This window comes from Maylandia zebra, linkage group LG2, assembly GCF_041146795.1.
Source record: "Maylandia zebra isolate NMK-2024a linkage group LG2, Mzebra_GT3a, whole genome shotgun sequence".
Lineage (NCBI taxonomy): Eukaryota > Metazoa > Chordata > Actinopteri > Cichliformes > Cichlidae > Maylandia > Maylandia zebra.
Window position 1 is genome coordinate 22,948,944 of NC_135168.1, and position 64,603 is coordinate 23,013,546.

The 64,603-nt window shown below is 40.7% G+C and overlaps 2 protein-coding genes across 5 annotated transcripts; both read right to left on the reverse strand.

The window, feature by feature from the left end:
* Nucleotides 1–7,502: 7,502 nt before the first annotated feature.
* On the reverse strand, nucleotides 7,503–25,515 carry pcdh12 (protocadherin 12). Of its 4 annotated transcripts, none has more exons than XM_004552051.4 (6): nucleotides 25,461–25,515; nucleotides 22,225–25,176; nucleotides 18,066–18,157; nucleotides 14,728–14,879; nucleotides 9,267–9,431; nucleotides 7,503–9,078 (listed from the first exon to the last, which is right to left on the reverse strand). In XM_004552051.4, exons 2-6 carry the CDS (start codon nucleotides 25,075–25,077, stop codon nucleotides 8,840–8,842), a joined length of 3,501 nt encoding a protein of 1,166 aa, XP_004552108.1. In that variant the 5' UTR covers nucleotides 25,078–25,176; nucleotides 25,461–25,515; the 3' UTR covers nucleotides 7,503–8,839. The 4 variants fall into 4 exon arrangements, with proteins under 4 accessions (XP_004552108.1, XP_076746261.1, XP_012774802.1 ...); XM_076890146.1 differs by having other exon boundaries at nucleotides 18,066–18,154; nucleotides 25,398–25,513; XM_012919348.4 differs by having other exon boundaries at nucleotides 25,398–25,513.
* A 7,605-nt stretch (nucleotides 25,516–33,120) lies between these two features.
* Nucleotides 33,121–45,509, reverse strand: gm2a (ganglioside GM2 activator). The gene is made up of 4 exons (XM_004552054.4): nucleotides 45,301–45,509; nucleotides 41,694–41,846; nucleotides 34,700–34,882; nucleotides 33,121–34,555 (listed from the first exon to the last, which is right to left on the reverse strand). Exons 1-4 carry the CDS (start codon nucleotides 45,394–45,396, stop codon nucleotides 34,400–34,402), a joined length of 588 nt encoding a protein of 195 aa, XP_004552111.1. The 5' UTR covers nucleotides 45,397–45,509; the 3' UTR covers nucleotides 33,121–34,399.
* Between the last annotated feature and the right edge of the window lie 19,094 nt (nucleotides 45,510–64,603).

Below are 64,603 nucleotides of genomic sequence, written 5' to 3' on the forward strand. Positions count from 1 at the left end.
TCTCTCCCCAACCTAGTCAATTGTTTGTCCCCCTTTATTCATGCTCACCCTCATTCACTCATTCACACACAGTCACTCAAAATAAAAACACTTATCTATCATTTTTGGTCTGGATTGACACGCTGCAATCCTTTTAGACAGGAACTCCCAGGTTCCCACAGGTGGCCTTCTCCTCAGCCAGTTGTAATCTGGAAAAGGTCACCTTATATTTGCTCTCCCGAAAAAAAGTTTTCAGCGCTGTTAATTCAATCTTGCAGGCCTGCTTACAAAAAATGAGAAAAAAGAGAGCTGATTATTAGCTCATCAAAACACGACACATAATCACCTGACAGGTTTTCTCTAAGTGCACTGTTACAAAAATAATGGGCCCAATTCTAGACATGTCCATGTTTACTAAAACTCCCTCTGTTAAAATAAGAAAACAACCCAAACCTAACTGACACAATCCACCCATCACTCAAACAACAACCCCAAAGATCTTAAACACAAAATTCTTTCTTATTTATCTATCAATATGTTATGGAGGTTAGAACTTCAGGGCCACAAAAGTTTTGCCCTACTCTTGGTTTAACTAATACTTACATAGTCTGAAATCAGACTTAAACTCACTCCCTCTGTTCATTTTCTGACATAATTTCACCTGCTAAATACACAATCCCCTTTAAGCACTTTAACATACTTAGATTTAGCATAACATATAAACCCGTTATAACAATGTGTCATCACTAAATTATAACTTTCTTGTCCAACTCTGCACCTCTGAACAGACCTGACCACCTTATTTAATTATCCTGGTACTTTACCATTATATTATATTTCACCAACTAATTCTTCTCAGTCTCTGCTATGTTTCCTCCATTCAAAGCCTCAGTCACACAGCCACACAGGAAGCTTCTTTCTCACCACTCATTTCAGCTAATTTGCATACTGAGTCATATCACAAGACGTTACCGTGACAAGAGGAAGACATATTTAAATCTTACAACATTATTAAATTATTTTATTTTCTTCCTAGAGTAATCACTTGTTTTGCTCAATCGACACAAGAACACTTCCAATTCACTATTTTAAAACTACTTTAAGCTTTTAATCACTTTTTCATTTTCACCAACGTCACTCTCTTGTCATGAAACTTTCCCGCGTTATTCCTCAACTTCAGGGTTTAAGTGTGTTCACACTATTTTAACACTAATAAACAGACTCCCATGCTCAACATGCTGTCTAATCTTCATGAGCTCTCTTGTATTTGTAAGGTTAATGCATTTTCTGTTTGTGTGTGTGATTTTGTATATGTTTCTTTTTGCGGTGTTTCAGACTCCTTCACAATTTTCCCACTTAAGCAGTCAGTTTTTTCTTTCCCAAGTTTGCTAACCCAAATTTTGATTTCCCACCTTAAATAACAGCATTCCTTATCTTCAGCCAGGAGTTAGAGCTCTCTTGTCAGGTTTAGTGATGCATGGCGCTGTAAACAACCAGGCCTGAATGTTTCCAGTGATGTTAACCAATAACCGACCGTCGCATGTAGAAAATTGATCCAAATGGACCTAAAAATGACAAACTTAGACACTTTCATTATTATAATCAGTGCTTAAACAACCCACTTCTCTCTCTCTCTCCGGCCAAAAATACCAATTTATTTCATGTATTCACCTTGATAAATGTAAGCGTGTTCTTCCTTGCGTTCATGTTATGTGATCATGTTAATGGAGTGTAAGCTGCTTCTTCATTGCATATGTATTTTATAATCAGGTTTAACTCATGCCTCTTTGCACTGAGCTGTGGATTCAAACTATCTCAATTCTGCTTCTCCCCAAAACTAATTTCACATGTAACCATTTCTATATGTGTGTTGTCTAGCTTTTTAACCTCATTGTTGTGATGTGGTGAAAATTTCTAAACCTGCATAAGTTCAGCCTTCAATCCAATTTTCCCATATGCATTCACTATATAATGTCCAGGTTCACCGCTCACTGTTCTCACAGTTTCCTGTGGGGCCTTGCCTGCTGTTAATTCTTCAAGTACACTGTGTTCTGTCTGTCTTCTGTCTTCATCAGGAGATTGACTGTCCTTTAAGCTTCTTCTCAGGATAAGGAGACAATGAGAGGTGAAGCTGTCAAATTTTAAGCCAAAGCCTGGCCTGTTTTCATCCCAATTCTGTTAATCTATCATTTTGCCGCTGTACTCACATTTTCAGGTTGAGAAGAGTCCACCTGTATTAACACTAAAACATTCAATTAATATAATTTGATCACTTGTTCTTAATACATCCATTAGCTTCATCTGCCTAGATTTTAACTCGTCTCTCTCTCTCTGGACAGTTCACACACCAGCCAGTTTCTTTTTATGGGCATGCAATGTTCCTATCTCACACACTGCTTCCTGTCACACACACACAGCAACACAGACTCATATTTTTCTGTTTCTCTCTTTCCTGTTTCTACAGGCTAATCGAACTCTTGTTTTTTTTTTTCTTTTTGTATTTACAGTCTATAAACCCTCTGTAATTCTGCTGAGTCTTGATCTAAAAACAATGCACCCTTATTTCACGCACACACACACACACTTTTAAATATACTAAGCTCTTTGGTTTTGCAAGCATTCACGTCACAATCTTCAACGTGCTCAGCAAAGCTCTTTCAGACATCAGGACAATTAACAATTTTCCACACATATCACCATTCTTTCAGCTCAGTTTTGAAGCATCATCCACGCAATACTTTCATCAACATTTTACACACTTCCCTGAACTTCGTCATCTCACACACACTTTTCTCTCAAAACAATGTTCACCTTTAATCATTCATTCCAAATGACAATTTTACCCTTCATTTATACATTAACACATTTATATATAACAAAAGACTGCCAGTAACCGCCAAGATAAATTATTTCCATTACCATATTCACATCTTCACTTCATCTTCCTCTAGTACTAGTCATCCTATCGTTTTGACTAATTTAAAAGCATCTAAGCCCAGGTTCGCCCACCTTGCTGGTCAATTGTAGCCGTTATCTGTCCGGGACAGTGGCCTGATTACTAAGTCCTATCTTAATCTATAAGCGCTTCCCGCAGCTTGACAAGAAGCTCCACCTCATGAACACCCAGCGTCCTGCTGGCGCCTGAAGCTTTCCGTAAAGCTTACATGTGAGCCACGTTTAAAATGGTCACACCCAGGGGCCCCGCCCCTGTCGGTCAAACAGTGCAAGAAAAGTGGTGTTTGACCACTAGCTATTAACGAGCGTCCCCAGTGCTCGCAGTTGTCAACTGAATTAACCCTCTCGCCCAAGGACAATGTTCCACGTCCGGAACAGAGTGGAGGCATAACCCTCAGAACATTTTGCACCCCTAGGAAGTCCAACTTCCCGTCCTAAGTACTTTAAATAATTCTGGAAGCATCACTGTGGACTCTAACCGCCAGTTGACCAAATTTCTTAATCTAATTTCTTTTCTTGGCTGACGTAACACACACATAACACACCAACTTCAAACATACGTCACAACAACTTTCAACTTCACCCTAAAATTAATCACAATAAATTTGATCAAATATCCCCAAACTTTACCTGTATTTATTTCTAATTACTCAAAATTATCATGGACATGTCACCTGAAATCTACTTAACAGATTTTATAATTTAGTTTACTTCACCCGTTGCCTACTGGTGGTGGTCAGAGGGCCCGGTTTCGCCAGTGTCCGGCAGCCTCGCCTCTGTCAGTGCGCCCCAGGGTGGCTGTGGCTACGATGTAGCTTGCCATCACCAGTGTGTGAATGTGTGTGTGAATGTGTGTGTGAATGTGTGCGGATGACTGAACGTATAAAGCGCTTTGGGGTCCTTAGGGACTAGTAAAGCGCTATACAAATACAGGCCATTTACCATTTTTACCATATCGGACCAGCAAGCAGTGATGCTGAAACACTAGTTCATGCATGTGTTGGTTCTGCTGGACTTTGCAATGCATTATTATCAGCTTGTCCTAAAAACTCCTTCGTCAACTCTTCACTGGGTTAAAATCTTAGAGACCTCACAGCATCATTTTGTTCTAACAGAGCACGTCACTCTCATAGTTTCCAAAAGTCAAACTAGATTGAGAGTCTTCAGCTTTCAGGCTCTTCTTCTGTAGAATCAGCTGCCAGTTTAGATTCAGGAGACTGCATTTTTTCTACTTTTATGACTTTAAATGTTACTTTTTGATCAATCTTAATCAATCAATTGATCTTGCTGTGGGCCAAAGAGGCAGAGAAATAAATGAACATGATTGGCAGATATCTGTGAACGATTACGTCCATCAGCTTGAAAATGAATCTCCTTTGTCATTTCCCTTCAGCACAAACAACAGTTCGTTTCTGTAGCTTTAAATGATATTCCGGCTCTTTCATCATCCAAGATGACTGCAGCAAAATTAAACACCTGTTGTTTTAATGCTGTTTCTGCCGCTGCTTTTATTTATCATTTCTTTATATATTTTCACAGAGGACCGGCTGGCTGTGTTTTATTCTGCAGCAGGTGAATCTACTCGTCGTCCTTTTGGGATTCACTCTGCTTCCAAACATGCTCGTATTTCTGCCAGAAATGAGTTTATACTCTGCTCGTATTATTGGAGCTTACAAATAAAGTGTTGTTGTAATCGAGTTTTTATTGGATTTTTGGTTTCTCTCGCATTCAGTAAATCACAGGTGGCACGCTTTAATAGCAAAGTGCGCATTAGCAGCTTCCAGATCTATTTCCTACCACAGGGCCACCGATCCTAATCCTGGTGGTTTGGGGGGAAACTGTTTGCTTTGCTGTTTTTGTTCTTGTTGTTCAGTAAATCTAAACTGAACCAGTTTGTCTTTTAAATTAATATTTCGTTTAAATTCAGATCACTATAAAAGCCTGGAGCGCAATAAAAGTCTCTCCTGAGCCCAGTGAGATTTTGAAGTGGCTACAGAACAAAATGAAGTCCTGCAGACTTTTGCTTACTGCGCGTTACAGCGACATCCAAATACTAAAGAAACTAGTGAACAGAAGTTACTGAGACAAATCAGTGAACACTTTTCAAAGTTTTATAATCATTCACAGAAAAATAGACAAAATGAACCACATTAAAATATCTAACATTTTTAATATCTGAAACTTCTCCTAAAAAAAGAATCATTAGACAAAATTGAATTAAAGAAGAAATTTAAGACCTTTAAGTTTGCATCAAATGTCAGGAGGACACAGAGAACAATTCAGTAAAGACTAAATGATCATCATGAATTGATAATCATGATCATTAGAATTTATTATTGTGTGTGTGTTTATTGAACATGTAAAGAACAGATAGAAATAATTTACATATTAATGTGCATATATGTGTACATCCAGCATTTCTGTCTCTTTTTTTGCTGCTTATTTCTTAGAAATGGTTTCAGCGATTAATTTACTCTTTGGAGGAAGGCAAGAAATCACACCGATGATGTAGAAGTCTCAAAAGCTCACAAAAAATTCATATAGCAAATATAATATTTTAGCCATTAACAGGTTGCAGAAAAATCAAAAAACTGCTTCTTTGTCTTTTGCTGTCACTGTCTACATACAAAATATTCACACTTACAAATATTCTCACTGAAGTTGCACTCTCAGTTGGTCATCGAGCATCTGCAGAAGGAAATAAACTTATTTTTAGGAATAAAACTTACCATCTGTGAGCTGGATGAAATGTCTACATCAGCAGGCTGATCCTGGGCTCAGACGTTCACAGGGTCCTTCTCCGGGAAGTCTGCATGTTTCCCTGTGCTTGTGTGGAACTTCCAGTTTATCCTGGTTTAATGCTGTCTTATGTTTCCTAATTGGACAACTGAACGTGTCCAAACTATCAGGTTTGACTCCATCAGTGTAGGATGGTGTGTTCGTCATTCAACGGAAAGGCCGGGAACAACATCAGCACTGATGGTAACACAGATGCTTACCTACTATAAAAAGCAACAGACGTTCATAATCACTGATGTGTTGGGGTATTTGGGGGGTTTGTTCAGTGATTATGCAAAGTTACACTGTTGACTTTGCTGTAGAGAACTTTAATAATATGAACGTTCAGAGGCATCATAAATATTCAATGTTTGCAAAATGCAGCAGCTGGCACACAGAGCTGTAAATCAGCAATAAGCTAATGAAATTAGCAGTGTATTTGCAAAACTACTAAAGGAAGAATCTGAACTGAGACACAGGAAATACTTTGAATGCTAAGTTGAATTCCTCATGGAGGTTTATGATTAAATCACTGGCACGAACAAGAACAAGTCAAACAGCTCCAAGCAGACTTTAAATCAGGGTTCTGCTGCTAGCTGTTCAGTTTGGGATCATTATTTATCTCTCACTGCATCAATGCTGTTTATTCTGTCAACAGATTGATCCATTTTAGTTTATGTTTTAAACTTTTTATTCTTTTGTGTTCTTCTGCGTGACAATGTAAAGGCCTGTAACTGGCTGACGGTGAACTTTCAGTGTGTGAGTGTTACTTGGTGAAGCAGGACTGTGCTGAAGCATTAGTCTGTTTTGGTTGTTTTTTCACTGACCCTGCTGATCTCAGAACAGGTGCTTCCACCTGCCCCACTTTCTCACGAATTGCATCAGCTGATTCCTCCAGCCTCACCTGCAGCTGCTTCACTTTTTAGCTGCCCCATAAATACAAACTTTACACGTGACCTCGAGGTTGCACATATAGATCAGGATGAGTGTGTTGTTATAACTTTAATGTGTTAATATGCCTTTGTGTTGTATGATTTGGCACCCTCTTGTGGCCACAGTTGGTACTTGGGAAGTTTGTTATGCGCAGCTAATTTCCTACAAGTGCGCAGTGGAGGTGAAACTTTTGCCCACATCCCTGTAAGTTTCCATTACATATTATAACCTTAACTATCTGATCTGTGATGCATGTGTAATGTGAGTATATTGAGTTACTATTTGGCGAGCTCAGCTCACTCCCTGTGAGCCTGAGATCTGTGGACTCGGTGTTCTCTGTCACTCATCTTTTTAAACTTCCGTTACTTTTCCTGTGTTTCTTGCTTTTTCAGGACTAATCACAGCATAGAGTTTGATGCTGTCTCTGAACCAACACAACAGCCTCCTTGACCCTTCTGACATCACTGGTCTGGCCTTGAATTTATTTTTAATGCAGGAACACTGTTTTGATCAGAAAATCATTTCTGTTGCTTTCTGCAGGAGGAGCTGGCATGACTTTTTTTCTTTTTTTTTTACCATCACGCAGTGTAACTGTTTCTTTGAGGCTGCAGAGGGTGCTCTGCACAAAGAAAACATCTGAGCAATCAAAGTCCACACAGACTGTTTGCGTGGTGGCTTTAGTGTGTAGTAATCATCATCGTCTTAAATAAAAAATGAAGAAAATCTGCTTAATGGAAGCAGATGTTTGAACAGCTGGATGAGTGTAAACAATTGTGCAAAGGAACGACCTGAAAATATACAAAGAACAGTGAAGCTCTTAAGTGCACATAGAGGTTGTGTTCATAAAGATCCACAAGTTTAAATATGATGCACATTTTATTGAAAAAGTTCATATTACAAAAGTAAAACTATATACACAGTGCTGGCTGTTAAATGGATAAAATCTGCTACATAGTGAGACAACTTTCAGAAGCGTTTTAAGCCAGAGGTTAAAGGACTGAAGCAGTTTGCTGGCTTACTTTGAGGAGGAAGTTCAGTCTGACATTCAGCGTGATGTTTAGTTCATTCTTGAGGAAAAACAAAAGGACAAAGCGACATTTCCTCCCAGTCACTGGTTCGCCTTCTGCCAGCCAAACCCTGAACAACAACAGGGTTTATTAGGTCCTGACAGAAGGAGGTCATCAGGTTACTGCCTGTGTCCGAGTTAAGGACAATGGAGATGCTGAAGTCTTCAGGTCCACTTTGGCTGTGTTTTCCCTGCACGTATTTTAAAACCTGACATCACAACGCACGGGTGAATTTTTGAAAAAATCTGATACTGTAGCACCAGTTGAACAAAATCTGAGCTGATCTTCAGTCTGTGCACCTGTCTAAACCCTGACCCCAAGCATAACGTCTATATTTTATCTTAAAAACTGCACATCAGCATGATGTTGTGTCCAATAGTGCAGCCTGTAGAGGAAGAATGTGAAGTGGAAACTGGTGACTGGTAAACTGGTGAAAACATAAAGTCCTGAATCCACGTTCATTATAGGGCAGAGAGGACTGAGGCGAAGCTGCACCTATATATGATTTCAAATGTTGGAGGCTCTGTCTTCCTGCTCCTCTTGTCTGTAGTTTGTGGTTGTGTTTAGCATCAGAGAGGTAGTTTATTTCCTGAGTTACATTTCCTAGTATTGTTTTCTTTTAACATCCTGGCAGCTCATTATAGTTGTACTGTACAGAACTGGGAACTAGAATCATGGAGGTTGTCCCACCATATGATGATTTCATTAAAACAAAAAATGTAATATTTATTTCATGTAATTTCTCTGGTCTCTGGCAATGCTTTAAACATGCTTATAGGATAAATGTATTTTACTCTGATTAACGTGTTATCTTTGTGGTGCTGTCTTCAGTCTGGTTTGTAAAATAAATAAGCTCATTTCCAGCCAGTGGGAGATGGTTAAGTGCACAAACTAGTCAAGCAGAGGAAAGGGAAGAGTGCTGCTGGCTGAGGGGAGTGTGAGGGCCGAGTGTATGTTAATTAAATCCATCACAGATCCACTGTGGTGTTATTTACTGTTGCACATGCCTGAATTATGTTTCTGTGACTGAATGCCTCTAAAATCCTCCACAAAAACAGACACCTGAAAAACACTGTCTGTTGCACAGTTGCCAGTCTGTTCCAGTCTTCAGTGAACACATGCTACGGTTATTGACAAAGTCCTGAGGGTGCGGAAGGCCCAGATCTCGCAGAGTTTTTGGCTGCGTTGCCAGCGGCTCCACCGTCCAGGCCCAGAGAGCGACGGTACGCCGCCGACAGCCGGTACAGGACGTCAGGCCGAGGGCCGGGGTGGGCATCGGCCTTCTGCGTCATCAGCATCTCGAACAGCGTGCTCACCTCAGATAGCAGAGCTCCGCCCAGTGGGCCGTCCTTCTCTGGGGTTTTACCTGAGGAGAACACAAAGAGTCAGAAACTCCAGATTTCTGTTCGTCTTTTTATAAATCCCGCTTCTGGTTCAAGTGAACATGATCAACACGATCTTCAATGATAATCAACTATTATCTTTTTATTTTCAGGATAATATTTCAACTTGAGGGAAAAAAAAGAGTAAAATAAATTTAAATGCAAACTTTACCAAACGTGGAGAAGGATGAAGATTCCAGGCCATCCCGAGGAAGGGTCTCACTTTCGGGGGATGGAGGGCTGTTGGGGACAAACACGTTGTCATGGTAATCGCTGGTGAGTGGGAGGGAGAGTCTGGCCATCCAGGAAGGGTCACTGACCTCTGAGAAAACATCATCTGCAGAAAGAGAAGCGATAGCTTTGTCCTCAAACCATCTCAGGTTATTTATAGTGTAATATTATAATATATCTCACAGGTGAGGGCAGACATGAAGGATGCACAAGAAGAAGGAAATGACACAGTGGCTTTATCTGGCGGCTATAAACAAGTTTTTTTTTCTTCTTCCATCAGTTGCATCCTGCATGCTTGGACCGTATGCCGACGATCACGTCCACGCTGACACAAAACTCCTCCCGGCCCTACCGGCTGCCTGGCGGGCGAGTCGATGTCAGAGGCGTAAATGTCGGGTGTGTCTCGGAGCTCTAACCTTGGTTTGTGTGTTTTCACTCAAACATTCAACATGATTACATGTCTGACTTCATTTATTCATCTACTGTAAATACACTGTCTGCTGGACAGAGTGTGAGGGGAAAACACAGAGATATACTCCTCATCCTGTTCCTCACCCTGACAACATCCTGTTGATGTTGTGCGCTTCCTGCTTGTGTTTTTATCAGATGTTGTTGTAAAAACCTGATTTCACACCAGCACTAATAAAGTTTTTCTTGACCCTAATTTAACGTAAAACATAAAAGATCTTTACAGCCAAAACCTGGATAAGCTCAAGTACGAGCAGGATTGTGGAAAACTTTGGCAGAGTGACGGGATGAGCAGAAACACCAGTTTATTTTCTCATTAACAGCATTTGTCAGTGCACATCTGGAGACCTGCTATAGGAAGCTGCTCATTTGTCATATTCCTGATGTTGGATAATGTGCCAGTCAATTCTATAAGAACATACATGTACTCCCAGACTGTATCTGCAGCCGTCGTGGACTAAAAAGCAGAAACTGTGAGAATCAGCCTGCGGACGAGCTTGGTCTCTTTCATCTAACCGCAACCAGATGGAGGATTAAATGTACCACCACAAACACACACTAGTGCTTACATGCAGAATGGTAAAGACCGCCCCCAAATCACCCACCCACCGTCCACCCCCTTTCCTCTCTTTGTTTTAGGAGTATTTCACCACAGAGCACCCAAACTCAAAATCCTCAAAATTACTAAACGTGTCGAGTTTCAGATCATCTTCCTGTTTATCCAAGTGTTCTGCCTGTAATTTGAATCCATCTTTATACTTTATTTAATCTGAACAAGTCTTTCAGGGTTTCTCCTCCAATAGGAAGCTTTAAACACTGAGCTCTCGTCGAAAAACAGCGAGGCCTTCTTAGCCTGTATCTTCTTTACCTGCAAAACAGGAGTCAGCAGTGGAAGTAACAGGTCTCATAGAGACTCGTTTGTGTCCACATACACAAAGAAAAAAAATTTGTTTTCTCTGTTTAACAGGGTAAAAAAGGCCGCAGGGGTTGATAGTTGAGACCAGAGACGTGCATGTCTCAGATTTTCACACTTCTTTTGTATTTTTTAAAATATGTTATGAATTAAATATCCATTACTTGGATAGACGTGCTGCAGCTGAAACTAGTTTTATAACCAAAGTTATTCTCCCCTACTGGCACTGAATGCATTGCAAGCACACAATATACTTCCTACTGTAATATATTACAATCTGTGCTGGATGTCATGAAGAATGTGCCAGTTTGTCTCAGTGGACACAAAAAACTGCAAATCAAAAACTGTTTTTTACAACTGTTTTGTTTGTGCTGTGAGCTCCATAAACTCACAACAATGCTGGCCAGGATGCAAAAGCAGAGCGTTGTAAAATCCATGAACTCATAAATACCAAATACAAAGAAACCAAACACTCAGGGGGGGGGGAAGCAGCTGTTCTAACAGAGACAGAAAACAGAGTCAATTCACAAGACAGGTGGGTGAAACATGAGAGACTCAAGGTGGAGAAACCAATCACCGGAGCAGGAAGCCAAGCAGAACCTGGCTCATTAGTCATTATATCATTTTTTTTATAATAACCAGAAGGTGCTTTTGACCCCTAAACAGGAGAGCCTAAAGCATGCCTATTCAACTACAAAGTTAGTTGGGCCAGATTTTCAAACCGAGGAATTTATCTGGGCCAGATATTTTTTTTGAAGCCAGTAAGCAGCAGATCATGATCAATTTCAAACCCACACAACTGTACTGAAAAACAAGTATTTTTTTTATTCCTTTTCCCCTATAAATCTGGTGGTGACCTCTCACAAATGCACACCAAAAGGTCCATTTAAAAAAAAAAAAAAAAAAAGGGAGCTATAACTAAACTATTTTTTGCACATTTGAAATAATAATAATAATAATAATAACAAAAAACATTTTGATAATTCCCTTTCAAATTAAAATAAATATTTCGCTGACACAGACACGCTTCATATCCAGACCATTTTCCTCAAAAAGCTTAAATCTTCTCAAACATTATTTCGCCAGCTGTGTGTCCCTCTAACGGTAGTAAACCGAGCAATTTCCCATCCAAAAAACGGACATATGCGCACAACTGTGCATTATCAGTTCTGTCTGTGATCTCCTGCTATAGACATTGCATCAGTTTTCTTCAGGTCATCTAACAGCATTTCAAACTCGTCTGACGCCAGAACTTCAATTCTACGAATATTTGAACTGTCCTACAGGGGTACGTTTTTAATAGCAGATGTCACACTTACTTTTCACCGCATCCATCACAGCCAGCATGCAGTATTTCATTGTTTCAGAATCTGTGAAAGGCCTTTTGTTCTTCGCCAAGAAGCAAACACGAAGGGAAGATGCTGCAGCTCTCTCTTGGGCTGTACAGGACCCACCATGGTAGTACAACTCCGGTTGTAAGATTATTAAACTCGGTAAAATGAATAAGTATTTGTCAGTCCAGGCAGGGTTAAACCGACAGTTTTCATTGTCAATTTTGCGCTTTTGGAGTGAGAAAGACATGCTGTTGTCGCATCATATATTATGATGATCGTTTAATATGTTTACACCACGGTGCATTGTGGGTTACATATTGCTAGGCTACTAGGAGTGTTGCATTCACAGTCCACACTACGCTGTAGGAATTTTTAATTTTTTTAAAATTAATTAATGAATTATTTTTTTGCGTTTTCTCTGTGTTTCTGCCAGGACCACAGGCAGGGCCACTCGCAGGTTGCTTCTGGGCCGCATTTGGCCCGCGGGCCGCCATTTGAATAGGCTTGGCCTAAAGGAACCGAAGGAAGCCAGTGTTTCCTTTGAATGTGTTTTAATATTAACAGGAGGAAGAAGAAAATCTACCTGATTGAAACTTCAATGAGCTGTGGGCCACTGTTGGTACTGTCATCTCATTGGAGGGACACTTCAGTGTTCAAGCAGTACAACAACAAACAATTTTCAGAAATCTTTGTGGGTGTTTTCTTGTTTGTTTGTTTGTTTAATTTCAAATATTGTATAACAAGACAAAACTACAAACGTGAATGCAGATTTTAACTGACTGACGCCTTTCATTGAACTACCAAATGACCACATTGGTCCTCTTTCTGTCCAAACACATGGCAGCACTTCTGCTATCATTCTGTTCATATTTAACAAAATAAAAGTGCAGACATAAATGTACACATTAGTTTTTAAATGTCTCACTGAACTAACACAGCCAATCCCTCAGCATGTTTGTATTCTCTGCTCATGTTGCCTTCATATTCAATCATTTTGGGCTTTTTAATGAACTTATTTTAACATTGCACTCAAGAACAAACAAATCCTTCCCAACAAAAAAGTCACTTCAAGGGACAAATTGCATTATATTTCTTCATGGCAATATACGGGCCACATCTAGGGGTGACGTGGACCGCAATTGGCCCCCGGGCCGCGAGTTTGAGACCCCTGCTATGGATACACAAACATAAATTCTGTTCATCATTAAATTATTTTACACTAAAAATGACAATAAGAGCTTTCCTTTTCATATATATTTTCCTCTCAAAGTTATTGTCAGTCCTCAGAGTGGAAACTTTGATAAAGATTCTTTAGTTAAAGCACAGAAGCAGTATGCTCATCTACCATGAGTGCAACCAGTAACTACAAAATACAAGACAAACCAACATAAACGCACAGCTTCTCTCCCCTCAGCAGCCATAACATCATCCTCAGGTATGAACAAAGGGACGTGCATTTATGTGTGTGATTCATAAAGGTGCAGGTCAGGAAAAAGAGGAATGTGCTGCCCTGAAGCTTTCTTCAGAGCTGAGCTGTCTGCAGCACAGTGTGACTTACACTGATGATGGAGCCTGCGGGCTGAAAGGTGAGTCAAGCACATACATAACTCAACAAACTCCCACTCGCTCTTTTGTTTCTCTCCCGCGCTCTCGTCCTATCATAAAGTGACGCTCGTTCTTCCATCATCAGCCGGTAACCCCCTCTGCTCACCTCCAAGCTGTGACCACCACAATGCCAGGAAGAAACTTTTTAACACACCTACGGTACACGCTCAGACACTGGATGAAGCGAGTGTTGGCTTTCATACCGCTGAGGAATTCCCAAGATGTTAGATAAACTTTGGACAATCGACATTTCTTATCCCTCAATCATTACTGCGTTTTGCAAACACGAAGTAATGAAACCAGCTGTTTGTTTACGGGGGAAACAACTGTCTCCTTACGGCAGAAGAATGTAAAAAAGAGTGTATCAGAGATTCAATCTCAAAACACAGCAAGACGTCCTGAGTGGAGTGTGTGTGGGTGGATGTGGATGTAACTTGCCACTGTGTTATTTCCTGCTTTCATCCTGTTTTCTACAGTTGTCTTTGACTGTCCATTGTGAGTGATCAGTCTGTGTGTGTGCTGCAGGGTTAAAGTTTGGCTGCTTTTATCCGACAAATCAAAGAGCTTCACCGGGAGGTTCCAGCTAAATTCACCAGTTTAGTTTCAGTAGATCTTTAAATAGACTAACCATCAGTCAAACAAACCTGAACATCAAATAACCTTCACACAGAGTCAGGACACACTGTTTTATTTTATGGACCTCTATGGTGGGAGGATGCAAACAATGCTTACAGCTACTCATGCTAAACTAAAGAAATCAGCTAAAAAAGAACAAGAATGAGCTTTTGTGGTCAAAAAACCTGGAACCTGAGTTCATTACTAAAAATATCTACAAGTGCTGAAGAGTTAAACATCATTATTTTACTGCAGTTGAGTCGGTGAGGGTTAGCTGGTTGCTTTTGCTTGGACGTCTGTTCATTTCCATGCTACGTGGAAATCTGATTAAGAGTTCTGATGATCCTTTAACGTGTGCTTTCCCATTCAGTGGTGATGACGATATCATTGATTTAAGATAGGATTTCACTTCCAATTTCCAAGAATTATTGCTAACCTCGGGTGTCTGTCAGATGTTGTGTGCTTACCAGGATTGTTGAGGAGGTTGCTGAGTCCTTCCTCCAGCTGTGGGTCTATCGGTGAGTCTCTTCCTGGTTCCCAGTCCACATCTCCAGCCTCGCTCTCGCCATGTCCACTGTCTTTGGTGCTCTGCCAGTCAGAACAGTCCTGACCTCCATACCTGCAGACAAACGTGAACTTGACTCACAAACTCTCCGTTCATGTATCTGTTTAACTTTGGGCAGCATGTCTGTTTAAGCTGATAGTTTGATGTCACAGAGTTCTTGATAGAAACGTTTCAACTATTAAAGATATTTTTTTTTTTTAATCTAAAATTGCAATGGGAGCATTCACTTTATACAAAGTTAAACAAGTAGTTGGGTATGCAGTCCAAACTCATTTAAGAACAGAATCTGCCCAATTTACCTTTTCTCTGGTTTGGTTGTTTATTTCTAAAAATAAAACAATTCTTAATGCTTAATAAGAGCCAGAACATGAAATATAAACATATAAAATCTTTGGTGATGAGTCTATACAGTAGGGATGATTAGAAGTCCCCAGCTCACAGTAACAGTGAGGCTCATGCTGAGTTGGCAGGAGCACGGCCATGCAAGGCTTAAAAACAAACATCCAATTCAATCCTCAAACTCAGTGAGAGGCATCGCAAACATAATGTGGTTAAAACACTTTAAAGCCGGCAGCACTGTTTTATATCAGTTACAGTCTGACTGCTAATTAAAGTCACATCCAAGCAGCACTGCTCTGCTTTGAGTCCACATGATGTTTGGATGCAAACTATAATGTGATATTTAGGATTCTCATATGTCAGAACCATTTCCTAATTGTTGCCAATACAAAGTTTGACCTTATTTGACCTTGAGGGAAAGTTCAGAGGTCAGTGTAACGTGATATTTAGAATTCCCATATATCATTCCTTATATGGCCATAGCTCTATATAGCATTACTATCAGTCTGACCTTCAGATCAATCTATGTGATAGAGAGGTCAGAGGTCAAATGTGACATTATAATATAAATCTGTACTTTCTATTTGTTGACGTCATGAATCATGGTTAAGTTCTAAGACATTCTTTTCCCACCAATAAATCATGAAGTTGACCTTGAGGTGGATGGATGTCAAATTTTAATGATTGTTTAGGTGACCTCACTCTACAGCCCTACAGAGTTTATCAGAATTCACTCCAAACTTTTTCAGTTATCGTGTTTACGACACTCTAACGCTACCAAAAACAGAACCTGCTTAGTGGAGGTAATGAGCTGAGTGCTGACTGCAAACTGTCAGCCACAGGTGACCTCACCCTGCGAGTGTCAGAGCTGTGTAGGAAGCAGAAATCAGAAATCTTTGGGAGACAAATGGACAAGTTTGAAAATGTTGCTAGGCGTTAGAATGAGTTTTTGATATCCAGTTAAAAACATATATTCCTTAAAATACAGTGAGTCACAGGAGACAGAACTCCAGAGTACAGCTGAGGTCTGATGTTTTTAAGGGTTTTAAAAAGGTGATAAAATTCCTGAGGTTTCAGGTGACAAGTCCTTTGGTAAGCACATCTCATCAGAGCAGCAGGCTCGGGCAGGAACCAGCGCACAGATAAAGGTGAGCTCACACACAGGATTTATGCACACTCAGGTGTGTTTTGTGAGTGCGATGAAACAGTGCACCGTGTGTATCAAGGTGATGTCAGATCTTATCTGAGCGCAACAGTGATGCTGAAGTCCTGCTTCCTGTCAGAGCCTCTGAATCACTCTGCTGCAGTCTGCTCTGGCGCACACACTGCGGGGTTATGAGACACTCTTCCTGCGACACTGACTTTGTGTCCTGTTTTTCTGTTGCTGTTATTTCAGTCACAGCAGGTCAGTCGGTCAGAAACACCAGGGAAGACATTTGTCAGCTGCAGCTTTCACGACTTTAAGCAAAAGCAAAAGTTCCAGCTGAACAGTGTGGCGTTACTGTCACTGCTATGAAGGCACAGATGCTGGAATAATGCACTAACCACATTGAGTCAGGAGCTGCCCATATTCCCAAGTGCATTTTATTTATATGAAAGCCAGGAGCGTCCCTCACGGCAGCCACTTTGCTAGACATTGAAATACTAAACTGAGGTGAAAAATCTTCTTTAGTCTAAATCAGGTTGAAGAGATGTATTTTCACTTTTCCATTAAAGAGAGTATTTGAACACAGACAATGCTTAATACGCATTTCATGGTGTTGAAGTAATTTTGTTAGGCTACCTACAAAGATCTGAATTCATTTTAAACTTTTCAAGTTAGATTTAGCTCAGGTGTTTGGTGCACAAAGTAGCGCAGCCATAAAATACTCAGCGTGGTGATCTCTAACCCTCACCACTGGGTTTCACTTAATAAAACCACAGAACAACAACACGTGTTTGTACGTGGATCAGATTGATCATTATAACATATGCAGGTTCTTAAATTTGGTGGGACCCCCCCCCCCCCCTCATATTTCTGCAATCAGAAGAAGACTGCATCAGAGCGCGCAACAGTGATCACAGTCTGAAGCCAGCAGCCATCTGGCTCTTAAACAACCCTCTGATTAAAGGAAAAACAAGTTCTGCATCTACATTGGGATCTTTCCTTCAGGATATCAGTCTGTTTTTTTTAAGTCAGTGTGCAAGTGCAGTTCCTATCAGGGCAGCAGGAAGAGACTTGTGGTGACCCGTGTTAGTGTCCGGCCACATTTTTAGCTAGAATAACAAATATTGAATCCTTAAAGGATGAAATAAAGACACTTTGAAGAAGACAGTGTGCCTGGCATGTCCACTGTGCAGTCACTTCTACTAGAAAACATTACTCATGTTTGAATTTAAATCATGAGCTGAATAGACTACAAAGAGTTAAAACTAAAAACATGCTGGCATCTGATCAGAGTTAAAACTCTTCGGGAGGTGTGTGTGTGTGGAATGTGTGTGTGTGTGTGTGTGTGTGTGTGTGTGTGGGGGGGGGGGGGGGGGGGGGGGGGGGGGGGACTGAGTCTTATTTGTTTCTTTTTGATGAAATGATGACCAAATAAACATGAATACTTCATTCGGTCTGAGCACTCTGTGTCACCTTAAAGAGTGGATTCTTCACTAATCTTGTTTCCAGCTGATTGACCCTTTTTTTTTTAATCACACTTCACCCCATCCTAGTTTCGTTCCCATTTTTAAGGCTCCAGAAGTTTAAAAGCAGTTTAAATTCATATAGGTACAGAATGTGAATGTATTTCTATTTGGAGCAAATTTTGAGTATAACGTGGTTTTGTGCCAGATAGAAGCAGGTTTGTGACCTTGCTTTGATTTGCTGCGTCTGTACTCCAGAGGAGGAGGATGGAGAGGAGAAGTCAGACTGACCTGCCATTGCGGTGAGAGTATTTGTTTCCACGGAAGTTCGTTCTGGGCTGCAGCTGACCCTGATGGAGGAGAGAGAGGAGCTGGGAGATCTGCTGTAAGGAGGAAAAGATGGAGGGAGAGGAGAGATGAAGGTGAGAAACAAGAGGAGAAAAAAAGGGTTAAACGCACATTTTCAGACATCACATTTCAGTTTATCCAGCTTCACCTGAGGTTCACCTGACAGCAAACCAGAGTTACTCCTTCACAGTGAGTACTTCTACCAGAAGTCAGGCACTGGCCACATGATATTTCAATACACACATGCTGCACACATATTTGTGCAGGGTCAGACATTAATATTATATATATATATCTCAGAAAGCTGGTGGGTTATTCATCGGGCCTGTTTGGAAGAGCGGGGTGTAATTTGGTTTCTACAGGTAGATGAAACATGTTTGGAGGTGTAGAACCTCAAAACCTCTAAATCAGCGGTCCCCAACCCCCGGGCCACGGACCGGAGTCATTTGGTACCAGGCCGCGAGAGTTGAGGCTCAGGTGTGAAATGTATGGTTTTCAGGGGTTTTATTGGTTTTCAGCGTTATTTTGTTATCGTTTTTATCGTTAACTCGGTTTTCCTGGGCCTTTTCACGTGTGTTATGAATAAATCTTCTTTTTTTCGGTACCGGTACTAGTTTTATTTTGTTGTATTTATCCGCGACACCTTAAAGGCCGGTCCGGGAAAATATTGTCGGGCATAAACTGGTCCGTGGCGCAAAAAAGGTTGGAGACCGCTGCTCTAAATCACCACCCAAGCAAAGCAGTTTCATGAGCAGAAGTCAGCAGGCCAGTGCGGTTATTTTTAATTTATTTTAATTTGCTAAAAAGCCATTTCATTGATTTTTTTTTGGTCACACGTGATGATCCCTCCCACTCTGCGTTTTCTTTGTTTTCTTCCTGGTTTTGTGTAGGAGGTAGACAGAGTGGAGCCACTGAGCTGATTGCTACATAAGCTGGTTTTCATGCATTAAATCTCTTTCTGTCTGCTTTGGCTCACTCTGATTGATTTTTATTTTTTTCAAACATTCGAGCTCATCTGCAGTCACAGCCACACACAGCAAGTTTGTGGTTTATGGCATTCTTGAAGCTGTTTTTTGTTGCACATTTACTGACCACAGAGTTAAAAATCAGTGCCTAACGAGTGATAACAGACCCTTTTCACTGCAGGCATTTTGAACTGATTAACACTCAGAGACCCATGACAGTGAACAAGCATCCACAGAGGATCTCCTGAGCTTTTTTCCTGCTGAAGGTCCACTAAATAATCTCACTCCTAAAGTGAAAACATTTTGTTTGCAAATCAAATCGATATGATTCACAAATTTTCTACAGACTGTGATGTAACTGAGGGGAAAGGAACATGTGCGTGTGGGATTATTTAATAAGTCGCTGTATCTCCATCACATGCAAAACATCACTTTAAGTAAAAGGTTTTTCTTTTGCTTTCAGAGTTGCAGCAGCTCATGTTTAAAGGATTAAACTGAAGCTCCAGTGTTTTTACTCTTCAGTAGTTTATAAGTAAATGTATGAACAGCTGAACTTTGAAAGAAGTCAATAATAAATCAATGTAACTGCCTTGTTAAGGTGAGTGGGTTTCTCTGCTGGTTGAACAAAAAGTGCACGTGATACGAGCGACATAAGGAAATTAATTCGTGCTCTTTGTGATTTTTGTTTTAGTGTTGCAGTGTGAGAACTGAGCGGCCAAGTCCGTCTCACTGCTCTGAGCTTTCTGCTGACAACTCTGTTATACAGCGGATACACACTGCACACCAGGGAGGAAGCACACACACATGTACAAGGTGAATAATGTGTGTGTGTGCATGCATGCTAATTTATGACTTTGTTTTAGCCGTGACATTTGTGTGTTTTTTCACGTGCACTCTGCTACAGTGACAGGAAATGGTCTCTACGTAAAAGCCTATTCTTCTCTGGCTGGTTTCCTTCCAGGACGAACTCCAAAGTATGCACAGTGATGATCATTTGTGTGTGTGTGTGTGTGTGTGTGTGTGTGTGTGTGTCTGTGTCTTTGTGAGGTGGAGGTGAACAGTAAATCCCCCTCCTCCAAGGCGTCGAGCAGGCCTCTTCCTCTGTGACCTCGAGGTGGGAGAGAAATATCTGAAGTCCAAGGAGTGCCAACTGGGCCGGCTGGGAGGGTTAAGGAAAGGAACTGGGCAGAACCCAAAAAGGCCTCTTCCCGTTTCTAATGGGATTCACGTGAGGATGTCGGGCCCGGCCAAGGTCTTTGTTCTCTGTCTGCAGGGCGTTGGCAGCGACTTTTTCCCTCAATAATGCAGATCTGTTTTAACAGTGCAGCATTTCCACAGCTGAAAGTTAAATTCACCATGACTATGACGCTTGTAAAGCATTTCTAAAATATAAACTGGCTTTTCTTTTTATCACCATTAATTGGTGGCATCCTCTCTACAAAATCAAATAAGGACAAATTAAATGAAGCTTTCAAAATGTGCTTGTAACTCCAAATACTGAAGAATTTATCCCCTTGTGGTCACGTGAAGTGTTAAAATGAAACTCCACATTTCCTGAGTAACATTTTAAGCACATATAACTGATGTTTATTTATAATTCCAATTATCATTGCTTGTCTATGTTCACTGATAGGTTCAAGGAACTGCTGAAAGTAAGCTGTAAAAATCCACTGTATGCTATTCACTCAGCACCAAACAACAGACATAACAGGAAACAAAGCTAGTGGCGTATTTAGGAGCCAAGGAACCAGATATTTCCTTTGGGAGATGGTGAAGAAGGAATCCTGAAACTACCCGCCATACAAAGGCCAGTCATCAGGAGAAAGAGTGAACAGTCGGAACTATTTTTCACTGGTGAATTAATGTTCAGTTGGTTTCAGGATCACAACCTAGAACATCACAGCATGAGATATAATGGGGGTTTTTTAAATAAGAAAAACTATTGCATGAAATAAATCCTGTTTGTTGAGTTATTTTAGGCCTGTGCAGACAGGCTCTCTGTAAGTTTTTTTTTTTTTTTAAGCCATTTGAAAGTGACAAAGCAGCGTGTCAGAGTAGTGTTAGCTTACACTATAAACACATGACAGCTTATTTTAGCCAGCCTCCCTCACACACTCCTCTTCTGGCCCACGTCCTACAGAGCATGGAGCGGCCCTTCCTCCAATATGAATCTGATATGTGAGATTTAGTTTAAAAGTCTGTCGGGGTTTCTCGTGGGGGATTTTTGGCTGTGACACATGAGCACATGAATAAATGTGCTACTTTTTGGTTTCAGAGTGATCCATCAGCGGGTTATTCTCCCCTACACTCACACGTCTCGGCTGACTCCAGCCTTCAGGCAGTCTGAGTAAGTCATCATACAGAAGGCTGAAAAAGCACAAAGACTGCTGGGAAACTGTAAGGGAAGCTGCTCTGTGTATGTGTGCTGCTGTGGTGGTGGTGGTGGTGGAGGAGGTGTGGGGTGCTTTTAATCTCTACTCTCTAATGGACTTCACTTCAGATTAATCTCCAAGCCTCAAAGGAGAACACTTAATTACTCCAACACTAACTGTAAGCACATGTTGAAATAAATGTGATCACACATTTTCGACCTAAGTAAATGGCATTTAGATGAGAGCCAGCAGCAGCACATTATCCTTAATGTTTAAGCTATAGAAGAGAATGTAAATAAGAGCACATTAAAAAATCATCATGCAGATTTAGTGAAATCATTAACACCAGATAAATGGATAAATATGTCAATTCAACCTGCAGGAAAGTTGTGTTTTGGAATGAACGTGGCTTGTTGTAATGAGTTTCATTCTTGCAGCAAATTTAAATAGTTTTAATGTTTGAAATCAGTCATGTGTGACTTCATTTTACTTAGAGATCTCTCCACAAATGAGACCTTAATTCGTCTTTTTATGCAGGTTTAGTTGTATATACCGGTGAGTAAAGGCTTTTTAAACACAAAACAGTTTACTTGATTAAAGACACCCAAACTTATTTTATTTTCAAAGACTTGAATTAATAAATACATTCAAGTGGCCAAAATTGTAGATTAATGCCACTGATCATTACCTTAGAGATAAGAAACAAACAACAATAAGATTAAGTCTTGTTAAATATTATGGAATAAGTAAAAGAAGAAAACTCACCTGCACCTCTGGAGAAGCTGAAGAAAGCTCAATGGAGTCTCCAAAAGCAGCCATGGAAAGACGGACCAGGTTTCGAAGGATCTGCCGGTGAGCTGCATCACGTGCTCCATGTCCATCCGAGGTCTTTGGCCTCCTGAGAGTTGCCACAGATGCTGATGAATATTGTGAAACCGTTTCCTCTCCTTCAGAGTTCTTCGGCCTCTTTAAGGTGCTGGAATGTGAGACTGAGGAAGAGGATGAAGTGTTTCTGGATTTGTGAAGAGTCCGGTATGATGTTGCTGGAGATGAAGGTAAGGTTCCATCAAGTTCAATGTTTCCAGGTTTCCTAAGTGTTCTGCAGTGATGGGTGTTGGGCTGAGTGACATCCTCTTCTAGATAGCCTTGGGAATGGAAGCTTGCATTCATAACTGATGGCATTAAGCTATAGTGACTCTCAATCTGCTGATCATCTGAGGCTGGAGGTGGAGTTAGTGGCTGGGCTTCACCATCGTCCTCAGGGAGGTCTTCCTTTCTTCCTCGGATTACGGGAATTAACTGGATGTCAGATTTTCTGATGTTCTTCTGTGGGCGCCGAGGATGGCGGGTGTAGGTCGATTCAGCCTGTCTGCAGTTGTAGGCCCGGTTGTCCCTTTTCTCAGGGCGGCAAAATGTTGTCACCAAAGCGATGGCCAATAGAAGAAGCAGGCATGTAGCACCGAGGCAGATTGCCATCATCATAGTGAAGCTGAGCTGTCCACGGTTTCCAGGTGATGAGTTCTTTAGATGGTCCTTGAGGTTTATGAAAGTCACCTCCAGAGTTGCCTTAGTAGCCAACCTCGGAGTGCCCATGTCAGAAACAGTGATGTCCACCTTAAAGGTTTTCCCAATGAGTTCGGTAGCATTAGTGGTATTAACAAACAGCTGGCCTGAGGTGTTATTCAGCCAAAAGAGCTCAGACGGGTTTCCATCAGTAATGAGGTACTGGAGTTTCCCATTGAGTCCCGTGTCCTGGTCTTCTGCTTTGATTGTTGATGCAAGAAATCCAAGCCCCTCTCTGACTGAGTGATCAGTTGCCACATTGGTGGCTTCCTCTTTGATGGCATTCCCCAACTCTGTCACAATCTCACCTCTGTATGCATCAACGGGTACACTGAGAGATGCTACACCTTTTCTTGGTTTTGGCTCCTTGATGACCGGGAAGTTGTCATTTACATCTTCTATGTCAATATGTACTCTAGCTGTGCTTGTGAGTGGTGGATGTCCATGATCAACGGCTTCCACAATGAAAGAGTAGTTCTTGAATGCCTCGTAGTCTAAAGGTTGCTGGACACTTATGACACCAGTTTTGGGGTGAATTGAGAAAGTCTGCGTTTTAGTTTCCTCAACAATGGAGTAGGAGACTTTTCCGCTGAGCTCCAGGTCTTCATCATGGGCTTCGACTTTGAGAATGTGGTAGCCTGTCATGTTGTTCTCCTTGAACGAAGCTCTGTAGATGGGGATCGAAAATACTGGGGCATTGTCATTCTCATCCAGAACATAGACAGGTAGATGTTCGACATAAGAAAGTAAGGGGTTTCCGCTATCCCGGGCAAAGAGCGTGATATTATACTGCATAACCTTCTCACGATCCAGGGAGCCACTGGTGACAATCATGTAGTCGTTGCCGTGCATCTTTTTAAGTCGGAAAGGGCCTGAGCCTTGTTGAATCTGTGCAGTCACATTTCCATTTCTTCCTGAATCTGCATCAGAGACCGTCACCACAGCAAGGAGAGTATCCTCTGGAGCTCCTTCCAGCACAGTTATAACCTGCGAGCTGGCTGGGGTCCAGGTCAGGCGTATCCTCGGTGCATTATCATTAATATCTATGAGTTTGACGTGCAATCTGCAGTAAGAGGGGATCGCATTTGGCCCATGATCGCTGGCCTGTACAATTACTTCGTAAGAAGACTGGGCCTCGTAATCCAATGGTGCCCTGATACTCACTTCTCCCGTTTGTGGGTCCACATAGAAGAGCCTTTGAACTTCTGGATGTGTGTGCTTACTAAATGAGTACTCAACCTCCCCATTGGCTCCCTGGTCTGGATCAGTGGCCTTGAGCTTGATCACAGTAGTCCCGAGTGCTGTGTCCTCTGGTAATGACACAGTTGGATTGCTGTCCTCAAATGTGGGGCTGTTATCATTTGAGTCCTGAATACTAACACGGACTAATGTGCTCCCAGATCTGGGTGGATTCCCTTTATCCCACGCCACAAGGGTAAGATCAAAGGAAGCCTGAATTTCCCTGTCTAATTCTTTGACAACCACCAGCTCTGCCTGTTTCGTCCCACCAGGACCAACTGTCACATCGAGATCAAAGTGCTGGTTGACAGACAGTGAGTAGGTCTGGAGGCTGTTGGAACCTGCATCAGGATCCACTGCCCAGTCCAATGGGATTCGCTTCCCAAGGCTAGCAGTTTCTGAGATCTCCACTTCTTGCAAAGTATTGGGGAAGCTGGGACTGTGGTCATTTAAGTCCATTACTTTCACGTGAACCCGCAGGCACTTCACAGCACCTCGTTTCCTGTAGAGGACACTAAACGCCACCTCACACAGGTCAGTCCCTCGGCACAACTCCTCCCTGTCCAATCGGCCCTGGGTGGAGACAACCCCATCTCGAGTGGTGACAGAAAAAGGAAGGGCTTTTCCCTGCTCCACCACCTGGAAATCCTCCAGAGATCCGCCTTCGTCCCTCTGCCGCAGGTCATCCGCCAGACAGCTGACCCGGGTTCCCGCCGGCTGCTCCTCCGAAACCTGGTACTGAATAGTTGTTGATGAGCAATGTGAGGAGAGGGTCTTGGAGCAAAGACTCGCAACGAGAAGCAGAGCGAGCAGCATGATGATATAAAGTAATAGTTAGCTGCTGTCTAAAAAAAGGTTTGTTTTTTTCTGTGAAAGACTAATTAAACAGACATCTCTAAGAATCCATGCGCTGACCTGTAAAGAAACAAATAAGAGATATTTTAAAATCGAAAGACTGTTAAGTGAAATTATTTTGTGACTCTCTCTGCTGTCAGATAAAATGATAAAATTCACATTTCTCCCAAACTAACCACCACGACCAAGTCAACAAAGTTAAGAAAAACTGATGGTTTTCAAACACAAATACCTAGAAAAAAAAAATCCAACATGGTCAGGATACAATTATAGAAGCCTACAATTAAGATATCATCCTCTCTTTTCTTCCCTCACGTCTGCCTGCTGTTGTTACTCATACATACAGCTGCTGGCTTCCAGCCTCTCACTTCATCCTCCTTGACTCTGTAAAGTTTGGTTCCAACTGAGAAAGCTTGGAAGTGGGTTTCCACATGCTAGAAGGGCACCAGCCAATCCAAGAGCAGGAGGAGGGTCATATGTAAATGAGTCCAGACTGAACACAAAAGAGACGCTCTCCCCTGTACCGAGCAAACTCAGCTCAACTCTGGAGTGCCTTCAGAGAAATATGACACTGCCTCTCTGTCACTTACCCCCCCCATTGGTCTGCATTTCATCACAACCTGCAGTGTGGGACCTTAAATCACTTGGAAATTTTGTTGTATACCAGTGGGAAGATAACTGGCTGCAGGATATATACCCGAGCTTCATCACAGTGATCTATATCTGACACAAGAATACAAACACAGATAAACCATAACACACAGGCTTATTGTTCATGCTATTAAAAGTGTATTATTACTGCGCAGTCTGCCTGAACACAGTGATGACTTTCCCCCTCTTTGAACAGTAGTCTTTGTTTTATGTATTTGGAAATATGCAACATTGTTTTATTACCTCCTGGAAAAGCAATCCTTGAAGAGTTCGCCAGCTATGAAGTAAATGCTCAAAATCCAGAAGCCTGTCCTTAATGTGACAAACCCACATTCCAGCCTTCTCCCAAATATAATTACAGAGAGTTTCATCTTCAACCACACTGCCACATGAGGTCAAAACATTTCCAGAAAGCCATGGCAAACACATTTCGCTCATTCCTTTGCACTTAAAGGTTTGTTTATCAGTGAGAGGAGTTGAATGCTTTGAAAAAAAGTCAGTTCATGTCAATTTAGAATTGAATTTTATTTAGTTCAGAATTTAAAGTAAAAAGAGTAGAATAGTCTTGTAGTTTAATGTTTTTCCAGCATGTCCTCAGAATATCCTGCAGACACACCGAATTATGCCAAGGAAGGTTCAAGCATATCGCTTTCCTTTGGCTCAGACAGAGGGGGACTATTCGAAGCCTAAAACCATCAGTGCTGTCACCTGCCAGTGAAAGACTGAGAGGAAGATGGATGACTGATGAAATCAAAGAAATGCAAGACGACAGAGCTGAGAGTCCTGTTCAGAAACATATATCAGAGATAATTTATGGAACTCATAGTCACACATAGGATCCACAGATTAGTTTGCCCGAAATGAAAGCAAAGCACAAAGCAACTGACTTTTTTTTAAATAAAGTTGTAACTAAAGTGTAAAAGCAAAACATGTAATTTGCTGAACAGCCAACAACATGAGTGATTTTAAAAAGCTGAAAGTAATCAGCAGTGATGTGAAATCTCCAAACAACCGTCCAGTTCACTGACATCATAAGGAGATCGTTTCATTTCAGATTCAGTTCTGTTTAATTTATATAGTACCAAATCACAACAAGAGTTATCTCAGGGTGTTTTATTTTGAAAGGTAAAGAAGCTACAATAATTACAAATCATTAGATGCACTTTGGAAAAAAATAGTTCTGTGGTTTAGAGTGTTTACTCAAAGGATCAGATTACTTTCTCCATCAGTTCTTATTGGGGTTAAGAACTCAGGTGAAACTGAATGAAGTGATAGCAGAAACTGCGGGCTCACTTTGAAATGTAAGTATCCTGTGGTCCTTGCTGCAAAATTAAATTAAAAGGCACAAAACTGACTTCAAAATGTGATTTAAAGAAATCATTAGCGATAGTGAAAGGGACACAAACATCAGGTTCCAGAATAGCAAGACAGTACTGGAGAACAAAATATCTGAATTACGCCTAAATATTTAAAAAAAACAGAATAAATCCTAAATAAAACATTTAAGTGTAATTTAACCCTCAGTGATGGAGGTCGTCTGTTCAGGCGACACAAACCTGAGCAGGAGTTCAGCCAGGCAGGGCAGAGGTCAGCTGGTCAGATGTGGTTATCTCCTAAACAAACAGCATCACCCGCCTGTCTGCTATGTGTGTGTGTGAGAGAGTGAGAGAGAGAGAGCAAGACCACATTCCCTCTTGAAGCTGCAGACGAGAATGTTTTCGCAGACACACACAGGCATATGTCTGCTTCCAATTAATCTACCACCTGTATGGAAGAATATTTATGTGTGTGTGTGTGAGGAGGGGGTTAAGTAGTTCTATACCATCAGTCTTCCTGTGTATACTCAGTTTTGTACTCGTAGTTGAAGTTGGTTCTTATTAGTGTTTTTCTTTTGGTGTTCCTACGTTCACTTTCATTCATTTTTGATGTTGAAGATGTAGATAAAAATGTCGCTCTTGGGTTGGGTTGAAAATAAAAAAACAAAACCCCAGACCCTCCACTCTAAAGTTTAATGATTGACATTATTTTTAGTCCCAAAGATGAAGCTTGGGGTCCTGAGGATGGCAAAATGAGTTAACAACAAACTAAACTTCAAGAAAGAGGTGCACATCAATGATAGTGTGAGGGTGCTCTCTGAGAAGAGAGACAAAATGAACACAAACAGATTAAAATACATGCAACAGACAGAACAGCTGCTGAGACAAGCAAGAGGGACTTAAAGGTCCATAAATGAGCAAAAAGAGAAGCAAAGCTAGAAGCAGATGCAGGACACACTAAAACAGATGCAAAAGAAAAAAAAAAAAACAATTGTAATGATAAGACCAGAACTCATGTAAATCCAAACAGACAGAGGGAAACCAGACAAAAATATACAAAATTAACAAAATTAGATGCAGAAACAGTGGAAACTGAGGAGAAACGACTGATAAGGCACACCATGAATAGCACTGCAAATAACATGTACGGTTAACATTTACACAAAAACGATCCAGAACTAAGATCAGATAGGCTGATGGAGGTCATTCTGTTTTCTTCATTGTTAATCCAGTGCACTGTTGGGTGGGGCTGCCGGAGCCTGGAAAGGTGTGGCAAACCTGGACAGGTCCTCCTGTCCATCACAGACTGAAACGGACTAAAATGAAATGCAAAATGCAAAATGCTCTTCAGTGGGGCAGACAGACACACAATGAACAAAATTTACAGTACAACCACAAAAAAACCGACTGAAACATTCTGTCTTCAGGTAAATTAATTTATTAAGTTTGTTCTTTGAGTAAATTGGCAGAAAATAAACAGAAAACAGAATTTTGTATGAAGCAAAAATGATCACAAAGGCAAAAAAAAAACAGCATTCAAGTCTCCAAGTGCAAACCAGCAAATAGATGCAAAATATCCACAGAGAGACTCCAACTGTGCAGAATCCACAAGCAGAACTGATTCTGCTGCAAAAGCTTTGTGGCTGGAAACGGGACAGAGTTGGTCCCCAAACGATATGTAAAGGTAAAAGGCAGAAGGTGAGAGGAAACTCAAGCTCATTGTTGGTTGTCATTAAGTGGTAGAAGCTTCACATGACTGTGTGTGTGTGTGTGTGTGTGTGTGTGTGTGTGTGTGTGTGTGTGTGTGTGTGTGTGTGTGTGTGTGTGTGTGTGTGTGTGTGTGAATTAAATAAACATTCTTACCAAATTTAATTTACAGCCAAACACAGAAACTATTGTCTGCAGCTGCTGCAACTTCAAGAACATTAAAGTGTGTTTTTTGTTCACTGTCGAATCAGATTCTCTGATTGTGCTAACGACAGCTGCGTGTTTGTCTGCATCACATCGACATGAAGCATCTAAAATTATGAGACTGTTTCAACATGTAAGAGAAAAATCCTTCTCACTCCCAGTTTATCACATACTGGCTCTCATTTAATGAACTGGGTTCTCCTCCGCATCAGCAGGCAGGTGGGATGGCGCTGGCGTAGACCACAGGACAAGTTTGGGCTTTGGCTGTTGGTTTACTTTCGTGAAGAGGTTGTCCTCAGTGATCCTTCTGTGATATTTTTGTGTAGCTCAATCTCCGCCATTCTTTGCGCGCGAGGGGGTGGGGGGGTGGGAGGGGGTTGGTGCACTGAAACAAACCAAAGAAAAACTTTTAAAATTTAAAAAGCCACCATGGTCACACCAAATTTGGGTTTTACTTTATATTTTTAACCTTTAAGTCTCAGGTGGAGCGGTTAAGCTGCTCCTATTGTCCTATCCTTTTGTTTGTGTCCTGTGGAGGACGGACTAATCATTTCAAGGCTGATGGGAGCCACAGTTCAGACTCTCTATATGTTGCCTTTGTCTTTATTAGTCCGATAACTCTGTTCACCTTCATGTTCTTTTCTTGGAACCTGTCCTGGAAACCAGCCTGCTTGAATCTGGCCATGCCTCCGTAAGCGCCATCAGCCACTCTCTCCTGCCTTGGTCAGCTTCTCTGTTCTCTGCAGAGGAAACGGCTTAGCTGCTTCCCACTCTCCACCTGTGAACTTCTATTCACCTTGGGGTTTTTTTTTTTTGCCAGGTCAGTACTCCTCCTAGACTCCAATCCTCACTCCTGGCAAGTAAGACTTTTGCCTTTGATCACAAACAACATGCAAAAAACCAACCAACCCCTTCGTGACCATTTGGAAGCTTTTACTCCAGCAGTGCTCCTGGTCCAGCTACTTTGGAGAACTGGTTTTATACAAAGACTTTTGAGTTTCAAACATTTCAAACTGCCGACAGTCTGTTATCTGAGTCTGTGTTTAGCCTAATTATGAAAATTGTAATAGAAGCTGAAATATCCTCACCTAAAGATGATTAGTGTTATTGAACTGCTTTGGTCAGAGTTCCTTATTCTGTCTTTCCATTGAAACAATGTTCAGATGACACTTTAATCAAAGGCTTATCCTAAATCAATCTGCAGCCATTGTTCACCTGTTACACTCATGCCCGTGCCTCAGTAACAGAACATTGCTGACTAAGCAGTCCTGCAATTGTGGCAAACGTGGCATCAGACCAACACGATAGAGTCAGGAGTCAGACTGTTATTCTAATCATAGAGAGGGTTTCTCAGAGTCAGATCATGGCTATACTTATAGCAGAAATCAGAGAAGAGAACTGAGGGATAGGAAAGGAACTTCATCCTAATAACACAGTCTGCTAAAGAAAGGAGCAAAGACTGACTGTTTGCTAGCTGAAGCAGCTTTAAGGTGACGTGGATGTCTTTAGTGAAAAAGCATCATCATGAGTTGATTTTGAAACAAAATCAAATCAAAGAAAAAAATCTTTTAAAAATATGGTTCATGTTCTAGAAACCAGTCTGAGCTTTGAGACACAAAGCTTTGTTATCCTACTGAAGACACTGCACTGAGGTCATAAAAGATGGGCGTGGTCAGCAGCAGCACTCGGGCATGCTGTGGAGCAGCAGCCTGTACACTGACACAGGCATGATGGCTCCATGTTTTAAACGCCGAGCTGACCATCTGAGACTCATTAGACCACAAAACGTTTTTGTGAGTCTGTGTGAGCTGTAGCCTCAGTTTCCTGTTCTTAGCTGACAGCAGTGGCACCCGGTGTGGTCTTCTGCTACTGTTGTCATCAGCTTGAGGGTTCAGAGATGCTCTTCTACAGACCTCGGTTGTAACAAGTGCTATTTGAGTTTCTGTTGCCTTCCTATCAACTTGACACGGTTGGACCTCTGCCATCCACAAAGCATTTGTACTCTGATATTTGTATTAACGAGAAGCCGAACAGGTGTACCTAATGAAGTGGCCATTAAATGCAAACCGTATGACCTCTGATGCCTGGTGTCCACATGCTGTGGTCGGTGTTTAAGTGAAGCCACGTTACCTTTTCTGGTTAAAATGCTGCTGCCAAAGTAAAACACTTCCTGTCTGAGATTAGCCCAGAAACAAGTGGTCTGCAGCTGCATCTCACACACACACACTTTTTTTTTGAAGGTGGTGTGACACTCGACTGCACTCTAAAACATAGATCCTGCTGTGTGTGGCCAACGCGTCAGACTGCAGGGGAAGGCGAGAAGAAACCTCGCTGAGCTTTTTATTCTGTGCTGATCATCTTTCTGATCTGAACCCTGTGTCTCCTTCATCACTGCTGAAACCACAAAAGAAGAACTTCATGAACATTTTCCAGACCATGGAGGCTGATTTTCATCGGTAGCTCACCAGCTTCAAAGACCCAGATGCAGCAGGCAGGCAGGAAACACATGTGGAGACTTCTCTTTTAACCCGTTCTTGCACAGTCTCATGAATCTTTCATTCCATTGGGTTTTTTCTGGATGTAAACTCAGTGGTGTTGGTCCACTCTATGCTGGGCTGTTTACTTCGTGTGTAATTCCTCACTTTCCTCCTTTTGTTTCCAGTATTCTTTAGCGTTTCCTGTTAACATTCACTGCTGCCGTGACTTCAACACTAAGTGGGTTTGTTTGGGTCAAAATAAAGAAAGCGGGTAATTTCTATTGTTCTGCGTTCTTGAATGTGAGTTACACATTTAGTTTCCTGCAGTGAGAAGCAGATTAAAAATGCCCAAAGCTGACTCTTGGTCTTGACAGTTAAATCAGCAAAATTCAGTCTCAGCAAAAATAACTATGAAGCATTTTTATCATCATCTGTTACTGCTGCAGGTCTACACGTGACTCTTTAATGTGAACGCTCAGGAAATGTTTGGATGTGAAATGCTGCCATCTTGTGGGAAAACACAAAAGCACACATAAAAGCTGCAGTGCCCCGTGTTCAGAGATGATCACATGTCCAAAGCGAGTCCCAAAGAGCTTCTGAACCGGTCAACAACGGTTGACCTGGTGACCCGTAAATGTTTGGTGTGGCAGAGTTCACGAGGTTAGAGGAAGCCCAATGACAGTCAGTGCGTGCTGTTCATCTAATAGATCTTTGCCGCTTTGAGGTGTGTCTCCTGCTGCAGTCTTAATTCTTCTCCACAATGATGCAAAGCAGAGGCCGAATGGCGGCCTGTGTCTCCCTCATCTGGGAGGAGCCAATTCACTGTAGAGGACCAACTCCTGTAGCAACCTTACCTCTACCTAACAGAAACATCCTCTGAACTTTGTTTTAGTCATCGTGAACTAGGGCTGTGCGATATGACCAAAATCTCATATCCCGATATAAAACACCTATCGTCCGATAACGATATAAATCACAAAAATTTAACATTATCTGTAAATTCTGTGAATCTCGGGCAGCTGAAGTGTTTCCAGCTGGGCATCGTGTGTCTGGTGTCGAGTGTTTTACCGATGCATGAAACTACACATTTTTAGACATAAGTGGTAACGGCTGCCGTTTTCTTTGCGAGTATTTATTACACAGCGTGTTGCGGGGAAAAGCCTGTTCTAACGTTTGAGTCTAAGGTTTATTTTTTAGCACCTGACAGCTCTTTTTTGCTTGTCATCGGTAAATACTCTGCATACTCTTTCACGTGATTCAGTTTATTTTGAAAAGTCTCAAAGATCTTGAGCTTTATTGTGAAAGGTTTATGTGGAAAATAAACAAGCGGACACGTGATGGTTTTACCATCTTGTTGCTAACAACAATGCATAAAAACAGGCGCTTGTCCATCCATAGTATGGTTATATTAAATATAAGAGAAAGAGAGAACTTTAAGAAATTAATATAGCCACTACAGTGACCATCAAAACGATGAAAAAAATATTGCCATAAACAGTTTATTTTGCAACACCACGAAACAAACGATAGCATTAAATGAAACATTAGTCGTTTTTATCATCATCCAATATATATCGTTATATCGAACAGCCCTATCGTTAACCTTTTTTTCTGAGGTAATTGATTTTACTGCACCAGAAAAGCATGAATAGCTTATGTGATAAAGTTTATTTAAAGCTGTGTTGAATCAGTCAAATGTATAACAGCAACATTTCTCTGTGATCATCACACAAGAAAAATTTGAACTCTGATTTACATGAATCAAAGAAAGAATGAATCAGGCACTTAGCAACAACAAAGAGTTTAAAAAAAAAACCAAAAAAAAAAAAAACCCATAGTGATAACAACAATAATAATACTAATAATAAGGTCATTCACAATAACTGAACAGTCAAAACTGGCTCCCAGTTAAAATAACACATGTGACATTATCCCAAAAAAGGAAAAAAAAAAAAAAAAAAAAAAAGCACAGAATGTTTAAAAATAAGAAATAAATTAGACAAATGTTAGCAGGTTTTTAGACAGTAGCACTAAAATTCAGTGAGCTGCAACATCATTTTGTTCCAAGTTTTGTCATGAGGACCGCTGACGGCTGAATTATGAAGAAATCATAAACAGACAGCCATCCCCTCCATCTTACAGTCTTTATTATTACAGGAGCAAGAGCTCCAGTGGTTATTCTTTATGTTAATGGTGACAGGTTTAGTTCCTCAGGACACATGAAACCAGTCAGACCTTTGGGGACTGACTGAGGTGCAGGACTGGTTGAATAACTGAAGGTTGAGATTTAGTTTTGCTTTAAGCTCCACTTGAGTCTAAAGAGATTGGTTTCTATTATTTCATTAAGAGTATTCATGTGATTTATTTCAGCATATTTATGCATCTCTGTCATCCATGTTTTAATCTATTTTCCTTCATATGAGCAGATCATTTCATACCTGTGATAATAATAACGTCATATTTCGACATAAAGGCTTCGCTTTTTCCTAATTAGTTTTTCTGTTACTGCAGGAGATGAAAACTATAAAAAGTTGATGAACAACAGGAACTTCAGTAGCTTTTCCAGCAATTAAAAGTAGTTTTAATAAAATTTCAGCTCCTGTAAAATCGTTCTCAATGGTTAAAAAGCACGATAAGAGGTCCAGCAGATACAGTGACGCAGTTTGTGTTCATACAAAGTGAAAGAAGAGCAGCTTGGATGCATCTTAACGTGGAGAAAACCTGTAATTTCACTAAAGAGAATGTTTCAGTGCATCACTGCGCCTGGTTTCGTACATTGCTGCAGGAGCTCATGTTCTGTGCGTTTCATCCCATAAAACCTGTTTTTGTTGTCTTTTCTTCTGATTATTATCCCACATCTCCCCTCCCTCATTGGTGAAAACTTTTTTCATTTCCCAGTTTTAAAACCATGAGGCTCCGGCTGACGGCTCAGTCTGAGTGGATGGAGAGCGTGACTTTGAGGCAGCCCAGCTCTTTGCCCTGACTGCCGAGGACCCCCTGAACCCGGTAGTCCCCGTTAGTCAGCCAGTAGGGCAGATCGATGTTGGGCAGGTAGAAGATTGACTGTGGCAACGTGTATGAACCCTGAGAACAGAGAGGGAGAGTCATGGTGTTTCATCATGTTTAAAGGTCACAGAGCTCAGGGCTCATGTTTCATCCCTAAATGGTTTTCTACACGTTTCAATCTCAGCTACTGAGAAGTGATCTGATTTGAAATCAAAGACTTACAGCTTTGAAGGGGCAGTGGCAGGGTAGGCCGTAGGTGTGCAGCGGTTCGGGACAGTCCTGACCGGGCGGGATCAGCTGGCTCAGGATATCGCAGGCATCCTTATAGTGACAACTGCCCACCTCATCCAGACAGGGCACCTTCACCCAGAAACCTGCCACCTCCTTCTCCAGAGTTACATTTAGCTAAAGATTGAGAGGAGACAGAGAAACAGCAGCACATGTGTTAAAAATGCTGCAGCGTCACCAGCGCCGTGCCGCAACCTTAATCCTGTTGAGAGGAAACGGTGATACCCGACATACTTCCATATGCCTTTATCATAGCTAACGTGCAAGTGCTAGGTATTTGGTTTTTAACTTAAATCTACAAATCTGCAGGAAGCTTCAGTTTATTGCCTCAGTATGTGCAGAGTTTTGAAACTCCAGTTTCCTCAGCTCTCCACATAGCAGGTTCCTTCATCAGCGTGAACAAGACGCAACAACAGCCACATAAGCATGTCAGAATTATTTTCAATTTTACAAAAAGCATCATAAAAATAAGATAAAATAAAGAAAAACATCAGCAGGTTGAAGCAAACGTAAAAACTAAAAGTGGCCAAACATGATGCAGTGACCTTTGATTTGGTGAAGGTAGAATAGAACTCCTCATCACCACAATCGCCTCAGGTTAATTACCCACTGCAGCAAATCCAAGAACTCTAAAAGAAATTCTAGGAGACCTCGAAGAGGATCATAATCAGAGTTTTACAGTTCATGCTTATCACTGCACATGTGACAAAGAACAAGTTCTGCTGAGTGATAAAGTTTCTTTTCCCGTTTCAGACGCATGATTGCCGCTTTACAGCTGGAAAGGAAAAAAAAAAAAAAAAAAAAAAAAAACCTCCAAGTGCCTCTCACATCCTTAAACACACCATCACCACTACATCATGTTACACTACTCATTACATTACCTTCTAGCTGCTCTGTAATAAACTGTGACATAATCACCAAAAAAACAATAAAAACCTGAGGCCCCACACGACACAAATTCCCATCCTAATAAGGACACACACACCATCTTAGTTTTCAAATATGAACATGGAGCAAAGATGAAAAACAGCAGGCTTCAAAGCAATCGTCATGGCGATTCTACTTTAGAAACAGACTGCTCACACTGTAACAGGATCACTGTTATCTGCTGAAGATCAGGTGTAGCTGTGGGTTGTCTTTGTGTTAGAACGGTGTGTGTCTGCGTCAGCAGTATAATCCAGATAATTCACAGTTTGAATTTTACCGTCACGCTCTTGTCCTTTCATGTGATAAAAATAAAAGTAATGTCCACCATCGTCGTCCTCCCTGCACACAAACTGAAATCAGCTGATCGTAGCGACGTATGCATGAAGAAAACAACGTGGTTGGTGGTGTTTTGTCTCTCTCTTGGTTCGCAGTGCAGGTAAAGAACTTTGGTCACACAAGTAACCACATAATTGTAACTGTGTGATGTGATTACTGACTTTAGTCCAGTAGCTCATTATATTACTGTGATCCTGAAGAATGTAATGTGTCACTGTGTATCAATCATACACTGCAGTTTTTAATATTGCTGTTAAACATTAGAATATGGCTGTGTCTAGTTTGCAGAATGATTTAAATTTAAAAATCTTAAACCTGTAAAAATAAATGACAGCCCTGATCCGGGGGGTGTCCGTGTGTAGGCCTCACAGGAGGCAACTGGTTGTCTATTTAGTTATTTATTTGGTTAATATGTGTACAAATAAACCGATTGAGGAATGAAAGAAAAGAAAACTGAATAAAATCCAATAAAACCTGACTGCTCTGTGCCATCAGGTGTTTCTTCTAAATGCTTTATATATCTTGGCAAACCGGACAGTATTTTTATTCCTCTGTATCAAACACAGATTGGAAACAGGAAGTGGTTTTCATGCGTGCTTCTAAGTAAAGTTGAAATATATAAAGTAATAATACCTTTCTAATATTTCTGTCTCCTCATTCTGATGATATTAGCTCATTCATCTCTTTATTTGGCACATGTGACCATGCTTCACAGACAAGCTTCTGTTTTCAGTGTACCATGTAACCCAAACAACATTCTTTGTTTAATTTCATTTTCCAAGATTAAAGACTAATCAACGGCTTCAAGTCTACACCACAAGTTGCACACACACATTCTGTAGATATAGATATATACATGAAAACTTGATGTTTTTTAATTTTGTTTAAAAGTTTTTCTTATTTCTCTTGTTATTTTTGAATGTTCAAAATAAATTCTATCTATCTATCTATCTATCTCACAAATAGGGATGGGTATCGTCTAGGTTTTATCCAATACCAGTACCAAACCGGTACTTTTGAAACGGTGCTTAAATGAAGAACACAAACTTCGTCCAAAAACCTCTCATGTTTAGCTGGGTTTTTTTGTAAAAAGATAACAATCTTAGCCTTTTCTGCAGCTACAGTGGGGCAAAAAAGTATTTAGTCAGCCACCGATTGTGCAAGTTCCCCCACCTAAAATGATGACAGAGGTCAGTAATTTGCACCAGAGGTACACTTCAACTGTGAGAGACAGAATGTGAGGAAAAAAAAAAAAATCCATGAATCCACATGGTAGGATTTGTAAAGAATTTATTCGTAAATCAGGGTGGAAAATAAGTATTTGGTCAATGACAAAAATACAACTCAATACTTTGTAACATAACCTTTGTTGGCAATGACAGAGGTCAAACGTTTACTATAGGTCTTTACCAGGTTTGCACACACAGTAGCTGGTATTTTGGCCCATTCCTCCATGCAGATCTTCTCGAGAGCAGTGATGTTTTGGGGCTGTCGCTGAGCAACACGGACTTTCAACTCCCGCCACAGATTTTCTATGGGGTTGAGGTCTGGAGACTGGCTAGGCCACTCCAGGACTTTCAAATGCTTTTTACGGAGCCACTCCTTTGTTGCCCGGGCGGTGTGTTTTGGATCATTGTCATGTTGGAAGACCCAACCTCGTTTCATCTTCAAAGTTCTCACTGATGGAAGGAGGTTTTGGCTCAAAATCTCACGATACATGGCCCCATTCATTCTGTCCTTAACACGGATCAGTCGTCCTGTCCCCTTGGCAGAAAAACAGCCCCATAGCATGATGTTTCCACCCCCATGCTTCACAGTAGGTATGGTGTTCTTGGGATGCAACTCAGTATTCTTCTTCCTCCAAACACGGCGAGTTGAGTTTATACCAAAAAGTTCTACTTTGGTTTCATCTGACCACATGACATTCTCCCAATCCTCTGCTGTATCATCCATGTGCTCTCTGGCAAACTTCAGACGGGCCTGGACATGCACTGGCTTCAGCAGCGGAACACGTCTGGCACTGCGGGATTTGATTCCCTGCCGTTGTAGTGTGTTACTGATGGTGACCTTTGTTACTTTGGTCCCAGCTCTCTGCAGGTCATTCACCAGGTCCCCCCGTGTGGTTTTTGGATCTTTGCTCACCGTTCTCATGATCATTTTGACCCCACGGGATGAGATCTTGCGTGGAGCCCCAGATCGAGGGAGATTATCAGTGGTCTTGTATGTCTTCCATTTTCTGATGATTGCTCCCACAGTTGATTTTTTCACACCAAGCTGCTTGCCTATTGTAGATTCACTCTTCCCAGTCTGGTGCAGGTCTACAATACTTTTCCTGGTGTCCTTCGAAAGCTCTTTGGTCTTGGCCATGGCGGAGTTTGGAGTCTGACTGTTTGAGGCTGTGGACAGGTGTCTTTTATACAGATGATGAGTTCAAACAGGTGCCATTCATACAGGTAACGAGTGGGGGACAGAAAAGCTTCTTACAGAAGACGTTACAGGTCTGTGAGAGCCAGAGATTTTCCTTGTTTGAGGTGACCAAATACTTATTTTCCACCCTAATTTACGAATAAATTCTTTACAAATCCTACCATGTGAATTCATGGATTTTTTTTTCACATTCTGTCTCTCACAGTTGAAGTGTACCTCTGGTGCAAATTACTGACCTCTGTCATCATTTTAAGTGGGGGAACTTGCACAATCGGTGGCTGACTAAATACTTTTTTGCCCCACTGTATAGGGGATTTATGGTATCACTCTTGGCTGGAAGCAGTGCTTAATCAATGGGGGGAAAAAAAAAACAAAAAAAAAAACAAAAAAAAAAAAAAACACCAACTTTGTCCAAAAACCTCCCATGTTTAGCCGTTTCCACTTTTTCTTTGGTCATTTTAGCCTTTTTGGCCAGGATGAAGGGAGTATCTGCCATCAAACAAGAAGACAGCCGCATGTAACTACGACAGTGTTTGCTAGTTCACCTTACGTGCATTAATTTAATAACGTGGTGAGCCTACTCAACGTAAATTACACACAAACAACATTAAGCTACTGACCCAGAGAAGAATGGCTGCTGCTGCTGCCATCATCATCAGTCATCATTTCTGCTACACTGGCAGGGCTAGGGGCCAGGACTCTCCTCTTCGAGTTTTTGGGGGATGTTGCTAACTCTGGGTCCGATAACAGGCACCACACCCACAATAGATGTGCTCGATGTGAGCTCTTGCAGCAAGCTATCAAATACGGTGCATTTCTCGGCTTTTAAAAAAAAAAAAACAAAAAAAAACAAAAAAAAACAAAAAAAACAAAACAAAAAAAAAACGCTATGCGTCGCCAGGTGTTTCATCAGATTCAAGGTGTTACCTCCTTTGCACAGTACCACCTTAAAACACTTGTTGCAGGCTGCTGAGTTTGCATCTTTTGCTATGAAGTACAGCCAGACTTTGACCGCTTCGCCTTGGGCGTTTTTAATCTGTAGCTCTGCTCTAAAAGAACATATGTACCTGGGCCCGCCTACTACGCTTGCAAAGGTAAAATGATTGGCTAGAATCCAAAGTGTGTGACATCTCAGGAAAAAAAAAAGCACCGAAATGTGCGCTGCTTTTCGGTCTGGTTACTACCGTTTATGTCAGAACCGGTGCCATACCGGTACCCATCCCTACTCACAAGTGACTAAAACCAAGACCCTTTCACTCCACATAAACTTTAACTGTCAAAGTGAAAGTACACGTGGGCAATGAAACAATAAAACGAGGAGCTGTTTCCTCAGGGCCGAGGTCTAACTAAACTCAATAACTGTTCAAAAAAATACTCAATAACTGTACTCGATTTAGGGATAGGCACACTTCATTGGGACTTTGTAGGATTCTGACAGAGAGTCAGACGACTTTTTGCTTTGCCAAATAATAAGAATATTATACCAGACAGTTAAACCACTGTTGAGTAACCTTGTGCCTGTTACTTAAGTTAACCCTATGGAGGATGACACTGCTATAAACTAGTCAGGTTTTTCCTAACATTTCAATACTTAACTAAAGGAATGAAGAGAAAGAATTTTGTCCGTTTCCATCAGCTCTAAGTTATTCAACCCACTCATTAATTAAAATCCATCAAGTTATTCACCTCAGTCAAGCATCAACAAAATATCCTCTATTTTGCCTGCAAAATACAAAGAGTTATAAGTAGAGCTGGGCGATAGAACGATAACGATATGTATTGCGATATAACTTTTTCTCGATCAAAAAATGAAACTATTGCGATAGACCTCGCCGCTCTTGTCCTCTTTAAAAAAAAAAAAAAAAAAAAAAAAGAACAGCCAATCCAAATTAAGTAGCGCAGAGCCGAACCAATCACAGCCGCAGCGTCGCGTCACGTGACTTGTTACGTACAGCACAAGTGCCAAGCCACACATGTGTATTTGTTTGGGAAGCAGCCAGCCGCCGTGCCGCCCGGGTAATGGAGGAAATGAGTGTGCCGACTAGAGAAAAATCAACCGAGAGCGTGACCGAAGGTTACCGAAAAGAAAATCGATGATGGTTCCAATGCCGGAGAGATTGTCGAACGGGAGAGCCATAGAAGTTCCTAGTGTGAAGGTATTTCGGCTATTTCAAGTCTGACAAAAAACAGTAGCGCGCACTATAAATTGTGCCGAAAGAAAGTCTGGAAATACAATAAACCGGTGCATGCTCAATCTCTGACTGGAAGCGCTAATTCGTCATTCGGCTTTTGTCAGACTAAAGTAACTGCTAAAACTGTTTGAAAAGCTAAGCTATACAACAAGGAGAGATTGAGAATTTCCTTTTAGTTCTCAGTTTATTTGATATTGACAAAAGTTAGTCAGTTTTGTCTGTTCTTCTGTAAAACAAACTAAGATTTATTTTTAGAATTAATATTTTGTTTCTAAGTGGAATTGACAATTTAGTCTGTTTTGTTTGTTCTATTTTGAAACTTAAACGCTTTAGCGGCTGCCTTTTGTGTAGTTTGCAATATTTGCCTTTATTTATCTGAAAAAGTCTCATGTTCCTTAAGTACATCTACCCTGTTGAACTTATTATGGGAAATAAATATTTAAGTCAAAACAAGCTGCTGATTATTTCACATTTTACTTGTGAGCAACGGCACATTAAAATCTTACAAATATAGTTATTTGGCTTATATCGTGATAGATATCGTTATCGCCTGAAATGGAAAAAACCTATCGTGATATGAAAAAATCTTATATCGCCCAGCTCTAGTTATAAGCAATATTAGGCACAGTTTTCTGATGAGTAGGAGACTCACAGTGCACATTTTAACCTTGAGATACTCGTTTGTGTTTGACCACCTGCCCAGGGTGTAGCCCACCTCTTGCCTGATGACAGCTGACAAAGGCTCCATCTCAGCTCAACCGGTTGATCCGGTTAATTTGCCTGTGTGTGTTTGGAACTTGTGAAGTGTGCTGAATGCAGCTCCCTCTAATGAAAAAAATTAAACAAAAACCATTTCAAACTGGGAGACATTTAAGCCCTTTGTTCACTGTGGCTGCGCTGAAAGGGAAGTGCTAAAACTAACAAAGTACCCTACTGCTTCCTTTAAAATCTGCTCCTTTTGATGTTAGTCATAAGTGAAAAATTATTTGTGAAACTCGACTGAAAGCATCCTCATGTCACTGCCATCCATAGATAAGCGTACTCACAGACAGAGGAGTGCCGAGTTCAACGGCCGTGGACCCAGAAGCGGAGGCTGTCAGATCACCTGGGATGGAGATTGGGTCTGGAGACATGGTGAGGGTCTTCAGCACAGCTGGAGCATCAGGCGGTCCGCAGTTCTTCCAGTCGAAACCCAAAACCTGCAAAATGCATAAAACTATGTTTAAACCTCAGATATTTCCCATCACGGTCAGAGCGTTCCCGCATTTCCGTACTCCAGGAAAATCAACTTGTCCAGACGTGAAAGCTGAGTGACGCAGTCCAAACAGACAGCAATCAAGGAATCATTGGATTCACGACTTTCATGTTTGTTTCTTGGATACTGCAGTGTTTTTCCTTTTTGTTTATTTATTTATCTCTCTCTAATGTTTCCATTGTGGATCCACTCTCTTCAGCTCAGTTTGTGTTTCCGGGTTTAGTTTAGAAGAGCTGTTACAGCTCGGTAGTCTCAACCCTGGACCTCGCCGAGCCCCCACACGCACGTGCAGTTTTAAGGCTCTACGACGACTCCGGCAGGTTTCACTGGTGTCAAGCCAGCCTCCAATTCGAGACTTGCAGTCAAGCCAGCCTCCAGTTTGTTTTACGTTCCCTGTGTATTCAAAGTATTACGGGAATGGATGTGGAAACCGGATTTCAAAATAAAAGCCAACTTCGAGTGAATTAACAGATATGTTAAGAACATAATAACATATAATTTAGGCTTTTTTTTTTTTTTTTACAAACTCTAATGTTAGATCTATATGACACAGCCTTGTACCCTAATTGTGCCCTGTCACTATCAAGGCCATCTTATTTTGGATTTCAAAGTAAAAGCCCTGTGAATCTTCATTTTTGAACTACTCTTTCAATGACTTAATAATGCTCTTAAAAGCAAAAGTCGTATTTCCAAATACCATTTGAACTTTATATCAACACTTTCCAACCACAGTCTTTTTACAGTGATACCATATCAATATCAAGTCAGTCTGATTTTGCCTTTCATAGTAATGGCCCTTTGAAATTGTCCATAATTGACTTAATCTTCTAACGATTCAAAATGCTCTAAAATGAAAAATTCTTGTTTCCACAGGGTAATTCCACCTTAGATCAACAGTATACAGCCCCACAGTGATACCATATCAATATCAAGTCATTCTGATTATGCCTTCCAAAATAAAAGCCTTTTTAAATTGTCCATAATTGACCTAACTTTCAGTGATTTCAAAATGTTTTAAAATGGAAATTTCCTGTTTCCACAGGGTAATTCCACTCCAGATCAACAGTATACAACCTCACGATGTTACCATATCAATATCAAGACATTCTGATATTGCTTTAAAAAATAAAAGCATTTTCAAACTGCCCATATCTGAGTTGCTCCTGGAACAATTTCAAAATGCTCTAAAATGGCACATTCCTGTTTCCACAGGGTAATTCCACTTTAGATCAACAGTATACAGCCCCACAGTGATACCATATCAATATCAAGTCATTCTGATTATGCCTTCCAAAATAAAAGCCTTTTTAAATTGTCCATAATTGACCTAACTTTCAGTGATTTCGGAATGCTCTAAAAAGGAAATTTTCTGTTTCCACAGGGTAATTTCACTTTAAATCAACAGTATACAACCCCACAGAGATACGATGTTAAGATCAAGTCACTCTGATTTCGCCTTTCAAATTAATGGCCCGTCGAATTTGTCCATATGTGATATACTCTTTCAATTATTTCAGAATGTTTTAAAAATGAAAATTGCTGTTTCAACACATATTGGGTTTTCATTTTGAAAAGCAAAATCAGACTCAATTGATTATGACAGAATTGAATCATAAAGATGATGTAAAAGGAAGCTGAAATTGCCACTAGGTTGTAATTGATAGTACGTTTATATTTTAAGTCTGTGGAAAGATGTCATGGTTGGTTTGCAAGCTGTTTTGTAATTTCTTTATTTAGAATGACATCTTTCCACAGAAAAATTATTAGGTAAATTATGGGCATTTTCAACAGGCCATTATTTTGGAAGGCATAATCAGAATTACTTGAAATTGATATGGTAACATCGTGAGGTTGCATACTGTTGACCTAAAGTGAAATTATCCTGTGGAAACAGCAATTTTCACTTTTAGAGCATTTTGAAATCTTTAAAAGAGTAGGTCGTATCTTGGCAATTTGAAAAGTCTTTTATTTTGGAAGGCATAATCAGAATGACTTGATATTAATATGGTATCACTGTGGGGCTGTATACTGTTGATCTGGAGTGGAATTATCCTGTGGAAACACGAAATTTCCATTTTAGAGCATTTTGAAATTGTTCCAGGATCAAGTCAGATATGGGCATTTTGAAAATGCTTTTATTTTTGAAAGCAAAATCAGAATGACTTGATATTGATGTGGTAACATCGTGAGGTTGTATACTGTTGACCTAAAGTGAAATTATCCTGTGGAAACAGCAATTTTCACTTTTAGAGCATTTTGAAATCTTTAAAAGAGTAGGTCGTATCTTGGCAATTTGAAAAGTCTTTTATTTTGGAAGGCATAATCAGAATGACTTGATATTGATATGGTAACATCGTGAGGTTGTATACTGTTGAACTAAAGTGAAATTATCCTGTGGAAACAGCAAAATTCTGTTTAAGAACATTTTGAAATCGTCAAAAAAGTAGGCCGTATATGCTCAATTTGAAAGGGCATTTATTTTGGAAGGCATAATCAGAATGACTTGATATTGATATGGTATCACTGTGGGGCTGTATACTGTTGATCTAAGGTGGAATTACCCTGTGGAAACAGGAAATTTCCATTTTAGAGCATTTTGAAATCACTGAAAGTTAGGTCAATTATGGACAATTTAAAAAGGCTTTTATTTTGGAAGGCATAATCAGAATGACTTGATATTGATATGGTATCACTGTGGGGCTGTATACTGTTGATCTAAAGTGGAATTACCCTGTGGAAACAAGAATTTTTCATTTTAGAGCATTTTGAATCGTTAGAAGATTAAGTCAATTATGGACAATTTCAAAGGGCCATTACTATGAAAGGCAAAATCAGACTGACTTGATATTGATATGGTATCACTGTAAAAAGACTGTGGTTGGAAAGTGTTGATATAAAGTTCAAATAGTATTTGGAAATACGACTTTTGCTTTTAAGAGCATTATTAAGTCATTGAAAGAGTAGTTCAAAAATGAAGATTCACAGGGCTTTTACTTTGAAATCCAAAATAAGATGGCCTTGATAGTGACAGGGCACAATTAGGGTACAAGGCTGTGTCATATAGATCTAACATTAGAGTTTGTAAAAAAAAAAGCCTAAATTATATGTTATTATGTTCTTAACATATCTGTTAATTCACTCGAAGTTGGCTTTTATTTTGAAATCCGGTTTCCACATCCATTCCCGTAATACTTTGAATACACAGGGAACGTAAAACAAACTGGAGGCTGGCTTGACTGCAAGTCTCGAATTGGAGGCTGGCTTGACACCAGTCAGGTTTCACGGATGAACCGTCCACATTTAGTACGTGAGGTCCCCTAAAACAGCACGGTGGGAGCTTCGGTGTGGATAAATAAAACCCGTACAGAGGCTTTGGTACCCGGCGGGATTTGGCTCACCTGTACGTTCCTGACGTTCTTCCACCCGAAGGAGCCGCAGCTCACCTGAGCTAAAGCGGCAGCTACGAGCACCGTTACCGCCACACGTTTGTCCATCCTCACGTTTGTGGCACAGTTCCACAGTGCCTTTAAACAGAGCGTCGACGGCTTATACCTTGCAGCACTTCCGTATTTACGATCGCGCTGACTGTAGTCACGTGACGAAACAGCACGTCTTCTTCTTTATATTGTTTATTGGCGGTTGCCAAACAGCAAAATGGTGTATTACCGCCACCAACTGGTGTGGAGTGTGAACAGAAATGAAAAATAAATAAATAAATACAAAATTCAAATCCTAGCAAACAAATCGGTCTGCCTTAAAAATTAAATAAGGCCTGATAACTTTCACTTCTCGAGTTCTTACGAAATAAATCAACCAAGTCCAGTTTCACTTTCATATCAGCAAGCTTTTCGATCAGTTGTCTTCTTTCAGCATCATATTTCTGACAGTGCACTGAAACATGCTCTATTATTTCTTCTTCTCTATTGCAGTCACACTTACTGTACGATGTTTTCCTATTAAAAACAACATACTATTCAAACCAGTGTGCCCAAATCTGAGTCAGGATATAATCGTTTACTCTCTCCTGTTCCTTCCTGTGCTTCTCATTTCGCCTGTTTTCCTTTGGATTTTTCGCCTTTTCCTGTCTTCTTCCCATTGCTTTTGCGACCTTTCTTTCATTTTGTGCTGTATTTTGCTCTTAATCTCTGTCCTACTGCCCTTATCATTTCCCTTAACTCCATGATGCAGTGGTACCCATAAGACAGTGACCATAAACCCCACCATAGTAACTCTTTATAACTGTTTGGTGAATCTCCATCAGAACATCAGGTCTGCAATCTGAGTGACTGTCTAGCAAACTAGCCAATGATGAGCTAGGATCTGAGTGTATCACAGATCTCAGTGGTCTTGGATCTTCAATCCACTGGACAGCTAACAGTATTGAAACCATTCATCACATCCAACCTTTGTGGGGGGTTTAAACCAGGAATTAAACACTGCTGTGGAAATTCAATGGTGCTCAGATGTCAGAGTGAAATTTGGATAAAAAAAATTTAAAAAAAGATTTTTTTAAAGTTGTGTTTGTTCTCTGTGCAGTGAAATACATCCAAATGAACAAGTTGACTATTTTCTCAGTGAAGTAAGTATTTTTGACAAAGTCTGTTCAAAAGCAGCAGAAAAGATTTTTATTTTACATATAAAAACATCCGAACACAGAGAGACAATGCAGAAACAGGAGGGGAGAGCAGAGGTGGAGTCTCACACTCATGTACCTGACCTGGTCATGTGTGTCTCAGTTGATTGACTCTGAGCACAGTGTTTAAAGAACGTATTACCGTGGAAAATAAATAAATGATAATCAGCAGAAGCTTTTTCAATGCAAAAACAAAAACACTACAATATTCTTTCTGTGGTAACAGCAAAATCATTTTTCTACAGCATGGAATTAAATTACGTCCTGTATCTGCACCATAACGCCTGTAGATGTCGCTGTAGGACAGAATAGAAATTATCTAAAGTTTTTTTTTTCATTCAAACCTTTATTTAAACCTCAGTACAATACAAAATAGAATTAAACAGTACCGTATTAATGGTGTTGTACTTACAAAAAAATTGGATACTATAGACAACCAAATAAAAGAACAATTTTCAGAACCTACAATATAAATATGCTAGGAGGAAAGTAACCAATCAAGCCAAAGAATAAAGTGATTGAAAGATCTTGATTTTTTTCACAAACACCAATAGTTTTTATAGCTTTTGGGTTAGTGGAGTTCTTAATTGAATTAAGATACTGTACAAGTTCAAAGGAGAATACATAAAAAGAGGGATGTCTTCCTAAACATTTGGACTTGTGAATATGAAATTTAGCCATTAAAATTAACAAGTTAATCATATATCTGTTATCAAAGTTGAATTGTCTTTGGTTTGTGTTGGTTTGTGTTTTGTGTCAGTTGAAGGGCTATGTCTGATGTTAATGTATCTGGTTTTGCTTCCCCTTGTCTCGCCTGATTTGCCCCAGCTGTGTTTCCCTCCTGTTACCCATTCCCTGATTGCTCCCTCTGTGTATTTAAGCCCTGTGTTTCTTTATGTCTGTGTCGTTATCTACCCTCATTTATGCTGTGTGGCCTGCCTGCTCGCTTATGTAAGTTTATTTGGATTGTTTTGTTACGTTTTGCCATCCAGCAATAAAAGCTGAGTTTTGAAATACACTTTTGCCTGCCGTGAGTCTGCACTTTGGGTCCTATTCCTGCCTGCACACAGCGACTCCTGACAGTATCAATGTCTAAATTGAATTTGCTTTGAAGATAATCTTTAGAATGATAAATTCTGTGTATTAATTTATAAGAACTATCTTTAATTTTGTTGGTAATTAAAAACTGATTAGGGAGTCTCCAAACTTCGTTCCACATAATACCATCTGACAACCGGTTCCAGAAAAAAAATTACATATGGTACCGTGGTTATACTACTCTGAAATAAAGATCTGATAGATTTATTGTTTTAGATTGCTTAGAAAACCAAATCTTGCCGACAAAAGTTTGTATAGGAGATGCCAACAGCCTGTGGAATGAAGTGATATTAGGTTGATTCATAAACTGCATACAAACCCCTGATGGTATTGAGCCAAATACTTTTGTATAATGACGATTTATAGCTAAATTGAAACGTAAACAAAATTCTTCATAGGAGAAGCATACCATTTGAATCAAATAATTGGTTGACTAAAACAATGTTATTCCTAAACCAACTAAGAAGAAAGATTTTCTTTTAAATAAAATATCCTTGTTATTTGAGATATAATAATTGTGTGGACTAAAGTTATGCTTGTAAATAAGAGTCCATGCTAAAAAAGCTTGATGATGAAAAGCAGAGATTTTTATAGAGATTTTATCAATATCAAAATTACAGTTAAGGAAAAATTCAGTGCCACCTAACTTAGAAAACATGAACATGGGTATAGTATTCCAATTTGAAGTAGGATTAGTAATTATCTAAAATTCTTCATCAAATACCTAAAAACACAACGTGCAGAAGAAGTTGAGCTCGCAGCAGGAAGCATTAATTTTGTAAAATTGATGTGATTCAGCTTCAGTGGACACATGACACTCTGATAGTTACACTCATTGACTGTAGAAAACAATGGTTACACTGACGTGTTAATGTGGTTCTGTGGTTATTATTCAAATCATGTTTTTAATGTAAACCAGAAGTAAAATGATAGTTATGGTGTGTTAATACGACCATAGCACACCACTTTAAATTTAAACACATCGATTTGAAGTTGTCCTTCACATGAATCTGATTTTTTTTTTTTTTCTCCCATTAGCAACTGAACTATAAACAGCTGTAATGGGGAAAAAAAATACTTATGAATATTATTAGGGCAGTACTCAAGCCCAGACATTTTATAATCAAATAATAATCATGACCACAATAATAAAGAAGTGAAGAAAAGAACACAAAATAAAGAAAAAAAGCTTTAAACTTCAAAGCAGATGATGTCACACCAGAGTTTATTTAGAGGCATGTGTACTCAGCCCAACACTTATATCTATGAACGGTTTTCAAACGCTTTCTTTAACAAAGAGAGTAAATTCTCAGGAAACAAATACATATTCAAACACAACGGGCAATAGCTAATCCAGACAGTGTCAGGAGTCATGTCTCAGCAAATGATGTGAGGCCACTCCTGGACCAATTGCTAAACACAGGAGCAGCGGCAGCACTTCCGGTCTGATAACGCAGAATACGCCACCACAAAGGATTTGTAATTTTGTAGAGAAAATCATCAACCTTTACTCGGTGTAGAACTGAGGTTTTGCCAGGACACTCCTGTCACTAGCAGAAAAACAAACTGAAAATGTCACAAGAAATGTCACCGTCAATACTAATGTCGATAATGTTCACTTTAACAACTGGCAGTTAACCATCCCATTGTTTCAGGAGTAATGTATATCGATAACCTTGAATCGTTTTAAAACAAAGAAAAATACAGATACTTCAAGTTGACATCAATAAAAGTTTTTACGTTTTACACCCTAATTTCTGTTTGTTTTCACTGTAAGTTGAATAAATACATGTTAGTTGTTATTCAGTTCAAACTGTGGGTAGAAAATGCTGTGTGACCTGTTCTCTAATGTTTGCCCCTTTTTGTTTTGTATAAGTTTCTCCTTTTTGTTATTTTATTCCTGTAGCTGGTGTGGAATTCACTTTTTCACAAAATTATTTTAGCCCTCTATAGTGTTGATTTTAGTTTTTCACAGAAAAAACTTGTTTTAGATTTCAATTAATAACTTATCATTTTAACAAACAAGCCCTGCGACAGACTGGCGACCTGTCCAGGGTATACAGAATGTATTTTTAGTGACACAGGACACAAACAAGGAAGCAAGATGTATAATTAGGATTATTTATAATAAATATGAATTTATTACTGCAATTTCTTTAACCACAGAGAATAACTAAATCCTTCAGGATAATGTCACATCAATGCACTGAACTCACTATGTTATCCCTCTAACAGAGCCTCCAGATGTTCTCACTGTAATTTCCCCTCATGAATGAATTTATGCTTGCACTAATCTGAATGTTCGGGGGGAATCAAACGCATTTTACTCACAGTACTCAAGCTGACTTACCTTTGTTTGAATGACGGCGTACTCACAACGCGGAGGCTTAAAAACAGCCAAATCTTGTACCCAGTCCTATATAAATACATTTTAAAACTTATTTTAGCGCATATATTTTTTGTATATTTTGAAATACATTTCAAAATATCTATAGATATCTCTATCTCTCGCCCTATGACAGCTGGGATAGGCTCCAGCACCCCCCGCGACCCTGAAAAGGATAAGCGGATACATGAATGTGAGTCCCACAGCCTAAGTAAACTATCTATACACATAATGCTTACATAGCAAATGCTGGCAGTTGAAAAAGATAAATAAATAGTATATAAGTCAAATGTGATTCCATGCACTAGTGACGTGGAATAAAAATTTGACCTTTGACCTTTAACTCGGGCTCGAATCATTTCCAGTCAGCTTTGATGGGATTCTGCAGCCACACACTGATCTATTTCCCACAAACACAGAGACTTCTGTCAACAATGAGCTTAAAGTGTCACATATTGCAGTTACTCTGCATCATGCATTGCTGATGATGTACTTTTTGAATACCACACAATCTTACAAGCAGGTGGGGCTGTCTCCATACATATAAGATCAAGATTACTTTGTGCCAAGAAGACAGGATGGATCCATGCTTTCATGTTGTTTATGTCAAATTCTGACCCCATCAATCTAACATCAGAGCTAAAATTGAGACTAATCAGATTAGATAACAGTTTTTCATTTCAAATATCTTTTATTAGAAGCAAGTATCTAGCTATATAGATAACAGTTTTTCAATCTTCTATTATCTAATATTGATAGACCTGCAGAATCTTACTCTTCTTTGGTGACAGAAGTGGCGCCCGGTGTGGTCTTCTGCAGCTGTAGCCGATCTGCTTCAAAGCTTGATGTGTTATGCATTCTGAGATGCTCTTCTGCATTGATTGTAACAAGCTATGTTTTCTTCCCATCAGCTTGAAGCAATCAAATTGTTCTTATTTTACACAGAAAACTGCCACTGGATATTGTCTCTTTTTCTAGTCTCTGTAAACTAGTGATGGTTATGTGGGAAAATCCCAGTATCAGCAGTTTCTGAAATACCTTAATCTTACAGAGAATATGATGATTTTATGGATAATTAAAGTCAGTCATATATCCACAAACACAACAAGCTGAAAGTCAGTGATGCTGCTCGGTTTGCAGTCCTGAATATCACGGCACAAGCAGGATTAACTGCACTGTTAATGTTAGCTATGTTATATTGTTGCCTCTGTTCGGTGGGGTCGAGCCAAACTGACTTTAACGTGTGTTTGAATGAGCTGACTGTTCACTCGTTAAGCTGAAAGAAAGATGCTTTAATCACAGGAGTCACACATGTGTCCACTCTACCATCTGGGAACTCTTCTTGTTTAGCACTCGTAATAACAAAAACACTAAATCCTGCTTCTCTTGTGCTGTTTTGTAGCAGTGTATACACCTGAGACTGCCACCTGTCTGTTTGTCCTGCACTCTCTTTTTCTTTCTCTCTGTAATAAATGTATGAACATGTATTTATAAGTTACACTTGTGTTTGAATCCTGCAGCTTATCACACACTTGATTTCCATGTGTGACAACTGCAGGTGTCCAGAGTGAGGACAGACTGAGGGACCCACTGCTGCACATCACCTGTGAGGCTTTGCACCCCTGATGATCCACCAGGACAAACTCAGCAGTGTGTGAGGAAGAGGAGGAGGAAGAGCCAGCAGCAGCTGACAGATGGAGAGAATAGACAGACTGTTCCCTGTTTGTGAAGGACTGCTAGAAAAGTTTAAAATAACTAATTGTCTGTCCTGAATCAGTCTTATTAGGTAATGTTCAAATATTTTTACCATTCCAGTGTTTTCAGTGTGGGAGAAAGTACTCAGGGCCTTCAAGTTGAACACTATGAAAGGCAGCAACAAGTTTAATATTCAGAAACCTAAAGTATGTATCAGCAGCAGAATGGACCTAAAAAAAAAATGTTTGTTTCAGTTCTATGAAGCTTTGAGTATTTTGGATTAGTAGTACTGCTGTGTTTGTTGCATCATATTGCTGTAATTGTTTATATGCTTTATATATTCTGAGGTAAGTTGATCTATAGTGTTACATCATATTCTATAAGGATGTTATGTGTTTCTGCCCAGTTTGACCCATTTAGCAGAAGTCAGCCTGTTTAAGGCTCTGATATCTATTCTGTATGACTTAAAGCAGTTATGACATGGTCTGATTTTCTCACCCAATAAAGGACTATTTAATATATCAGTCTACTCTTCATTCTATCAGACACAGTTATCACAGCTTGTACATTTTGTTTTTACACATATGTAAGCATTGAGCCAAATTTAGTAATGCCAACATATTAAAAGAACAATATTTGTCTCTTATATATAACACATCTATATATACACTGTAAAATATGTTTGTCTTTGAGTGAAGATTTAAGGTAAAGGAAATTTTAATAAACACAACTTGAATCTCAGTATTTGACACAGAGTTAAAGTTCACTGCTGGTATAACTAAAAATGATTAATAGAATAACTTTAATATTAAATCTTTTGTTCATTTGTTTTTGTTTCTACATGAGCTTTGATCATTCTCTGTAAGATTAAGGTCAGCTATTGAACGGCGTATATTTTAAAGTAAAGGCTTTAAAACCAAGTTAGTACAAACGTCACTAATGTCACATAACTTTGCCGACATGTGGCCAGCAGTAATGTTTTAATGTTCTTCGTTATTAAACATTTGCACATAAATAAGTGACATAATATTCAGTACTTAAAGTTTACTCTTCGGGAGCCCCTCATCCGCCCTTTTTTTTTTTTTTTTTTTTTTTTTTTTCTCGGCAAAATTATCCACACCCAACGCCGCGCTATGAATTCTGGGATATGTTGGGCCACGAAGTCTACACCGCCACAGCCTTAAAATTCAGGGAAATGAAGTACGCATTTGAGGGCCGCATTTCAAGCAGCCTTCGAATTGGGACAGCCTTCGTCGCGTCGCTGTGACGTAATCGGCCTTAAAATGCGGCCTTTAAGGCTGCAGACCCTGAATTGGGATACAGCCCCTAGGTACAAAATCTTTAGGAGCGCAAACAAGGACTTCAGTTTTTACCTCATTAAGTTGAAAGTTATCAGCAATCCAACCTCTAAACATCCAAACATCCTCTAAAAATCCAGCTATGCAAAACCTTGGAAACATCTTAGGGCTTAAAAAGGAGATATATAACTGAATATCATCTTAATATCAGTGATAAGAAATGTCGTTAAAAGTGCTCAATAAGAGCTGAAGAGGGAGTATATAGAATAGAAACAATAAAGGCCCCAAAACAGAACCTTGTGGCACACCATGGGCAAAAAAAAAAAAGGTAGAAGAGGACCTATACTTAGAAGTAGCCACAGAAAAGAATTGTTCACGCAAGTTAGATGCGAACCAGTCCAAAGCAGACCCTGATATACCCACCCAGTGTCTCAGCCTATCTAGCAGAATATGATGGTCAACAGTATCACAGTGTCAAAGTAAGGTCCAACATCAGCAAAACAAAGCTTTCTCCTGGATGTTACTGGAGACTCATAAGAAATGCAGTTTCAGTAGAGTGAGCTCTACGAAAGCCAGATTGAGTCTCTGAGTCTCAGCTAATGATTGGTCCTGCGGTGGTTTCACATTGAATACAAATTGTTCTGGTCTATGTTCATGTTATTGTGACAGCTAAACTGGATTCCTGTGCCAGAGTTACAGGCTAGCAATAGTATGTGTTCATTCACCCTGTTGCTGTAGTGTTGTATATGGATGGGGGCATCCTGGTACACGGAGAAGTTGGATCCGTTCTTCAGCTTCTCTGAGGTTAACCGGCGATTCACCATGTGGTAATAAAGAGCATTCAACAGATCTCCAGGAGAGTGACAACAAACACACAATCGCTCATGGCTCCTCACATAAGGAGCATGAAGTTGCAGTGAGTGGGTCATTTTATTTTATATGCTGGAAAAGTGCAGAAAATAGATTTCTTCAAGTCAAAGACTGTGGCATATAATTTCATTTTTGCTTGATGCAATGTGCCTACAATTAAAAGATTAAAACTAAAAAAATTTTTTTGAAAAGAGACTTTCTCCATTTGATTATAATTCCTATGATTCCATAGAAATGCTTTATTTATGCACATCTGTACCTAATCAAATGACTTGTCTTTAAATGAAACTAAATAATTTAAGATTGTCGACTTTTTTGTAACATTATGTTTAATTTTTAAAAAGACTTGATTAATTTAACAGATTTACCATCAATGTGCGACACCATGAGCATCTGCGCCTGGGTTAGCCCCTCCTGGAGATTGTAAAAGTGGATGGTGCTTTCAAAGGTTAGGAAGCCCACGTGAGTCCCCAGGCAACCTGCAGCAGAAAACATTCTGTCAACCTGGTTTCTGCCTGTGACACCTGTTAACTCATTCACTGCCAGCCATTGGCAGTGAATGAGTTAAACCCATTGACTCATTCACTGCCATTGACGGCTATAGACGTCAATGGCAGTGAATGAGTTAATAATCAGCTTGATTAACTGACAAACTCATGAAGCCGCAACATCAGGACTCACCAATCCCGGTTCTTACAGTTTTTCTCAGTCGCTTTGGTGCGTTTCTCAGATCAGAATTGAAATTCTCATAACTATTAGTTCAACCTCCACAACACTCAGTCATTTGTGCACATCATAGTAGCAATTTCTCCTCTCTCTGAACAAACTGCAAATGATTTTGGACTTGAATCAGTTGCTTCCATACATTTCCCTGCTGCTTTCTGACATTTCCATTTGCTTATGTCATGTCAGTCAAAAGTAATCATACCTATGGATGCTGAATAGTCGTTCCCAATAAAACTAATAGTCATACATCCATTGCTTGAGTCATCACACACAAAATTGTTGAACTAGTTATCACATGCCAAATATTGGCCATCTGTCAAGCAAATCCTATACCTTTCTGTATCATTTTTCCTGGAAATGTCTCCGAAATTGAACAATTGATCTCAGGTGAATTACAGCTGTCACTCATGAGGAGGCGTGTGAAAGTTTAGTTGTAACCAATGACAAACAACTTGTTCACTGTCAATTATGGATGAATCCTGTGAATCCCCAATTGGCAAGCATATATAAACTGCGCAGGAGCTAGTGTGTACCATTTCTATACTTCTGTGACACAAAATGGAAGGTCAGCACCGTGGAAGAGGGGTGAGGATGCGGGGAGGAAGGGGAAGAGGGAGAAGAGGCAGATATAGGCGGATTCCTAATGAAATAAGGGCTACAATTGTGGACCATGTTGTCAATCACGGCCTCACCATGGAGGAGGCTGGTCGAAGGGTGCAACCCAATATTGGAAGAACTACTGTCAGTTCAATCATTCAAACATTCCGTAGGGAAAACAGGTATGCAAACAGTAATACACTGTACTGTACTGTGCCATCTCAGACACATCACATGTTACTGTACTGTATTTGCAATTTCACAAAAAGTTCACTCTGCACCACATAGGATTGTAAGACAACCTCGCGGAGGCGGAAGAGGGCCCCTTTTTACCCCACAGCAAGAAGAAGCCATTTATGCAATGGTCATTGCAAACAATGCAATAAAGCTGAGAGAAATACAAAGCGCTGTCATAGAGAATTACACGGTATTTGGCAATATTGAATCTGTTTCAATTTCAACAATTGACAGAGTACTCAAGAAAAATGAAATCCACATGAAGCAATTGTATAAAGTGCCATTTGAACGAAACAGTGACAGGGTGAAGGAGATCCGTCACCAGTATGTGCAGGTAAAGCTGGTCTTCTATGTTCTGCACTGCAAACTGTTTTACAGTACTTCGTAGTTTCATGCAGTACACTTGCAATTCCACAGCACATACTCTACAATGTGTTTTACTAAATGCATGCATTACTGTTTGTTACTGTACACAGGCATATTGTGACATTGCATTTCTGTCTCTCTCTAAAGCGTGTACTGGAGCTGGAAGCCAGGGAAACACTGCACACATTCATATATGTTGATGAGGCAGGTTTCAATCTGGCCAAAGGCAGAAGGCGTGGAAGAAATCGCATTGGACAGAGGGCAACCACTGAAGTCCCTGGTCAGCGCGGAGGGAATATTACCATGTGTGCAGCCATCTCAGACAACGGCGTCTTCACCCATATCCCCCTTCTTGGTCCATACAATACCCAACATCTCCTGACATTTTTAGACACTCTTTACAGGGACCTAGTCCCTGAGAATGAGAGAGGTGGAGGCCAAGTATGTTGTTGTCTGGGATAATGTCCGTTTTCACCACTCCCATCAGGTCAGAGAGTGGTTTGCAGCACATGACAGAATTCTGGTTGAATATCTCCCTCCATATTCCCCATTCCTTAATCCAATAGAGGAGTTTTTCTCTGTCTGGAGGTGGAAAGTTTATGACCGGCATCCACATGAGCAAATGGCCCTGCTAGCAGCCATGGATGCAGCATGTGACGACATCACAGCAGGGTCCTGCAGAGGATGGATTCGCCACTCCAGGAGATACTTTCCTCGCTGCATTGCGAGGGATAACATCTGTTGTGATGTAGATGAAAATATGTGGCCAGACAGACAGGAACGTCTGGATGTGCCAGAATGATTTACTGTACTGTTACATGTGCTGTTTATTGTTCACATTAGTGCACAGCTCTACCAAATGGGTGATTTTATGTTTACATGTATTCTACAGTGCACAAGTGACTGTAGCATATTTTTCTTTTGCACAATTCTGTAGGATTACAAACACTTCTACACAATGGAAATGTGAAACGTACGTATTCAGTGTCTCAGTTACTCCCAAGACTCCCATAACATCTACAGTGACTTTACTGCACATTTCAGATGGCTGTACAGGTAGGCCATAGTGCTGTCGCCAGCATTTTCAGGTGTCACCAATTGTTTTTGCAATGGGAAACACTGAAATTATAAACTGTCATAGTGGAAACATGACAATGCCATTTGACTATCTTGTTCATAAAGATGGTGTCAAGACTTTTCATTTTGATGGCACTGACAGTTTCATTGACATGGATACTTGCTTTTGAGGTATGGATAATCAATTCTGTGCATGTGATGTGCTTTTGCAGGCTATCCACTAGGTTTTGCAGTTTGCACTAATTGTTTTGGGAAATGCACTAACTGCTGTGCAAATGTTAATGGTGTTCTGAGGAATGCACCAAAGCGACTGAGAAAAACTGTAAGAAGTGATTCAGAGAAGTACTTCAGGTATCCCACTTCCACAGCATTGTGAGGCACATCGAGCACAAACAGGTGGACCACCAGCTGAGGAGGTTGCAACTGAAAAAGATCAACAAAACCAAGAGGAGTTGTGATCATAGATCCCTGAAGAATTAAAAAAATAATAATAAATCCAAATCTTTCTTTATATGAACTTTGCAAGTGTTACTTAAGGGATTACACATGAGCTCACCTATTACTGAACAAGAATTTAAAAAGGCATACAACATTAAGGCCGCAAAACATGATACAACAGTTAAGAGACTGCAGGGAAAATAAACAACAGTGACTGGACTTGTACCATCATTGGCCCGGTAACACAGGTTGCTCTTCCACCTGCACTGGTCCAGAAAGGTGATGAACGGATTGATGTAGGTGTGCCAGGAGCGACAGCACACGATCATGTTTCATGTGATCACTGGTGACTGCTGCAGAGAGGCATAAGGGGGGAAAAGCTCAGAGAAAGCAGGACTAACTTCCAAGAAAAAAAAGACGTGTTTATGAACTCAAACTTTTCATGTGTCATGCCTCCCTTTTTTGGCTTCCACTTTCTTTACTTCCATATCAGGATCCATCCAGAGATGCTCAAACCATCCCCTTTCCTCCCACTAGGTGGTGCTTTTCAAAAAAGGTAACGTTAACTCTGTGTTTTGACTTTAACATTACCACAAAGTTTAGTTCCTCTGGATGTTTCCATGGAAAATTGTTTTATCAGGTACTCATCCAAGTGCTTTCTACAGTGTCACAGATGAGTGATGAATGTATCTCCCACTGAAAACCATTGTGTCCAGTTGAAATCAATCAACTTTTTTAAGGAGAGTGTTAGATGCTGTGCTCATGAGGACAATGGGTTTTAACTTGCAGCACAGCACAAAGATGCCATATTTGATCAATGATCAAAACACTTAATTGAGCAGAATTAAGTGAAAATGGAATCAGCAATCCTCAGCTTGCAGGTTAGGAAAAGTGGAACCAGAAGATATTCAAATACATCTCTTCACAGCTGCTGATGAATTCTACAAAAAACAAAGTTTGTTAAAAACACTTGCAGGTGAATCACCACTGATTTATCAGTGATATCCATTTACTCAAAAATTACTGATAAGTGGATGACTGGAATATATAGTTTATAATTTTAACAATGTTCTGTACAAAATGGGATTTTATATGCCAGATGTGGTATGATGCTTGTGTGATTTTTAACATGACCCTACAAAACTTTACAGTACTCATGCTACTTTACCAAACTTTTGATTACTAGGTGTGCATTTCCTGCTTTAAATGCATTCACTCTTTAGATTCAGAAATCTAAGTGATAAGAGGCCAGAAATGTTTGCACTCGCTTATGAACCCCAATCAATCAATGTCTTGATGCACGCTCAATCATCTAGGTAAGGAAATCTTAAAAAGCTGATTCTGTTTATCTGGATGTACCCTTTTTTGTGGGAGAAACATTTCATCGCTCATCCAAAAAAGGTACATCCAGATGTACAGAATCAATGTTTTGGGGTTAAATCAACAGTGTCACTGCCCTCTGCTAAGGCTGGAGATAATATAATGAGAGAGAATGAATGAGATAACTGACAGCTATCATTTTAATCATCCTGTCTCAGTTGTTTTAACTCATACAATAGTGTCATACAATAATGTGGTAACATCTGGACTGACGTATTTACTGTCAGCATTTTAATCGCTAGTTTAAAGGCTGTAAGTTGCAGCCTGTGGAATTAAAGAAAATATTTTATGGCTACAATATATTCTGCATCATTAACCCTTTAAGACCTACCATAGAACCAAGTCCGCCAGAGCTTATATTATATTTTTACATACTGTAGTGCCATTTTTGGGAGCATTTCAAGTTGATATACATCAATACAACCAATATAGCCCAAATTTTAATAATATGTATGCATTAAGTGTATAGTAATTACATAAATTGCAAAAAAGTGCAATAAATGGCCAAAAAATTGAAAATCTTTTTTTTTTTTAACATATATTTCTAATTAGAGAAATTTAAGCGGCGTATCCCTCAAAACTGTAAATACAAAAAAGTTGCATAAAATAGTTTCCCACCACAGGAAATTTATTTTGAGTGTCTTCATATCTTTATTTTTTAAATACACCAATTTTTATATACTGCAGAAAAAACGAAAATAAATATTATAATGCAAATTTGCAAAAAAAAAACAGAATATGCATCAAAATAAACTATTTCCAGCAATGCAATTTGAGTCCTAAGCATCCCAGAAACGACACAGAAAGTCATAAAGTCAAACATAACTTTTAAAAACACCAGTACAAGCTCATAAGGCCCTGATGGTAAAAAACTACATTTCGTACATTACATCACTTCCTGTTTCGGGTAGGTCATGGCGGAAATGCGATAGTTCGCGCTGATGGACGTAGGAAGTGTTACGAACATCTGATCGGATCGGCAAAGCATGTTTCTGGAATATTATGTTTTTGTTGCTGCAAGTGCTTTTTATGCAATTTTTGCAAAGCCATATGTGGAAGGAAACTGTGGCCTAGGGCAAGCTGATGACATAAGATGTAAGTACAACTCCTCCAGTTTCATACGCAAAAAAAAATAATTGTGCTAGCTTAAGTGGTTGCAGTGCTATCTGGATTTAAAAATAGTTACGCAAAACGGAGCGTGCCCGCTCCGACCAGCTTTAAAGGGTTAATGATATAATCTATAGTATTGATACTGCATTAAGATGTTTATTAAAACCTGCTGACTTTACATTAACCTTTTTATTACAGGTACAGCTAAGACCATTTTGTGCTCAGTAAAGAGTTAAAGCTCAGTCAATTAAAGGTCTCAAGCTTTGTTTGGCGCGAATGTCCAGGCAATCTATTGTGTAGGTGACTTGGAGCAACAGAAGGTTAAAACTGCATACACGCTTACAAAACACATATAGTACATATAATCTAAAAACAGGCTTGAGTGAAGGCCTGAATGTATTCAGCTTCTTGTTGCAACCTGTGGCATTTGAGTTTACTTAGTAACAGGTGACAGAAGATGGGTCAACAAGAGGACAAGTCCACGGGTATCTCCAGGGCCTGAAATCATCGCCATATTTGGGAAAAGATGTTAGAAAGAGGAACTTCTGTGTCTGACCTTAGCTCTAAAAATTGTCTCATTGTCTGTACAAGATGCAAATGATGTTCTTAGAAATACAAAAATATGTTATAGAACGTGTAACGTTGGGTTGTGTTGCGTGGTTGAGAGGAGGCGGCAAAACACCTAGCAGGCTAGTCGGAAGAACACACACCCACGCTGGTATCGGTAATCCACGGTGGTTCTTTAATACGCCTTCTTCAACAACCATATAACGGCTGAACGGCTGCGGCTCAACAACATAACACCCAGCGCTCATACAACCCAAGTGTTGCAAACAAAACAAAACAAAAGGTCTGGAGAGGAAAACATAAATCCGTCCCTCGTTAAGCACAAGCGTGCAGGCACGTGTCCTCATAATCCCAGAGAGAGAGAGCAGTGGCACAAACTGATGACACCATCAACCCTCGACTTGGGTGTCTTAAAGGGACACCACATCATAGTGGCTGTTACAAACGCAAGAGGGGGCATCAAACCCTGATGATATATAAACCATTCTCTGTGTATTTTTGGCAGAAGAAGTTCGCAGATGTGATGGTGTGTACTTCTTCCCACACGTGTGTTCTTAATGAACTCTTCATCTGATTGCACTCAACTGGGGCCTCCATTGGTTTGTTTTTGTGCCACTTGTCGAATTTGGGACAAGCCATTGCTCAAACACTGTGACAGGTGAGACCTGAGTTTGGGAACCGTGCCTGGTAGGTGGAGCTGGTTTTTGTGCCTTTTATAAGCTCAGGTATAGGCAAATAGGTATTCTTTGGAGCAAACCCGAAGCTGTGAATGCTTGGTCCAAGCCGTGCAAGTTGGCACTTAACTTTTTTTAATAAAAGCTTGATGCGGGCCCCCTAGCCTTCTGTTAGAACGGTAGGTCATAGAAAATGTACCACTTGAGTTCTGGCTGTTTAGAATCAGAATCAGAATCAGAATCAGAAACTTTATTGTCATTGTCATGAGAACAACGAAATTAAGAATGGTCCCCGATCATTGCATCATCCCTAGCAATATCAAAATATAAATAAAACAATAAAATTAGCAGAGATTTAAAGTTATTTGCACCCTTGTAGGTGGGAAATATTGCGTTACTCCGGCAGAGAAACGTGTAGTGGACTCCACTGCACCTGACCAATATTTATTAGGGTGTGATGCGAACTTGTGGACAGGTAAATAAACAATACCATTGAAGTCAGGTGGGAGGGATACTCCTGCTGCGTTTTACTGTCCAGTGTAAGTCATCTCCTCCTTTCATTTGCAGAGTTCTGAGCTGCTAACCCCTCTTTGCCAAGTGGACTTCTGGCTGCGGGCCGAGGACCCGATACATCATTGTATTTTAATTTGTTTTAACCTGGTGTAATTTGACATATTGTGACGGCGGCCGATTTTGTTTGGTTTACTAGTTTTATTTTTCTGTATCAGTAGGCACTGCAGATATAGACTTTATATGTATATATAGTAGTGAGCTCAGACAAGGAGGAGACAGAGGTATCATTTGGTCTTGCTTCCCGCGAGCTAGTAAGGGAGCACAGCTGTTTATTATCGTCCCCGACAACCCCATTACCCAACACAAAGTCCCGCAAATGTCCAGGTGCCCTCTTTCGTCGCACAGGCCGATCTCGACCAGCAGGGGAAGAGTTACTCGGAATTAGAACGGGTGCCACCAGCATCCCCTGCCCTGGCGCCTGCTGGAGCGGGCGGTCAGTACAGTGAGAGTCTGTCCTGGTGCAACACCAGCATGCGCCCCAGGCCTGGCATGCGGATCCGGTACACCACTTCTGTTAGCCGCTCCACGACCTCCGCCAGCCCTTGCCAGTGGCTGCACGGCTTGGGGGACACTCCTCTCTTGCGAACCAGGCAGTACACCCAAACCTTGTCGCCAGGCACGAAAGCTCCCCCTCGGCACCTGGTGTCACCGGCTCTTCTCTGTTGTACTCCGGCGCTGGCCTGGGCCTGGCGGGTGTAGTCATGAACCACCCGCAGCCACTCCCTCAGCCTCCTGCAGCAGTCCATGGCCACCAACACGTGCCGGTTGCCTGACTTGGTAACGGGGAAAGGCCCTAGGACCTCCACTCCCACTCTCTCCATCGGGCCCCCCACCAGATACTGCTGCAGGGGGGCAGTGGAGCGTTAAGTGGGGCCCTTCCGTGCCGTGCAGGTGTCACAGCAGTGCACATGAAGTTCCACATCCTGTCGACAACCAGGCCAGTAGAACCGTCCCCTGAGACAGCAGAGAGTTTTGGCATTCCCATAGTGGCCGGCCCCCACCAAGCTATGGACAAGCTTGAGCACCTGCGACCGCAGCGACCGAGGCACCAACAGCTGCAGGAGATCCTTGCCCTGGCCGGGGGCCCACTGATAGGTTTGTAGCTTGCACCTATCCGCTGGAACGTTGAAGACAATATAATTACACTGCAAAGTAAATATTTCTAAGCATAAATGACAATCAAAAATACAAACTCTAACACCCACCATCTCCTGTATAGGAGGCCGTTATGGGTCTCCAGATTGTTGTACTGGGAGTAGTAGCCATTCACAAGGCCCAACACCCACGTCCAGTCTGGGCGTAGCGCCGCTTCCAGCCAGGCCCCCACCTGAACCAATGTCGCGTCAGCCTCCTGTTCCCAATTCAGCTGCTACGTGGTCAATGGGAGCCATCCCCCTCCGCTGGCTGCAGCCTGAGCAGCAGCGACGCCCAGTGCCTCCTGGACCCGCTACTCCTGTCGTTTTGAGAGGAGCAGTCGATGTGGATGGGATGGATGGGATGAGCAGAGCCGGTGTGAATGGTGTACTGAACCAGCTGCGTCTGCCTGCAGTCTTCGTCACAAGCGGCAATGATGTCCACATTCTCGTCCAGGAAGCACTTCAACCGCTGGCGCTGGGCAATGGTGAGGCCTACGCTGCTGCGCTGCCACAGGTCATCAACAGCTTGGGTTGTCTCAGTCGAGGGAGGTGTTGGGATTCAGAGATTCTTTTATTGCTACCATATAATCTGCCTTATGAAGAATGTATTAATAACATGTTTTACAGTATCATTTATCAGTAATATTTCCTGCAGGGTTTATAAAATTGCATTGAATATTTCTGTCATCACATTGACCTTTCTATTTTTACAGGTTGAGTTCATTCTATACACAATGCATGAATGTGCTTGGTTAGAGTTGATGTTCCATTCTAGAAGGTTTTAAGCTTCACTGGTGAGAGTGTCCAGATGATACATGCTGAGGGGAGATGAGAACATAGCAGGTTAATTGCATGCATGCTTACGATACACATATTAATCTAGTAGCAGGTCTGAGCGAAGGCCTAAGCATCTTCTGCTTCAGTTTGAGACTGGCTGCAAAGTACTCTACTTAGTGATTAATGACGAGGGTCCATTATTAGCTCTCAGAGATGTTGAGACCTGAAGTTATTACCCTAAAAGGCAAGTAATGTAGAAAAGGGAAGTTATATGTCGGTTTATGGTTATTAGAAGTGTACGTGATGTACCCTTGTCCGCACGAGTTGAACTTTTGCCGGTCTGTCACCATGTATTTTTTAACTGTATTGACGTAGGTGTGATATTTTATCCTATAAAACCAGAACCCAATGTATTCTTGTCAGAGCAAAACAATCCGTATGCTGACGGTTGGTTGTTCTCCTGTGATAATAAAACTCATCGTTTGATTGCACTTTTCCGGAGCCTCCGTCGTTTGTTGTCTGGTCTGAAGTTGATTGATCTCGCAGCAGAGGTTTGTTGAGCCTAGAGGCTGGGGCTGAGGCGAGTAGAGTTGGGGTGAGTAGAGATGGTCCAGAGTCACCGGAGTCCAAAGTCTGTTGAGCGGCAGCTGCCTGAAGCCTGGCTTATCTGTCTCTGGTCCCCTCCGTTCCCTGCCTTTGACCGCACTGGAAGGCCAGAGTCTCTGTACCAAGAGTGATAGCCAGCTTCGCGGTGTCAATGCAGGCCCCCCAGCGGGTCAGCAGATCAAGGCCAATGCACTGGTCTTGGATGTCAGCAAGCCAGAAGTCGTGCACCAGCTTCAGATCCTTCACTCGGATCCGCAACGGTCTCTTCCCCCGCATGTCAGTTCTCTCCCACGTCACCAGCTGGGTGTCGGTGGGCGACCAACCCATCACAAGCAGCCCGGACGTTCCAGGTCGTATTAGGGAAATGGTAGACCCCGTGTCCACCAGGGCCCGGCAGGGCTGGTCCTCAACACAGCAGCTCAGGTAGAGACCCTTGAGGTGCCCGACTAGGCCCACC

Bases quoted from the DNA above. Each gene is read 5' to 3' on its own strand.
- pcdh12 (XM_004552051.4), bottom strand. From the start codon at position 25,077: ATGCTGCTCGCTCTGCTTCTCGTTGCGAGTCTTTGCTCCAAGACCCTC. The intron at 18,158-22,224 runs GTGAGTTTTCTT...TCCTCCTTACAG, and splicing joins CAGCTTCTCCAGAGGTGCAG to CAGATCTCCCAGCTCCTCTC. The intron at 14,880-18,065 runs GTCAGTCTGACT...GTTTGTCTGCAG, and splicing joins TACTCTCACCGCAATGGCAG to GTATGGAGGTCAGGACTGTT.
- gm2a (XM_004552054.4), bottom strand. From the start codon at position 45,396: ATGGACAAACGTGTGGCGGTAACGGTGCTCGTAGCTGCCGCTTTAGCT. The intron at 41,847-45,300 runs GTGAGCCAAATC...TGCATTTTGCAG, and splicing joins AGAACGTCAGGAACGTACAG to GTTTTGGGTTTCGACTGGAA. The intron at 34,883-41,693 runs GTGAGTACGCTT...CTCAATCTTTAG, and splicing joins AACTCGGCACTCCTCTGTCT to CTAAATGTAACTCTGGAGAA.